Source organism: Diadema antillarum, unplaced genomic scaffold (genome assembly GCF_040938485.1).
Source record: "Diadema antillarum isolate AM-2024a unplaced genomic scaffold, OU_Dant_1.0 seq00000368_RagTag, whole genome shotgun sequence".
Taxonomy (NCBI): domain Eukaryota; kingdom Metazoa; phylum Echinodermata; class Echinoidea; order Diadematoida; family Diadematidae; genus Diadema; species Diadema antillarum.
This window is the reverse complement of record NW_027271369.1, coordinates 2,729,665-2,797,575: the sequence shown is the minus strand read 5'-3', so window position 1 is coordinate 2,797,575 and position 67,911 is coordinate 2,729,665. Positions and strand designations below refer to the sequence as shown.

Below are 67,911 nucleotides of genomic sequence, written 5' to 3'. Positions count from 1 at the left end.
AATGAACTTATATCAGCATATATTCAACCTAGGAAACACACAAAAAAGAACTCATTCGCGTTCAATTACACCAATCTGCCAAAATTCATTACCAATAGATGACATTAAATCCACCCAATATAATCATAATTATTTCACATCCAATATTATAGAAAAAAACCGAGAAAATATACATAATGATAAATACATATGCAAAGATATAAATCCTATAAATATACATTTGTCATGCATGCCACTGAAGATTCTACCACCCGCCTTAATGATGCAGGAGATAATATATTCTTGATTTTTTAACCTATGTAGATATTAATATGCATCACATTGGTTAAAGGGATGGCACAGTTTTGGTTGAGACCTGGCTTTAGATTTCTACTTTTTGATGGTGAGCTAATGAGAAACCTCTTGTGAAATAGTATTATGATAGAGCATGTAATACCAGAAGGAAATGAACGTTTGTTTGATGGAAATTGATTTTGAAATGGCTGAGACATCCAAAACAAAATGATCCTAATAAAAAGTGGGACCTACCTTGATTTAGGATCGCTTTGTTTTAGTTTGTGTTTGGATATGTCAGCCATTTCAAAACCGATTTTCATAAATAAACTTTGAAATCCTGTTAAAATAGTACGATCGGTCACATTTCATGAGTGGTTTCTTACGATCTCGCAAAAAGGTGAAAGCTGAATCTTCATCTCCACCAATACTGTACCATCCCTTGAAAAAAAAAAAGAGGTGTTATAAGTTGTTTACTCGAAGCTCATATGAAGAACATTTCCAGGAGGAACATGGCCCTTTCCACCACCTCTCTGGTCCTTACCTGGAGAACTTTCTTGTTGTGAAGGAAGTTCGGCCAGTCCTCCGGGATGGGAAAGTCGCTGAAACACATGGTCTCCTTGCTGGTGTTAATGACGGTGGACCGGAAGACACAGGACTGTTCCGTCCGGTCTTCGCGATAGTACCACAGGCCTCCGATCACGTTCGACTTCTCGAAGCACACGACGTCGAGACCCTCTTCCAGACAGGTCTTTGTGGCGACCAGGCCGGAGGGTCCGCCTCCGATCACGGCAACCCTTCGAGCAGGAGGTCGTGCGTTCATCTTGATCAGTATCGACTTACCAAGTTATGTGAATCTAATTTGTATGGAGGTTAATACAATGAAACAGAATTGAAACTTATACACAGAAATCAAGTAAATTGGGACCCGGTGTTGGACGTAGCAATGGAATATCAAAGGTATTTTGCCCCTCATTGTTGGCACTGTCATCTTTTGGCTGAAGATGTCACCGATCGCCGACTTCGCAACCTGTTTTCTACTTATATATTATCATTTTCATGACAGACACAAATTCTCATGATTTTTACTGAAGATGATTATAATTAAGATGTTACTGAAATGTTCTTTCTATGGGCATGGTAAGATTATTATGTCTCATGAAATCTAAGAAAAGAGGGTGCTTTATTCAGCGATATGAAAAAAAAAATAAAAGTATATTATTCTGGAGTGAACGCTGTGGTAGACGGCTACGCTGATTTCTATGATATACTATTCCGTTTGTTCTACTTTGTCAAAATCTTACCAGGTGTGTTTGTTCCTTATTGATGATTCCTCCTTCAAAAGCATCAAACCAATAAACTTGAGTGGCTGCAAATGTTGTTCAGTTTGCTGTTGTTTTTTTTTGTATTTGTATGTTTTATTGATTTTCTTTATTACAAACAATACAGATTACACAATAATTATGAACATATGGAACAAAAAATAAAAATAAAAATAAGATCATCAATAAGACATAAAAACGCAGTATTATTTTGATGAATACACAAATTATGTGGTAGTTACCAGTATAACATCTTGCAGGTTCTACCCTAACAAATACAGTCTATGTTAAACCTTTAGTGGGTTTTACATCTCAAATTTCCATTTCTTAAAGTGAAGATGAAGTTTACCAAGTTTCTTAGCCACATAATACTCTGTTTCTTTCTTGATTTTCAAGTGTAACTTTAAAAATTCAAAATTGGGTCTTGTTCAGTTTGTTTTGCTATAGTGCCATTCAGTTGATGATAAAAGAGCAATTGCAAATACAAGAATTCAGGCGAAGAGCTCAAAATAATTTCGTGGATTTGAGACATACGATGCCCTTGAAATCACAGTGAGTGTGACAGGGTTTTGTGTCTGTTCAGTTACAATTCATGGAAAAGTGAGTACTTGTAAAGTCGAGAAGTTGTCACTTACCGTGAAGTTAGTCTTCTGGATCTGGATGCGGCCAGTGACAAGCAGTAGTGATATGAGCCCAGAGAAGAGAATACGAGTTTCTACATCAACTGGTGTCCAGTGTCCGACGAAAATAATAATACGGTCTCCGAGAGCTGACGAAACCCGATGTGTGCCGTGTCATCCCAGATGCGACCAAAGATTGTTTAAAGATCATGGGTAACGCTTTGTGTAGTTGTTTTTTTCCTCCCTATTATATGTGTTATTCTATCGAGACATATATATCGCATTCAACACATCTTATCAGCTAAACGTTCATAATGATCATAAAGGTTGCCTATATCAAGGCCACTCTATGTATTCAGCGCGGCATTGAACTTTATATACGTTTCCAACCTCGATAAGTGTATGCATTTATACAGACTTTGAACCAGATGATTCTCGCCCACTTTTGGTGTTTAATATTACATGTATGTCGAACTCTGTGGTACATTGTACGTCTAGACTAACACATTCATTGTTGTTTCTAACTATGTTTTTGTTTCTGTCTGCCTCACCTTTATCTCTCTGTAATCACATGTATCAAATTGATCTTATTAATATTGTATAACAATGTTGATTTCTGATAAGATTTGTTTTATGATGGTATTATTACATGACAAATTGTGGTAGTCTAATAGACTGTAAAGAGTAAACGGCAAATGGCAGACATTTTGTACCATAGGCATGGCTCGACACTAACTTTTTTGTTTGGTGGCCCGATGGGGCCACCAAAATCCTACATTTCAAATTTTTGGTGGCCCGAGAGAAAAATTTGGTGTCCCGAAAAAACAAAAAAAAAACATTAAAAGTCCTTCTTTTTAATGAGTCAAATATTTAAGTGTTATGATAGTAAGAATTAGAAGTTGGACATATCTACTCATAGATAAACTTCAACAAACTTGCAACACTCGCTCTCAGGCACTCATTCAGTCCTTTTCATCTATCCTTTAAACAAATTTAACTGCTGATTTCCGGCGCAAAAAGTTACGAATTTATTGACATACTTTTCAACCAAAAAAAAAAAAAGATGGTGGCCCGAGGCGGGCCACCAAATTTGCCCTTTTTTGAAATTTGGTGGCCCGACTTTTATTTTTGGTGGCCCCGGGCCACCGGGCCACCGTTAGTGTCGAGCCCTGCCATAGGTCATAAAGTCATAGGTGTAGAAGCAATACTGCGGTGAAAGAAGCGGTGTTAGAATAAAAAAGGCATAGAAAAATAATAGCAGTTGAAGAATCACTATCTGCGAGTTGATGACAATTTATATGCAAATGGCAGTGGGAACACAGTGAAGACTCGTAATGAGACTACTGTATATCTATATCATTGGTAGTACCCAGTTGTATAACCAGTTCTTGCATATGCAAAACATTTGGAAATTCGTAGTTCGAAAGAGTTTTATACAAACGCAACTTGCACTTACTTATGCCCGGACACAACACGCACACACACACACACACACACACACACACACACACACACACACACACACACACACACACACACACACACACACACACACATCAAAGGATCACCATAGTTACATAATTGTCCGAGAACTCGTAAATTATTGCTCTCTTTACCCTCGGGGTACAGATCAGTGTTGTAAACTATCAATCTCTGTACGACACATTGGGATCGATTCACGATATACAATGTACTGTATACTTTTCTGACTTCAACTGTGTCTACTACGCAGAGCTGTATAGCTTTCTGATTGACTTCAACAATTTGATACCCATTCATACGTAAGTTTTTTCTTTGACAAACAAACAAACAAACAAACAATATCGAAAACAATATGAAGTGGTATGCAACACACTGACGTAATTCAAACAGAACCTTCAAAATGGCAGAAGAGTGAACCACGTCTTGTCAGATTATCCGTAAATCATGGTGAATGCCACGGTTGTACGTTCATGTATCATATGAGAAATTGAATAAAGTACAAGAAGGCAAAAAAAATTATTCGATCATAATGAAACTGCTACCTTTATCTTTGTTTCACATTACTTTCTTTACTAGAATCACCTTGAACATGGTTTGATTTAGATGGTATGATTAAAATCAGAATTTCTCCCGACAGGCACAATGTCGCCGTTCTGGCCGAAAATGTTCTCGCTGCGACATTATCCACTTGATCCTGACCTGCGTAGTTTGTGACCTTGGTGCTTATACCAATTGCTCGCTTTGCGTTGATCTCAAAGGTCAAGTGATCCAGGTGCCTTAAGTTCTAGTCTTCACTTATGTCTCCTCTTAAACACGTTTAGATAAAAATAATCTCTTGATATAGAAAAATACATACTTCATGAATCCGATGAATACAGTATATTTGATGGATTGTTCTCAGTAAAACTCTAATACAGTACAGTTTCATGCTTTCCCGTTGAGTTGGATCTTCATCAATTGACAAAAACAATTTCTTGTGAGGTAATTGAGATGAGATGAATTAAAAGCTCTACGCGTCAATAGATATTTAATTCATTGAGTTGTTGTTCAAACAAAAGAAATAAAAAGATTAAAAAAGGGCGTGCGCCCCCCCCCCCCCCCCCCTTAATTTTGTAAAGGCGCCTTTACGGAATTCCTCGATCCGCCCCTGGTATGGGTATATGACAGAAATGTGCAGCACTTGGATAGATAAGAGTCTTTAATATTTTCCAATTGAATGATGATTTTTGAATTAATATTATCTATTCGAATACTTGAGATGTCTTGCAGTTGCTTAACAAAAAAAAAAAAACAAAAAAAAAAACAGACTTCGACGTTTGAACGAAGTGTTGAGAAATGACCGTGCCTAGAATGTCATGATGTGTTTTTTCCCTGCATGTTGTCGCGTCAATTTTGTTTTGTTTTGTTTTAATTTGGTTCAAGGAAGAGTCGTCTGCAAGCAAATATATTGCAGTACACCAAAAGTACATAGATGATTTTCTCCACTTCGATGAATCGTTTCTGATGGCTTGGAGTATATTACCAAGACCGAGCAGCCCGCCCATGAAATTTCCCCATTTAACATGATGTGACAAATCGAAACAATTTAATTCCACCCAGACAAGAGTGGAGGATCATTTAGTCATCTCTGTGGTTACCTAGGCAACGAAGACGTCATAAATCCCTGCAGGTAATCTCTCGTTATGGAAAGTACAGGTTGTAATGGACTCGGTGGCGACTAGCAAACTGAAAAGGGAGAAAGACTATTAAAGAGCCAATAATCACTTGCTAAGTGATGTAGACCTACTAACAATCGACTGGCAAATGATGTAGTTATTAACTCCTAGCTAACACAACGGGTTTCAAGGCATTCTGTGGTATACATAATGAGAATAAAGTGCACTTTAGCGGAGTTGCTTGTGCAAACAACGTAGAATACCTTGAGCCGAGAACATTGTACGAAAATGATATAGGATGCTCTTATGAAAAACGGGTCACCGTGCCTTAGTCTTGTCGAAGTCAACCTTATGTTTGTCACGTGACATGTTGAATGTTTCTTCCTCTTTTTTGTTTTCAGATCTATAATGATTGGGAAGAGCCTGCCATGTTCTGGATGACACAGTGACAGTCAGTGAGCAGACTTCACAAGAGATTTCCGGCGGGGATCTGGCAACCTTTATGGGCATCGTGACAATCATGATTTTGCCTGTCTCAGAAAAGGTTTGACTTACAGAGCAACTATCCACAAGTCGACTCCAATACATGAAGTAAAATCAGGCAACAGAATGATGGCTCATTTAATCTCTATGTTGAATGAAAGAATGTCTATGGTATTCTCCAGTGCCACATATTTCTATCATATGGCATTGGTCGTGACAAGAAATGCGAATAAACTGAGATGATGTTAAGTAATAGCACTCACAACTCTCGCTCTCTTTTGTACTTCGGATGAAATATCTGGTTTCCGATTCAAACCCTACTGTTATCGATAGAATCATCAGGTTCAATTGTATTGTCAGTACATGTAACACAAATACAACGTACATTACACGTTATTTTTTGCGTGTCGGTGAAATGAATTCCAGTCAATTTCAGCCATCCATAGTGTGCAGGTTATACGGGTAAATGACTTGCCTTACTTACGACAGTACATGCTTTACTACCTCTTATTTTCTTAACTCGGCCATGGAAATCAAAGTTTAGGGAACTCATCACGTTCCTTCTAGGAGTTTTTTTTTTTCCTGTAAAAATTATCACTCTGCCATCATCTGATTTATATCTCTGGATTTCACAAGATACTATTATATTAAGATTTTAATATAATAATCATTCTAAAGATTCTGATATGATAATTCTTTCATTCAAACACAGAACTGAGATTATATTAGAGAAAGACTATCAATAAAACTGGTAAATTCATATAATGTTCATAAAATTTGAAAGAAATTTCAAAAAATGTCAACTCTAGAGAAAAGAAAGGAACTTAAAACTTCTGAAATATGTCGCCAATTTAAGAATCACGTGTAAGTTCAGCAACAGGTAATTCTGTAAACCGAAACAAACAATTATCAGCAACAGATGGCTAAAATGAAAGATGTATACATGTACACTGTATATATTCTTTTTTACTCACCCTAATTATACACCAACAATGTACAGTAACACTCATAATGAACACAGTCATTAAACAACTAATACATGAATGTCTTTTCTGAGTTGTTGGATTAAACAGTGACTACACTTCACAGTCTTGCACACATATCCATGTGATATCTAAGTTTGGGGGAGGTGAATTACTTTTGTTGTTTTATTTCTCTGATTTCAATGAACATGTACATACTATTTTGTTGAAATTAAGTAATTTGCACTTCGGTGTTGTTCATGGTTTCCCAAATGACATCATACATTCAAAGTACGAAGCAGCCACAATCTGGTGCTCACACGACAACACTCCAATAAGTACAACAGACTCTATGTTGGCTATTCTACTTCAGTAAAGCTTGGGAGGATTTAATTCAATGAGGGACATCAATGCATATTGATCTCGTACACAAGACCAAGAGGGAACTAGCACGTGATAAAAACTTGGGGTTCCCAATGAGTACAGCAGTATACACTAGCTCCTACAGTCCCTCTCTCAAGAACACTAGACTTTGCACCCAGGCACACATTGATGTTCCACTGAATAGACATACACGATTATCATATACACATGGATATAAGTTACAGTTATTTGATAAGAGTCATCTATGATATAATTTATGATTCATTGGCTAATGCCTCTGTTCCTATAATCATATACATGTAATGTATGACACACCATCATTTTGGTAAAAACTATGTGGCAATTCATACAAAAACAAAAATACCAATTGAATATAAATATGTTGTTATTTGGAGAAACAGGTCAAAATCGACAAATTCACACACTAAAATTATAGTTACATGGTTACCCTACCTGTGAAATGATGAAGGTAGAATGAAATATTAAAGCATTTTCCAAGTTTCTATGAAGGCAACCGAGTGTATGTATGAGGATAGGGCAAGATTCAGTGCTTTCCCAAATCACTTTGAATTTTAAATATAATATAGAGAATAGACTCAAGATAGTATGTTTCAAATTATACTAATCCTATACACTCAAGTAATCACCATATAACAAAATATATCATGGAGAAATTCTTTTAAAGCATAGACAATTGTGAGCTTCTCTACTCTTGAAAGACTTGATATTTGTTGCCCTATGGATTTCACCTGAAGTCATTTGACAATTTATCATGTATGATGGAATTCTTTGAATATTTGCATGTCTGGTATCAGATAAGAAAATTCGAAATAATAATAAATTTCAAACAAATTAATGTCTGTTGTTCAAAGAAATTCAGTGAAACAAAAACAGCAGCTACATTAATTTTCTGATTTAAACAAGAAGATGAAAAAGAGTCACTAACACACAATCTAATCTGATTATCAAATCTTCTCGGGCATAAAAAAACTTGTCTCTTTAAATTCAAGAGAGGAGGCACAAGAAAATGATCAGCTTCAAATGATTTGGCTTTCCATCGTGATGCTGTAACATGCACTGCATGTAATAGGGAGTGAGCGAATGAAGAGTGTCATGGAAGGGTCACGACAGCTCAGGCTAGTGACTGTAGACATTTAAATTGACACGACTCTTGTGCAAAAAAAAAAAATATCAGAAGCAGACTGCAAGAACCTGGGCCCCATTGCTTGAAATTTTGCATTTCAAGATTCAAGCCATGTGGCCCTCTATGTGGTTAGCCGCAGTGTTGTCTAGAGGACTACTGTAAAAGTGGAAATTTTCGCGGTAAATTTTCGCATTACAGAAACTAGCAAAATAAAAGCACAAGTGCAGCTATGTGCCTTTGATGTCTTGATTCAAGCATCTTCCGACCAGGTTTCACTTATCCATACCTTTCCCACAAACAAGTGAATTTAGCATATACTTACTTACACTACTTACTAAAAAAAAAATCTTGACTTCCAAAATCTTTGAGAGAACCTAAATGATTTAATCATTGAAGAAAAAAAAATGATAAGTTGGCACATCAAGCATCCTTGTTTTCTGAATGTTGAAGCAAAATGGACAAAACAATGCAACAGAATGTTCCTGTTTAATTCAAATTATTCTTTCATCTCAAATGATACATATACATGTATGTATATACATATATTTCACAACAGACAAATAGGCTGTGTATAAGCAGGGAGGTGGTCCCACCTCCCTGGTATATGGTCCAAAGCCAGGTACCTGTTTGAATTTTGAAATAAGACACTGGCCTTTAAGTGCCTCACTATTTCGATAAAAGTGTGCAAAAGTATAAAGAAATTGGAGAAAGCTGATAATCAAATCACCTCAATCACATTCTACCTCTTACTCTTTTTTTCCTACTTCATTATTCCAAACACACACATTTTGTATAGCTATACACTATATATAATTACCTACAAAATGAGATAAATATTTCCAGACATATGTATTTCAAGCATTTTACAGCTGCGCTATGAAATCATGGGATCACCAACACGCACGACAATGCAGCAATATACATAGCCTACACTTTGCCGAGTTAAAACAAATTCATTTGAAACTATATGCTGCAATGACAACACAGACATCTAGATAAACTTCCCGAGATTACCTCCCACATTCTAACTACCTCTATCATAATATTCATGTATAAGGCATCTACTATCAAAAGACAATGAAATATCCTCTATGTATGTAGAGTGTATTTCACACGACATAACACATATCTGCATGCATTCCTGTACAATTGGACTACAGAGCACATGAGTGGAGGCTATCTAACTGCCAGTTACACTTGACCTGGGCCTCGTTTTATCAAAAGATATAATTGATTATAAATTTCCTTACTACATAGGCTGCCATAGACTTACCATAGAAATCAACCTAATAATCAATCATAACTCTTCATAAAACACGGCCTTGACCATCTAATGACCTACATGGATCGAGTTCTATATAGATAAACGACAGGATAACATGAAATGCTTGGTATACACTGTTTTTCTTTTTTTTATGTGTGTGTGTGTGTGTGCGTGTGTGTGTGTGCGTGCATATCTATGTGTGTTGCACATTTTCAGGAATTTTACTGACCTCAAATAAATAATCTAAGGCTGAAGAGCTGCTACTAAAATTTAAAAGTGAAGGAAGAAAGTCCACAATTTGACAAAGTTTCTAGCTAATTAAATAGTTACATTTTGTATCAAATATCACAATTGGTACCTAATATCTCAGTACATCACATACTGGGAGTACTACATTGACAGAGCTGACTGCTTGTCTTAAATACTACAAGGTTATCTTTGATATTCGAATACTAGTCTCTGTTGGGTTATTGTTGAGCAAAGTACCCGGTATGTAAGAGAGGTTGAAAACTTCTGCAAACTGTTTCGAAACACACACCACTGGCACGCCGCACCTATGTCTTGGTTCAAATGAACTACTCATGCCTACACCATAGAATAATCAGCATGCAACATGAGAAAATTCAACTCTTCCATGACTACACATTGGCATATTAATGTTACAAATCTCTAAAAGCAATAACAATTAATAAAAATCTCACAGGCCCCGACTACTGGTAGTCTTGTGGTTTTGCTGAGGCTAGCTTTGGTTGGAGTATTACACTGCCAAGCCATGGTTCCAGGGAACCAACTGAAATACTACCACACAAGAGGTGACAAATGACAAGACGAACAAAAGAAATGATTACATAGCCATATTTGATAGAACAACATTTTAATCATGGCTCCTACTGCAATTGAGGCTAGTCTCCTACGAGCCAGTTTGCACACTCTGCTAACAAATAAAATAACACAACTAGCATTGGCCACAGACTCACTCATCATTAGACACACTGGGAAGTTTCTGCAATTATCATTTGCAAGTTCTGCATGCCAACCATTGCATTGTGGTGGTTGCATAAACTTTAAACTCTCATTCAATAACCCTACTAGCTCAAAATATATATCTTTTTAAGCTTTTTTGTAATCAACTTGTCTCACTCACGCTGACAGCTATGGGCAGATCAGAAAGCAGCGCAACAGTAACACTGATAGCTGGGTAACATAATTGTTTGAAATTTGTTCATACTCTGTATAAAACTGGATACAGCCAAAGGAGCCTATAGCTTTCTATCACCCATACAGGTCAAACAAAAGAGAGAGAGGGAGAGAAGGGGGGGGGGGGAGGGGGGACAGACCATCCCCTGAAAACAAACAAACAAATAAACAAACATAACAAAGAAACCTCCTTCTATTTCAGGCTTGGCATTTATTCTTGAAATACACCTTCACTTTCACACTGCTTTCTGTATCCGTTATCAGGAACAGAGTTGGTTGAGGTCCAACATGTTCCAACCTTGGCAGTCAGATCCTGGACTAGGCTTAGGACTCGGGTCCAATGAGAGCCATGAGGAGCTTCTTGTAGTCTCCACTGGTGTCATGTTTCACCATCATCGACAGGGTCTTGTGGTACTTCTCCAGGAACGACTTCTTGATCTCAACCATGTCAATCTGACATTGAGAAAAAAAAGTTTTCAAGGAGCAAAAGAGGACAAAAATATATCGATGGTCACTGTAAAACAAGAAACAGCTGTGGCATGAAACTTTCGCAAACTGGAGTTGACGACATTTTTCATGGCATGAAATTTTCATGAATTGCCAAACATGGCGGTGTACAGCTCTGTGCTGGCATTCAATGCATTGTGTGCACAAAAACTTTCAATCAAATCATGAATTCCAAACTGACATTTGTGCTCTAGCCTGTACGACGACAAGCCTCATATCCGACTTTCTCTCACTTTTCATCCTTATCTCCAACTGATCAATGTTTTTCAAATGTTTCAGGAGTACTTTGTTAAGTACAGTACATGTACAACTTAAGCCTGTCTATCATAATTTTAGGTAGGCCTACTTGAAAAATTACAACACATACACATCACCACTGACCCCTCAACTAAATCCTTCATGAAATCATACCAGTGAATTCTATGACCACATATCAAAACTTTGCTATTTTTCATTGGCTTCACAACTACTTCCAGAGGTTATAAAAATTTGCACATAATTATTTAGAATAGGACCTTGATTAGTGACCTTAATTGGATCGATACTCAAGATCTACGATGTAAATGGTTTGAGCCTTCTCCACTTGTTGAATTTCATAATATCCCGTTTGATCTATTGCCTGGAATTTATGAATGTTGGCATTTCACTCTACAATACCATCAGGATCACTGAAGACTCAGACATAGAAGATTGAAGACATAAATGGTTTATAGAGGTTTCTCCACACATAGTTGAATTTCATTGCTTCCTGTTTGATTACTTGTCTAAACTTTGCAAATTTTGCCACCCCCACTTCGACAATACCTTTGGTATCATTTAAGAATCGGACATAGAAAGAAAATGAGATGATTTACCACAACAACATTATGAAGAGAAATATTTCAGAAAAGACCTTACCTCTGAGCGGGAGACGATGACACGGATGAGAGTGTCATCATCCGTTCCTGCCCCCTTCATGGCCCGGTAGAGACGATCAGCGAAGTAAGATGGGCGGCTCTGCACACATTGCACTGTCAGGGTTAATATACACATTCCAGTCACTCGAGTCCTTTCTTCCTGTATTTTTCATTCTTTATTGTATTCCCCCTATTTTCCACATCTATGTATTGTACAAGGCTTCTTAAACAAGACATACCTATATGAGACAAAATATGTATAACTCTGAACCCAGGGGCGGATCCAGGAATTCTGTAAAGGGGAGGCGCCTTTACAAAATTAAAGAGGGGCAAACATGCCCCCTTTTTTCTTTTGTTTTTAACAAAAAAAATAAAGAGGGGCGTGCTGCCGGTGCACTCCCCCCCCTGGATCCGCCACTGGAAGCTGTGTAAATACAAGACACCCATCAACATTGTGTACAACTTGCCTAAAACCATGCAAACACACTGTTATTCTATGATGGCTGTTATTCTATAATGGCAATATATATCCACCTATTTATATTTTCAATTCCTTACACAGCACATATTTAAAGTACACTTTCTTTTCATAGTGATATTCCTTTGTGTTTTTATCCTGTTCTTTCAGTGACAGACATGTTCACATCATAGAGACATTTCATCATTTCACGGTACATTTCTTCAACACCCTTCTCACTGGTATGGCCTCAGATTTCCACCTCACATGACTGCACTCACCAATAACTTTGAGGCCATTCTTGATGTTGCCAGAGAACTCCCTGTCAATGCTGTTCAGGATGTCACGCTGAGCAATCTGAAGAAGCAAAGAAAATTTGGTAGTCTCTGTCATTTATATGTCAGAGGGTGGGGGGTTTCCACAACAATATCTATAACATATCAAAGGGACTGTACAGTTTTGGTTGAGGTGAGAATATAGCTTTTAACGTTTTGCGAGATATTCGGAAACCATTCTATGAGATGTCAAAGAGCATGCAAATCTAAAAGGTATCAAAAGTTTATTTGATGAAAATTGGTTTCGAATGGCTGAGATATCCAAAAACAAGGTGAAACAAAGAGATCCTGTCGCCTTTTATCATTATCACTTTCTTGGATAGCTCAGATATTTTAAAACCAATTTTCATCAAATAAACATTGAATCCTTCTTAGAATTACATGCTCTTTCATATTTCATAAGAGGCTTCTCATTATCTCACTTAGGAATGTTATAAACCTAAATCCCCACCTCAACCAGTAATGTACAGTCCCTTTATGATCATCGACAACTGCCGACTATCAAGTAATCACGAATTACTCCAAAGCAAGGGAAGAGTAACAAATACTACAGAACTGAAGTATAGGAATTACGGGGGCAGAGGGGACAATGACCTTCCTTCAGTTTCGAATGTTCTGCCTCCCACCATCTCTGTTGTACTTTTTCTCTTTTTTGTTCTTTTGTCAGCTATTGAACAATAGATAAGACATACCAAGCTTGGTTAAATTTGGCATCTCTATTCGCTGAATATCATTCATCACTGTTCAAACTGTAGGATGATCGTATTCGGTGTTCCATGAACAATCCATATTGTATGTCACAAAATTTCATCAGAAACTGTATAGAATATATACATCTTCACTAAGGAAAACTTTAAAAATTGTAAGTGAAGAATTCTTCATTACAAACATACACTAAACTCCAATTGCAACACTCATCTTCTCTCCAACTGTTCCCACAAACTCACCCTAGTGTACTCCCTGAAGGTTGCTCTGAGTTGGGCAAAGTTGCGGGTGGCCATGATCCGGTTGAACTCCGATTCGTCCGTCCCCCATTTCTTCTCTCCAGCCTGGTAGAGCTGGTTGGCCTCCGCTTGGGCCTTAGCCATGTCCACTGTGCTGGACTCGTCACGGTTTCCCTGCTCAGACAGAGAAGTTACCAGCATAATGTGGTTTAATTGATGGTGGCAATTTCTGTGCCCTCAAATTTGTTTTCTTTTGTGTGTAATTTGTTTCCTTGCAGGGATAGACAGAGGTTTGCAGCTGGTCTTTGTTATTCATGGTGTCCATGTATCTGGCATTAATAAATATCATTTCATCACATGAGAATAATAAGAGCGTTAAGTTGCCACTAAACCTATGGGCCCAAATTCACGAAGGTGATACAATTGAAACCATGGTTTAAACCATGGACAATTTGTATGGCGCGCCAAGTGTCGCATGGCCTATTTCGTTACGAAATCAGTCATTTTGAAATGAACATTTCATCAAGGAAATGGTCATCTCGTTGACGAAATGACTGATTTCACAATGAAATAGGCCATGCGACACTTGGCACTCCATACAAATTGTCTATGGTTTAAACAATGGTTTCAATTGTACCATCTTAGTGAATTCAGGCCACAGTGTTTGAGGCAACTTAACGCCCTTCGCATTCCCACCCGACGATTCATACAGCACTTCATGCTGACATTTCTAAACACATAATTTCACTCATCACTATTATTACACTCTGGTACAGAATACCACCAAAAAAAAAAATGGTTGACCATTGTTGTGCTATGTGAAAGATATACACAAAGTTAATTGATGATCACCAAGATGGAACACATATCACACAACTTTCAAAGTGTGAAACCTTGCTAATGCCTCGGTCGCAACTTGCTGTACTTGCAAGTGCGTGCTGTCTACTTGCATAAATGTGGCAAAATTTGGGGATCCGTACATAGTAAGTACCACTTCAGTACGGATTTGGGTGCACACAGACATGACGTTGCACTTTTAGTGCATGCAGAACTTTTGCTGCGTTCGAGCTGCGGTCGGGCTACAGCTTCACCCAGCAGTACATGTGATGCACGTGCTCTGTACAGCCTACTTGCATGCACTTACAACATAAGTGAGCAGCACATGTAAGTACGTCCTCGGTACGACAACATGGCGGTCGCATTGAAATCACACGTTGTAAGCACGTACGACTTACTTGCCACATGCGCAACGTACGATGGAAGCGACCGCTTATGGCTGGTACTTACACCTTGCGCAACCATGCAAGTGTATGACGTACTCCCTTCCTGCTCTTGCCACTCCTTCCCCACGTTTTCACGAAAACATGGTGGCCGTGGCCTCTGCCAAAAACGTACGGACTATAAACATGCACGGTAGGTTGTGACCGAGGCTTTAAGGTGGTATTTTACTATGCATCGTAATAGGCTACCAACAGGTGCAAGTTGTCAATTTAAAAAAAAAGGAAATTCTCTGAATAGTTTAGACATCAAAACTACATTCTTGATTTTTGTTCACTGTGAACAATATTCCAAATTTCTCCTCTGAACACCCTCTTCTAAGTTGCAGAATTCCAGAATGAAATGTAAGTCAAATTCCAGTGGATTCACCTGACACATGGAGACTAAGAGACGCTTGAAATGTCCACTGGTGTCACCGATGCAATCTTTCTCCATGGTTGTGCGAAACTCTGCATGTAGGAAATACCACAAAAGATGCTTCACAATACATGTACATTCTTTGGCATAGGTCAAACATGATCCTACAAAGGAAGGAGGTCACACTAAATACAGCTGGTAATGTAAGGGGGGGGGGGGGTTTCACACGTGTTATCCAATTAAACACATTGGTTGCCTTAAACAATTCACTAGCAAAATGCTTATGCACCACAGGAACTCAGGACTCTATGTAGACTCTGCATTACCAGGAAAGAGAGATTACAAATCCCAAAGGCTCACTGGTTTCTTCCAAACCAGTGATTCATTCTGTGGAGCCAGGGAGCTTCTTAGTCTTACAAGACAGTAAATCCTGTTCATTCATGTGCACAGGATGTGACAAAATGGCAATCACTCCATTTCATGTGACTCTGCCAGAACAACCAGAATGAACGAATGTAAAATTAGAAACTCTAAGCTCTCTTGAAAGAAGGAGAAAAAAAAAAATCAGAAAAAAAATGCAACTTGGGAAATCTGCATATAATCCATGAGGATATTATTGGGTTCTTGGTTATGCCTTTTTTAATTGCTTTGACTGAAGACAATCACTTAATGAAGTCAAACTTGTTATGGAGGAGGGGCTTAAGGGAACATGAATGGGAAGGTTTAGGGTGAAATAAAGGAAGTGCTGGGGAAGGGGGGGTGAGGGGTAGAGATCGGGCATGGTGTTGTGAGAAGATGACTCAAGCTCACGTCTCTTGTACTCCTCGTTGATCTCCCTGATCTCCTCGTTGGTTCTGGTGCAGAGGACTTCAATGAGGATCTCCTCATCTGTGCCAAGACCCTGAAAGGTGAGAACAGAACAAAAAGAAGGATAAGCCTCTAGGATGAAGTGACGCAGAGGACAACACTGAAGTAGTGGGGACTGATCATAACGGCATTGAATGTCAGACAAAGATTTCACAGAAACCACAGACCAATGCGGAAGACATACAAGCATGCATTATTTAATACTTGGAATATGAACTTTCATAAATTGGTATGCATCTTTACACAGCTCTCCTACTCCTGGCTATCACATTTAAGTATCAATTGTGCAAATGCATCAATGCATTAAAAACATCATGACCCCACTATCAAATGTCTCAGTGCAATCGGAAACGCAAACACTGGGTGTGACATTAAAGCTTGTCACACCATTAAAATGAATTTCTTTTCCCCCCATATCTCTCCTACCTTTTACAATTATTAGTATTACCTTAAAAGAAAGAAAAATGGAAATGTTGTATCTCCTATACACTCAAACATCCCACCATGAAGAAACTTCTCCCTATCAAGAGTTTATCTGTACTAGTGCTATTGAGCTATTGAGCACCACATCACACTACAAGAAAATAGGTTTTCGTAGACACTCGAGATCAGATGGAAAAGTGAGATAATGCACTTTCTTATTGGTGCCAGCTAATAAACAGTACCTGTCCTACAAAGGCGTCATTTGATCGTTTAATCACATCTATGTATCACTGGATGATTTAGCTGAACAATTACTTTCCTCCCTCTCAAAAGCATTTCAATTTTGAACTCTTGTGCTAGGTTGATCTGTACGAGATCCAGATTCTCAAGGATCGCTTCTCTTTTGAGAGATCTGCACTGAGAGATTTGCTGCCTGTGCAGTTCCCAAACTGTGAAATAACTTACAATTAGAAATCAGGAAATGCCCAAATATAGCATCATTCAAATTAAGACTTAAATCATGTCTCTATATTCAACTGTTCACTACTGTATAAGCTGATCAGCTTTTGCAGCACTGAAGAATTATACCTACACAGGTTCTGCACTTTAGAAATTGATACATTACCTCATACTCCACCACTACTGGATTAAACTGGACCATTTTTGGCCCGCCTCAACAAAAGGATCCGAAAGTCACAGACGGCTGAGTCAAGAAAATCGAGTTTGAAGTCAGATCACCAAAATGAGTCAAAAACCATCAAATTCCTGTTTTTTGGCATAATTTTCAAGTCTGTCATGTTTCATCTGTCATCTGCTGAAATTTCAAAGCTAAATGGTCAAAGGAAAGATTAGAAATTAGCGTTTTTCAGGGCCATGATTTTCCGACTTTCAACATAACAGAAACTTGTCTGAAGATTTGGATTTAGTGCCGCAGATAGACTCCGCCCCTTGCAACAAGGGAGTGATCTTATCGGTCAATGCATGGCATCACTGTTACTGATTGGTCATGCGTAGATCGCCGACGCTAAGCTTGAATGAACATCACGGAGGTTGCTAGGAGCATACCTTCTATTGTCAAGAGGTGAAAACTGTCTTATCTCCCATTGATCACAATTGCGTCAGAAGGAAAACTTTGAAGGCGGTTTTCTCGAAACGCTGATTTCCAAAACCATTCGACATGGTCTCATAAAATCGTCAATGCTTCCACAACCGAGTAGTTTTATGAGTCATGTTTAATATAAGAAATTAAAACGGAAGAGAAAGGGAATAATTTCATGTCATTTTCAGAAAATCCAACCTCCCTCGACTTTCAGATCCTTTTGTTGTAGCCGGTCACATTTTTAAGGTGTGAAGGGACCCATCCTCACCTTGATGGCCTTGTTGATAGCGTAGGCATCGTACTGAGGTCCAGGAACAAAGAGAGCCAGGATCAGATCCTCCAGCTTACCACTCAGCTCAGACTTGAGGTCATGGATCAAGTCCTGTTCATTGGCAGGTCAGAAATACCTCAATGACAACTTTGGGAGCACTCCATGAGATTAATGGGACCATTGATGTAAATACACGGAGTACGCTATCATCACTATCTATAGAACCAGGTGTAACATGAGATCTGGGGGGCATTTCATGAAGCATTTTGTCAGATATTTCATATGACAAAATAATAATAATAAGTAATAATTGATATGATTTATATAGCACCAAATCCACTCTGCAGAGTGCTCTAGGCGCGGAAGGAAGAGAAAGTGAAGGAGATAAAGGACATACAAATATCAAGTACATGTAAACTGTTATAAGCTACTGAAATCCTTGCATCTGATTGGCCGAGAGCAAATTTGTCGGACAAGTTTGTCGGACAAAATTATAATGCTTCATGAAATGCCCCCAGGTGGTTGGCCCATTGTCAGAGATCAATACTTGGCAGATACTGGGCTGCATTTATTGCCATAACTCTGAAATCACACATTACGCAGTCATTTGGACTTCTCATGATATTAAAGGGATGGTACAGTATTGGTGGAGATGAGAATTGGGCTTTTAACTTTTTGTGAGATACCAAGAAAACACTTATGAAATAGTACAGAGCATACCATTCTAAGAGGAATTCAAAGTTTATTTGATGAAAATCGGGTTAGTAATGACTGAAACATCCAAAAACAAAGTAAAACAAAGCAATCGTAAAAAAGTGTGGGTCCCACACTTTATTAGAATCGCTCTGTTTTGGATATCTCAGCCATTTCAAAACCAATTTTCATCAAATAAATGTTGAATTCCTCATGCAATTACATGCTCCTTCATATTTCATAAGAGATTTATCAATATCTCACTAAAAAATATTAGAAACCTGAAATTAGGTCCCAACCAAAACTATACAATCCCTTTAAGTCGAATTGAGAATCCATCTAAAAATCAAATGAATTGGACCACTGCAAAGGTCATTCACAAAATCTACTGAGATGATTGTTCAGCTAAGTTGCGCCTTGATAAGAAAATTTTAGAAAACTTTTGTATGAAACACTTTTCTAAGTATAATGTATCCACCACTACAAGTAGAATTTCTTGGTATGATGTAAATTTTCTAGATCTTCATTTAAATGGATATACATTTGTTAATTATCAATATGTACATGATTGAAATTAAGGCATTCAAAGAATAAGTAAAAATAAACCAGACAAAGCAGCCCACTTTTTCAAGTACATAGAAATATGTTAGAAGTATTCATGATCCATACCATCTCTCCCTTAAAAGTTTCTTTACAAGAAATACATTGTGTCAGTGTCACACAATATTACTGTAAAAGTGGTTTCTTTCACGTACAGATACTTTCACGGTTTCCATCGGTGCAGACTTTTTCGTGTGTGTTTAAATTCGCGGTTGGCAAAATCTGTGAATTCATAGTTGGCAAAATCTGTGAATTCATAGTCGGCAAAAACTGTTTTATCTTGCACATGAAAACCCAAACTATAATCCAATTATTCTTTTATTTATTAAATAGAAATTAGAATTAAATGCAGGCTTACCTGAAATCCTGTCTCTCGAGTACTTTATAACACGGTATCGCTGAGTGTGTGTTGACCATCAATACACTCGATGCGTGGAATCTTTGTGTGTGCATGTGCGCAATAGCATTGTAACAAGCGGCGAGTTCAAAACATTTCCTTGCTTGGGTAATTTCGCGCGACTTTTCAAAACATTTCCGCGTGATGTTAAATTCGCGGTTCAACCTCAAAGCGCGAAAATAAAACCACTGTGAAAGAAACCACTTTTACAGTAGTCAAGCAATGAGTTAATCTAGGCATTTCTCTTTTGGAGATAATAATGGTTCATACGTTACCTGATATACTGTTGGATCATAACAATATCAAAAGTGATATATCAAATACACATACAATATACACAAAACACTTAGTGGCACGAATGTTCACATAAGCATTAGAGGCACAGTTATGATGGTAACTACTCTCAAGCTACATGTATATCAAACCATGCACAAAAAGAAAAACAAAATATGTACAAATTCATTGGTTAAGGCAAGGAAACAGAGAAAGGTTAGCACATGGCAAGCAACAGGATTTGACATAAAGTACAGGAAAGTGTTTTGACATTGGCTGGTACCTGATGACACATGAGGTGCAATGCAATGAAATGTTTGTATGCACAACTCCACAAGAGTCAAATTTAAAAAAGAAAAAGAAAAGAAAGGTTCCACAAAAAAAAAATAGCTGATGATGTAATGATGTAAATGATGATGAAAATTTTTGAAATACATTGTACTCTGTATTCAGACAATTACATTGTTTATGATTGTGCATACTTTTTTTGTTGTTGGAAATAAATGAAATGAATGAATGAGCTCCTAAGTCTTTATTTAAACAAGAAATGCACAGGACATTTTGTCAGTAAGAGATGGATTGGTTCATACATCTCAAATAATGTCCTGGTTAACAAGGTATCTTAGACTTTATATTCCACAAAAGTGGGTCAAAATTACATTTCAGACAACCAACTCAGCAAGATGACATAATCACCAATTTTTGCTTGGTGATATCTATATCAGGGTATTGTTGGAGAGATAGCTGAAAGGATGTTTGTAGATAGACATATGAATAGATAGATAGCTGGAGAGATAGATAGAGAGATAGATAGGAAAATAAATATGAAGATATATAGATAAATTGATAGATAGATAGATAGATAGATAGATGGGAGATAGATAAATAGATGGATACAGGCAGATATGGAGATAGCTGGGTAGAGAGATAGATAATAGATGGATACAGGCAGATATGGAGATACTGTAGCTGGGTAGAGAGATAGATAAGGAGATATATAGACAGATATATAGATGGGTAGACAGATAAGGAGACAGACAGACAGATAGATAGATAGATAGACAGATAGATAGATAGATAGATAGATAGATAGATAGATAGATAGATAGACAGATACAAAAACATATGATTGGAGAGAAAAGAAAGAGAAAGAGAGAAGGGGCAACAGCATAGTTTTCCTTTCTTTCAGAACTAGCTAAAAGGCACCAAAGAAAATTGTATGAACTAGCTAAGGCATGGCATGGTAAGGATTCTAGGTGGTGAATTCCATGCGAAAAGTCATAACACAGAATTTTATGTGGTCTATTTTGGCTCTTGTTGTTTTGTTTTCATTACAAGTGAATGAATACCAGGCAAGATAACTCATAGTATATAGCTCTACAATGAAATGGGTTAGTGTAAACTAAACTCTTATGAAACAAAATCAAAACAAAAAGAAATTGAACTTGTGAGTACTGAGGAAATTTTCAGATGTTAAAAAAAAAAAAAAAAAAAAAAAAAATCCACATTCTTAGCAGCACTTCTCAATACTTTCTAGTGCTTTCATGTTAATATTGCCAAAGATACTTAATATCATGCTGGGTATGTACAATGTCTAAATATACATGACAGTCAGTTTTTCTTCAAGTGCTCTATTGTTTCCTAATAGATGCACTATTATTCTTTTTTCATCTATTACCCAGTGGATGTGGAGATGATAGAAAAGCCCAGTAAACTCAATGCATGAAGTACGTGTATGTTGAGATGGGAAGAAAGAGAAACGGATAGTATTAAAGAAAGAAAGAGATGGCATTCTTCAAGGCTACCTTTCCATACATGGTCTTGAACTGGAGTTTTATCTGTTGGCGCTGTACATTGCTCCTCTTTGCTATCACATTGATGATGGCCATTTCATCCGTTCCTGATTTGTAATGGGTGAAACAAACGGTCGTGTTCGGATCATGAATGGATGAAATACAAAAGACCAAAAAAACAAAAAACAAAACAAAACAAAACAATCTGAAACAAACATTCTGGCGAAGTGAATGTCAGTGACTAACAGTATGTTTGATCATGCTATGTACACATGATTATGTATGTGGGATGCAATGCACATGTCCCATGGCATGGCATGGTGTGTGTGTGTGTGTGTGTATGTACGTAATTCTATGTGTGTGCATGCATGTTTGTGTGGATGGCTCCAATAACGCTAAGTCAGCCATGCTACTGGCTATGCCATGTCACTTTCCAAGAATGTGACATCACCGACGATTCATTGCAGTCTGCCACATGAAGGTTTGACCTGCTTCAGAACATCAAATGGAGCAAACAAAAAATGACATGGAGATCAAGCTTTGGACATACAGACAAAGGACTAGGACAGTTGCTAGTAGAGGTAGAAAAAAAAGAAGAAAAAATGAGTAAGATTTCACAGAAAGACAAGACAAAAACAAGACATATACGGAGACAGCAGGAGAGAATGAGACTGAAATGGGAAGACAAGTGGAGAGATAGACTGGGAAATAGAATGACATTAACAGCAGGATACTTGGGAAGAAAGAGAGATAATCAGTAAGGTGGCTTTTTAGATATTAGGCAGAGGAAACTGAAGTATGAGGCTTTTAAAAAGGCACACCCATACGCCAACTCTGAAATCTTGGGAGTGAAAAAAGACGAGGGAAAAACTGAGATGATATTAATGTTGATCTTAAATGGCCTGTGGGAGACAAACAGGAGTGCATAGTTACAGAATTGACAAAATATAAAAGCACACATCAAACAAAAGTAAAACAACAGGGAGGATACCATGCAACACTGCAATGTCCAGCTGAAATGAAAGGCAACGTCAAGCCTGCTTACAAACAAACAGTAACAATGCAAGTGGGTAATGACATACAGCCACGCACAAATACTCTTTGATACATATAATGAGGGACTTTGCATGACACAGTCCTGAATCGATCCTACATGTCCCGATCGGTTGAGGACCAACGTCCTACCTTTCCGTACATAGTCTTGAACTGGAGTTTTATTTTCTGACGCTGCTCGTTGCTACGACTAGTGATGAGGTCAATGATGGCTTGCTCATCGGTCCCTGATAAAACAACAAATTACGTCAAAATTCCAACTTCCCACGTCAACATGCTAATTCTGGTCCATCACAATACAACAGCCTTCATGAAGATGTTAGTTCTATCCGATCAAAAGGAATTTCTATCCTTTGTTACCCATAAATAGTCTAGGAACATCATGTAACTCCTGACTCATGCAGTTGGCTGGTGCCCTCTGATGGTGAAACATTTAGCAAGATCATTTGTTTATAATGTGATACTGCCTTCTCACCTGCACAGCTAATGCTTAAATGAGTGGTGAACAATATCATGATAGAATGAGCGAATGTTGTTGGTGTTTTTTCCCCTCACAGCTAATGAGTGTTGTATGATTGCGTCCATGGCTATGGCCTTGGTGATCTGGGTTAATGATAGTGCCCAGGCAAGCATTTCCTGAATGCTTGGGTTTCTCTTCTCTATTGCCTGCAAGCATGGGGCTGTCCACTTTCTCTTTAGCATCTTTTAGACAATTCTGAACTTCACCTAGATTGATTACAAATTATCTATACTTTTCTATCCATAAACACTTTGGGGACAACAATGGTACATATACTTGCCAGGACCGACTTTGAAGGATTTTTCCCACATTTGATGATTTGCTGATTTTATGTGCCATGCCTCTTGCAATTCAAAACAAACTCTCACAGGGCAAGAGAGGATGATGCTTTACATGTACTCATATTTTGTTTTGTATGTTTTCACTTTGTAGGCAGAAGAATCAGCTTCAGGAAGTTGTCTCTTGGCAGCTTTTGAGTGAGTTTGTTTAGAGTTGAAACTGACACATTGTAAGCAAACAAAAAACTGAATTATTTAAATTCTGTTTCCTCTTTACGGCACTGTGTCTTTCTATCTAAAGAATAACGGATAGGAGCATGTCCACTTTGGCATGAAATGTAAGGAGACCAATGTAATTTGGGAGTGTCCTTGAAACTCAGGAAGAAAATGTGGATCTGTGATGGTCTAACTGACTCTCTTTCCTTCTTCCCTTTCTCTTTCAATTAGCCTTACAACAATTCTATAGTGCTTTAAATATTAACTAGAACTATCACTGAATGTCATTAATATCCCACTTAAAACTGAGGAAGTAGGCTAGATCCACATTTTGTTTTTGTATGTTATTTGATGGAAAAAAAATGCTGTTACCATGGCAATGCATACTGACAAAAACTGTGTCTTGCTCATGTAAAAGTTATATTGGTCATATGTGCCAAATCTCATGTCAAATGCTAAAAAAAACAAAGAAACATGAGGGAGTTTACTCAATTCACAATATTTTTGTATGATCTTCATTCAAAAATGTTGCTACCGTGGCAACATATTGTTTGAGACACCTACCTATGATAGCGTTCACATGTGCCATATTTTCTGTCAATTGCTCACAAAATGAAGGAGTAGTTTGATCCACATGATTTTTCAATGGACTGACCAACAGACTGACCACCTGGCCACCCAACCTCAGAGTGATTCCTACATACCCCCATACACACCATGTGCAGGTGGGGGGGGGGGGGGGGGGGGGGGGGCTATACAGTAATAACATAATATTCTGAAAATGATTAAAATCAGAGACGAGTAAATTCAGCAGTACCCATTCCCTTCATGGCCTTGCGGAGAACCTGGGCATCATTCTCTGCATCAAATGGATGGTAGGGCTTGACGGTGCCATGGGTCTCAAACGGCTGGTCAGTCAGGGCCATGCGCTGCATCTGTGATGTCACAGGCTCCTGCACAGCGGGCGGGGCCTGAAATCACAGAGACACGGTCAGAGACAGGTGGATGAAATAGATAACATGTTACAACCAAAACAGAGAGAGTTTTGCATCCCATCGCTGTGTGCGTGTGAGTACACTGCTCGCTGTGTGCGAGTCCATTGCAAGCTGCCTTTGCAAAAGGCTAGCTGGGATGCCTTTGCTTTCTCATGCAATCACTCTATTCCACTTCAACCATAGCCCTTCATGTACATTACCATAAGGTTTATTGATCTTGACCACTGACCTCACGAATAAAACTTTCCCTTTATGCGCACAGAAGAAATATACTCCATTTTGTTTCTACTCATCACATTACACAAGTTACAAGCTATAGAATTGGCTGGAAAATGAGTTGTTCACTACAGTTAATTGACCTGTTACCTTTTATCCCATTATTTCATGCAAAGAATTGTCTTTATCTATTTCTATTCTTCCTACCACATATTACCATTTTACATTCCTACATGATGTTACCGTTGGAAAATGACAGTTAAAGCCAAAGTACACGATAACCTTTGACCTACATGTAGATCTATTCATTTTTATCCTTCCTACCACATCATACTACCACTGGACATTTCTAGCTCTAGTAATGGCTGTAAAATAACACTTTGAGACCTTTGACATTGACTATGACCTTTCATCACTATCATTTCACGTAAATGACTATCTCTGTATTTTTATGCTACCTACTTAATTCTACTGCCAGCGGTCAATCCTAGCTGAAGTTACAACAGGAAAATTACTTCAAAGATGAAATTCCCAGACCTTTTGACCTCTGACCTTGGGGGATCTTGCTCAAAATCAAGTAAGCGCATGTAAACCTCATGTTGTAGCATACCTGGGCCAAGCAATCAATAATCCATTGATTTTTTTTTTTTTTTTGTCTCATCTCTAAATCAGGTATATAAAACCTGGGGTGGACAGACAGCTTTCAAGCATAATACCTTAAAAATATATCATCTGGGGCAGAGGCATAATAACTATGTCAGAAACTCTTTGAATAAGTGACGGAAGTACAAAATGAATGTTTGCCATACACACAAGGCAAAGCATATAAATAAGGGAAGGGGAAATATAGTGAATATAAAAGGTTTCAGAGCATATTCAATCAGAAGAATTTATCTTTTTTTGTGTGTGTGTGTGAATTTTCCTGAAATATGAACATGCAGATATTGTCCAGAATGGGTATGTAGGCCCTTCTTCATCAAATGTAATCAATGTAAAGAGAAATGTAGCAGAAATCACCCTTACAAATAAAATAGCATGGACTGAATTGCAAGGTCTTGGCAATGTGTGTTGCAACTGTAGGGAAGAAAGCTAGTTATTGTCTCATTTACTGTTTTGTTTGACCAGAACTAGAACTGGATAAATCTAGCCCCCTCAAAACAGAGTATGTTCTGAAAATATGAAAAAGTTGAATGGGCAAGAAAGGGCTGAAAATATAACTTAGTATGAATTGTAGGGAGAAACAAGACAGATTAAATCCTTACAAGGCTATTTGCCAAAATTCTCTGCCTAAAAGCGTTACATAAAACTGCATGCCAGCTGTTCAAATATTCTGATCATAATTCATTGAGTGCAAACTTAAAATGCTGACTGATACATCACCTAAGAAACTCAGTATCCCTCAGCAATTTCTCTATCCCACAGCTTTATCATGTCTAAACATGTGCAGATCTATACATGTACGAAAGGTTCAGGGGCGGGGCAGGGAAGCCATGGCTATTAATATTCATGAGGATTTAAAAGGTCACTGACCTTTGGCTTGGGCTTTTCAGCTGCCTGCTGAGCTGCTACAGCACCTGCAGTGTGCACACATGAAGGGGGGAAAAGAGAAAAGAAGGGGAGTCAATAGTGTTATACAGTTTCCAGATACAACACTTGAATGCATGACACCACTGCTAAAAATAGCTCAAGCCACAGGGTGAATGGGTGTAAGGAGATATTTCAAGTACAAAGTTCATCAAATGAACATCACAGCTTTCATTGGAAGACCTGTAAATAGTCATACGTGTATTTCATCTTTACATAGCAATGAATAGAGCAACAGCCATCTCTTGACAGCCTTTTCGCACTGGTTTTCACTATATGTTCATGTTTGCATGCTAGTGGATGCTTGTTTGGCTTTTCATAAAGAGAATCTGTCCATAAAATCTTTTCTTCTGATATTGTAATGGATGTGTATTACAAGAGATTTATATATATAATGCAAAATATTCAGATTACTTTTGCAAGATGGAAAATGACCAGCTTCTTCAGTACTATCTAAAAAATACAAGTTCTTTTCAAAGATATCTATAAGGACTGATTTTTCATGTTTACTATGTTTGCTTGCAGGCATCAAATAATGAAATTCATGCTCCACCTCACATGTACACATGTACATGCATAAAACATACATACACATATAACATACATGCATCATACAAACATAACAGAAGTGACTAGTTTGAGTTTTGATAGTTCTTTCTCAATGCATGTTTATTTTCCTTTTCGGCTTTATTGATAGTTGCTTTATATTTCATATACCTATACGATCATACACATGTATATATGACATGCAATAAGAAAAAGCAAAGGAAAAAGATATATCACTTCACACAGCCAATACTTTAAGGAACAATCAGGTTCAAAGAAACTCTGCAGCCAACAGTACCATAACACCAAAGTACTGTTGAAGTGCACTGTGCATGTGCACTGGTAAAAATGACTGGTAAGATGCAATGAACTACACTTGCAGGACATAAACAACCGCAATCCACTTCTGACATGTTTCGATTACCACAATTCCATTTGAAACCTTTGTTTGCTGCTTCAGAGCAGGAAGGCGCTCATTAGCCCTAATGGTTTCCTTTGTGGCTAACTGACAATTACCTATTGACAGTCTTGGCAATTGTAAGACATCCAAGAAGTGGTTATAGCAAAATTTCACTAGAATAGATGATCATACAAGTCCCAATCAAACGAGCATGTGTGATACGTAAAACAAACAAGCGACAAATAGAAAGTATGAAACTTATGAAAGACTATGTATCATCTTACATAATTTATTTTCAAAGAGGATAACACTAATACATGTAGGCATCCCCTCATTAGCTTCTTTTGTGTAAAATTATGCTGTTGTTTTCTAATCAATATTCAGGGCTCGACACTAACGGTGGCCCGGTGGCCCGGGCCCACCAAAAATGCACGTCGGGCCACCAAAATTTCAGAAATGAAAAATTTGGTAGCCTGATCGGGCCACCAAAAAAAGTTGGGTGTTTGCCTTTGGGCCACCAAGAATAAAAGTTATTGTGGAGCCCTGCAATATTGTTTGCTTTTGAGCAACTTTCTTCAAAGAAGCATATCTTCTGCATACAAATAACATAATCTCTCGTGTCACACTTCAGTTAGACTGAAATCACACAACACTCTATATGAAACGATAAGTAACAAAAACCTTTACATCAGCTTCACTGGAATCGAGGACACAATGCAGTCTTTAAGATTCATTCATAATGCCTCCAAGGATGTCATTGGTCTAATATCACAACAGTAAACCAAATAATTCCAATGGAAGTTGGCTCATTCTATTTCAACCCCACCATTACATGGATGGTTGGTACCCACAAGCCTTCTAATCTTTGTATCACAGTTACGTATTTGGAAATTAGTGGAATCGACAAAAGACCTCACCACAAAACTCTACAAAACCAGTACGATATAATGTGTGCTTTAATAATGGGACCATAATGACACAAGACAATCAACCAAGTATAGAGTCTCATCAAATATACCTTTATGAAGACACACATCCCTATACATGTACACACATAATATCATTCTCTAATATGCAAGCAAGTCACGACGTGGTAATTTGATTGTGAACAGAAATAGTAGAGTGCATTAAAAAAAACCAAATAGCTTAAACATATTAAACACTTAACTCTGCAAAGTTGAACAAAAGTTTTGTTAATTTCATTTTCTAGATCAAGGATGATGTACTTCCCCCCCCCCCCAGTTTATGTATGGTATTAGATAAACAAATTTCATGTCTTTAATAAACAAATTACACAACAAACACATATTCACAAGAAAACACAGGTTTAGACTGCTAAACAATGAACAGTTTCTTTCAAGGTTACACATTAGAATCTTCATCGTGGATTAGTTTCACAATAGGTCTGTCAAGTCCGATAAAGACACAATATTGTACTTGGGGCAGAGTGTTTCTTGAAGCATGCAGCTAGCAATTATCATCTCATCATTGACACGTCTGGTGATTCTAGTCAACATCACTTGAGATGACAACGACTGAAACATTGCAATGAAGTTTGCATGCCCTATTTTCTCTCTCACCTTGTCTGAGTCTGTGTGTATTTTCTTATATTACTTTGTATTCAACATTCTTACCAATGACGTATAAGCACATAAGAAATGTCTGATGAATCAATGTCATTCTCATCAACATGTAGCTACGCACAAGAGCATATTATAAAATAGTCAAGAGGTACGACATTTACTTTCATATTCATGATAGCATCATCAGACTTCACACTGAATGCACCATATATTTTGTGAGGTTTTTCATTTTCGCTAATTTTGCGAGTTGCACGCTATTTGCAAACTTAACAACATGCGAAAATAATACCTCTGATCTCGACAAGAATGCATACAGTACATTTCTCCATTCATATCTGTACACCATGAATTTAACCGACGACTCGTATAATTTTCGGCAAGTCCAAACTAGCTAAGAATTAGAATAAGACTCACTAAATATATGGTGCATACAGCATGTGTGAGATAACTTCAACATTCACATGAAAGGAATCATCTGACGACAAGACAGGGTGAGGAATGGGAATAGGGAGGGCCACTATCTACCTGCGCCAGGTGCCCCATAGAGTTGCTGAGAGGATGGGGGTGGGGGCTGTTGCCCAACGGCTGGCTGGGCGGAGTAGCCGGGGGCGGCACCAGCGGCATAGCCTGCAGGGGCTGCGGGCTGCTGGGGGTACCCTCCTGAGGAATGGGGGTAAGGCGAACGAAAAATGAACATAAATATGTGAACACTCAAACAAAAATATTTAGCAGCAATCTTAAAGGGATGGCATAGTATTGGTGGAGATGAGGATCAGGCTTTTAACTTTTTACGAGATGTATACCAAGAAAACACTTATGAAATAGTACACATCATATCATTCTAAGAGGAATCCAATGTTTATAGTTGATGAAAACCAGTTTTGGAATGGCTGAGACACCCACAAACAAAGTAACACAAACCGATCATAATAAAAGGTTAGTCCCATCTTTTGATAGGATTACTTTGCTTTGAATATCTCAGCCATTTCACAACCAATTTTCATCAAATAAACATTGAATTCCTCTTAGAATCACATGCTCTCTCAAATTTCATAAGAGGTTTCTCACTATCTCACCAAAAAATGTTAGAAACCATAAGTTTGGTCTGAACCAAAACTATACGATCCCTTTAAAACTAAATGAAAACAAAGAAAGCTTGCAAATTTAAGAAGACCAGGGGGTGGCACTTACCATTTGTAACAAAGTAACAAATTTCTTTCACATCACTTGTTAACTACACACACACTAACGATATCATGCAAAATTTTCATTCATTTCCTTCCTGGTTTCTTTTCTTCATCTACTCATTCATAACATGTATGGTGCAAACAAAATGATTCAAGTGCTACAAACACCTCAACATCTTAGAGTCATTATTAACCCATCGAGGACGGGCTAATTGTGCTATAACATGCGTATCCTATAGACACTTGCCCGAGTATACATGGGACTCGTCCTCAACGGGTTAGAGTGAAGGCTCGTATTCATCATTCAGCAACCCAGCCACATGCTAGTTCACTGCATGAGACATTCATCTACATTCAGATGTCCAAACAACAGAGTAGTTTAAATTAAGCAAACAAACACACAAACAGACGTTACACAAGGTATTAACACCATCAAGTCTTTGAAATGTTTCTGTGACCCTTCAGTGGGTATCATGGTGTCAAACAATGAGTGACCTGTGAGAAATACTATGCAGAAAATACAGAGGGCATTTTTCTTTTTCTCTGAAACACAGTCATCATGTGATTCAGCACACCAAAACTGGGTTACCATCATAACCTAAGTTACGGTGTTGTGTATGGGGGTAATTCCATGAAGTTGGGGCCGTGTCCATGTAGCATCGTGATATTTTAAAAATACATTTCAGGAAACAGGCACAAAATTTCCAGGAAAATGTATAGTCTCAATACAAATGTAAAGCCTATAAACAATATATGTATAGCATAATTAGTATTGAGTTATGCTAAAATGTGACACTTTGTGCCCCAACTTCACGGAATTACCCATCATGGGTACCTCGTTTTCTTCACATATTACACACTGATCACGGTGTCCAAATTTCAGCAATTGGAGACACTGATCTCAATGCCAATTCATCCATGTTGAATGATATGCTCAATGTAATTACAATAACAGTGAATACCTTATATTTGAAACAAAATGTTAATGATATAAGAGATCATCTTAATTCACAAACTTCTGTGAACAAACTTCTGTGGACTGATAAAGCTCAGTTCAGTGGTACTGATGCTGTTGCTGCAGAGCACTGCTGCTGAGTGGAATAGAAGAATTGTGTGGAATTTGATGTATAATTAGCCATCATTCACCATTGTGTTGGGATCACTAACACAACAAAATCTTTTGGCATAAAACACTAAGCTCTGCTTTCACCCATACACCCTGGGCACACACAGCACCATAAAAGAAAAAAGATATATAAAACAAATAATTTGAATGGTGCATTCTTAATTGGTACCCCAGGGTGGGGTAAAAATCCTTATCCAAGATTTACAGAGACGGAACTTTGCGTGCAAAAGGGGAAGTTGTGTTATTTGCTAGTACGCTTCCTTTTACACAATGCACACACATTTCTTGCATGGTATGATATTACATTATCAAGTGGTGATAAACAAACACTGCCAATATCATGCACTCCAAACACTTTTGGTGTAAGCATCTAACCAGAATGTGAATCATATGAATGTATTCCCCCAACTTCATGGACATTGTGTTTCCGACATACCCAATTCATAACCAAACTCTATTTCCACTTCTTAACTTCATCATGCCGTAATTATAAAAACCTCTGAGCAAATGTCAGTTGTATGCTTGTATCTATTGGATGTCACTTTATCTATACTTAAAAATTTTCCTTTCGAAATTTGTCGTAGGAAACATGTATGAATATCTATGTGATACGTGCAAAATGTGTGAGCACTGGCACAGATAAATACACAAGCATGTCGGCCTGCTACTGATGTAACTGCACAAAGCTAGGGAGGTGGAAAAGAGGATAGTGAATTGGATTTTATGACCAATGTCATAAGTAGGGCCACAGAATGAAGCAACTGATATCGCTAAGCTGGGCTAAAATATGCCACTTTTGTCTCTCTATTTTCCTGTGAGCCATGACACTTTACATGACATTACACAACTAATGGGTGTAGCTCGTAAATCTTTTCGACAAGCGAGCCCTTCAATGGCTCTCAAGTGCCATGTCATGTGTGTCACTGGCCCTCTTCATTAAAGGACAAGTTCACCTTCATAAACATAAGGATTGAGAAAATGCAACAATATTAGTAGAACACATCAATGAAAGTTTGAGGCAAATTGGACAATCGATGCAAAAGTTATGAATTTTTTAAATTTTTGTGTTGGAGCCGCTGGATGGGGAGACTACTACAGCTTGTGAGTCATATGCGTACAACAGTATAAAGAAAATGTAAAAGAAAATTCAACATATTTTCACTTTTTTCGCATAATAAAAGAGCACTTGATTTGCCTCTTTCGAAAGGCAGGGGGAATAATATTACCCATAACATTTGTCGGTAACGAGTCAGGGGAATGTGTACTTTTTTCAAAAGATGGAATTTTGTGAAATTCTCTTTATATTTTCCTTATATTGTTGTACGCATATGACATCTAAGTTATTCATGCACTGCAGTAGTCTTCTCATCCAGCGGGTACTGCACAAAAACTTCAAAAATTCATAACTTTTGAACGGATTGTCTGATTTTCCTCAAACTTTCAATGATGTGTTCTACTAATATTGCTACATTCTCTCAATCCTTATGTTTATGAAGGTGAACTTGTCCTTTAAACTATGCACTGTGAAGCCAACCTGTGTACTTGGGCCATCACGACAACACCCTTTCTCTTTCTGTGCCATTAAAGGTAATGTTTCAACAAGAAAAATCAGCCATAGACACAAAAGATACAAAAAATGGGAACGACATCAAGGAAGCTGTGCCAGCAACACTGGTGTTTATTAAATGATAATGAAAAGAAAGACAACACAAATCCCATAATGCATCAGCTAGCTGTCACTCACAAATAACCACTATGTTCAGGCACGAGATTGACAACGGATGCACAGCAGAGCAGTGGTAATTTGATGACATGAAAAAAACCCAAAAAACAATTGAACACTCAGTATCAATCATAGGATCACGAACATACAGAGTTTCCACTTCTTCTCCTTCCCATATCCCTACAATTAACCTCGATACTCTTTATTTCTGCTATACAATCGTGGTGTCAGGCGATGATATGACTTGCTGGTTCTCTATCACTGGGGTTACTGCACATATTGCCTTCAGTAGATATAAGTTGTCCTATCCTCCAGCAGATATCTATGACTTTATCTTGACTTATAAATGCTGGTACCTTCCTTGATGCCAGTATTTCTAACACCAGTATACAGGGATCAACACTTATTAGCCACGACAGGTTTTGGATTAACAAAACAATTCTTTTGTGGTTACGTTTCTGAAGTGGCTAAGTGAGTCTAGAGTTACTCGGAGTTCAAACAATGAAGTGAATTTCCTCATAAATAAATCGCAAATAATATTCCATGCAGCATCATTGTCGAAAACTCCATGGTCTGTAAGACCCCTGTTACACATAAAAGGCGGCCTGAGGTCTGCTTTTCGTGGCCGACCATAGGCCAGCCTGAGGCAGCTTTGTGGACCGTTTACACATGAGCTTCCGGGTTGGCTCGAACAACGACGCTCCTCATACACTCTGTTTACACATGGACCAGCCTCACGTTGCCTTTCCCTACTCTGCCATAGGAGCACCCTTTAAGTAAAGAAACATTTTGATTTTGCTCGGTGAATTTGGTTTTGATACTTTAACGCGCTCTCGCCCCTGCAAAAGGTCATGTGACCAGTCAACCGCAGCTACCTCTGGCCCGTTACCATTTACATATAGCTGTGGCTGGCCGACCTCAGACCACCTCCAGAGGTGGCCTGAGGCAGCCCCCACTTTTGTGTGACCGTTTACACATACGAGAAAACCAAACTGGGGCCGGCCTGAGGCCAGCCTCAGGTCGGCTTTTTCGTATAGAAGATACGTAACAGGTGTCTAAATCAAACATGGAGCTGTGAATACACTCACATGTCAGCGTGATTGCATCATTGCATGATGGAAGTGCATACAGAATTGGCTAAAACTCCACCTCCCCAAGAGGTCATACCATTCAGATATTAAATGCAAACAGGGACCTACATTGTATGGAAGACATCTCGGTAAAGTCCCAGTGACTTCCACAGATGTCGATACAATGTCCCTGCGACTTCCGAGCAAATCATTTGTCGCCTTGTTTGGAAACGGTTCAGACATTGCCCTGGAGTCGCCTTCTTGGAGAGGGTGCAAGCCTTTTTCTTTTTGCTCTTTGGAGTCACGTTTAGATGTCTCTGCCAGTGAGATAGGTCCTTTACACTTACAAAAATAATCTGCTTAACAGAACATGCACTCCTCAACACCTCTACAAACAAGTTCTTTTGTTATCTGAAACACCCCTACAACTACGGTGGAACCTCATTATAATAAAGAGGTCAGATACGGTACACAAAAACTGCATCACAGCTAAGGTGATTTTGTAGGCCCAAAATCTTTATATATCTTTGTTTTGTACCATGATGTAATGAGATAACGGATACGTAACAAGGTAATTGTCATGATCCTCATTATAACAAGGTTCCCCAGTACTCTGGTCCTTTTTACAATGCATGCAAGAAGTACATACCAAGATGTCCCTCTTACCTTGTGGTGGGTAGTTAGCAGGTGGTGGTTGTCCATACCCCCCTGCAGCTGGAGGAGGTTGCTGGCCTGGATAGCCCCCAACCGGAGGAGGTTGCTGGCCCGGGTAGCCCCCGGGGGCAGGTTGCTGGCCAGGGTAGCCACCAGCTTGTGGGTATCCTCCTGCTGCTGGCGGGTAGCCCCCCTGAGCTGGAGGATAACCTGGGGCTCCACCCGCGGGAGGGGCACCATAACCTGGTGCAGGTGGCTGGGCTGTAGGGTGAATGAAACAATGGATACTGGTGAATACTTGCTCATCAATGTGTACCATGGTACATTAAAAGGGATAGAACTCCTGAGACATTAATCAAAAGTATGATTGTATTCTTGTTCTTTTGCTTTGAAAAGATGATACCTTTTGCTCTATCACAAAACTATGCATCTCAAAAGGTATTCACAGGAACTAAGTTCTCTATATGAAATGCATGCACTCATTGTTAAATCATAATAAACTGTAGAAAACTCATCTTCACTCGTAAGTTACAAACAGACATATAACAGTAGACACACAGATGAACAGACACACACATCTAGGGTGACAAATTTTAGTGATGAATGGTAAAACCACGTAGCAGGTTTAATATCAAAGAGCAGTATTTGGCAGACTAGGACCCCGTTTACAGTGCGGGGCTGGGGCTGGGCCGAGCCGCGGCCGAGCCGTGGCCCAGCCCGGCCTCAATTGCGGGGCCGAGCCCCGCAATTCTGTCTGTTTACAGTGCCGGGCTCGGCCCGGGCTTTTAATTCAAACCTTTCAATGTTTTGTCGTAGTGGCGCTCTGCTTGTAAATAAACACTATCATTGGGAGTACGCCAGTTGCAATGTGGTGTAGTCTGGTTTCCAGACCCCTTTGCCAACTGGACTCTGCGACGACAAAGTCCCTGCCCCGTGACGATGTCGCCGCCTTTTCTGAAGGCAAAGGCCTCTGCAGGACAAAACCACCTTAAACTAGAGCACTCGGCCTGGGGACCCGATCAAGCACATGTATCCCCCGAACCTGCCCCCCCCCCCCCCCACAATATCCCATTTGGAGTCAGGAAACACAGCCAGGATCGTACACACAAGCAGACCCCGAAATTTTTTGTCTACACTACATGCATTGAACACCAGTGGCAATTCGCGAAAATTTCATGCCACGAAAAGGGCTGTCAGCTCCAATTCGCGAAAATTTCATGCCGCGAATATATCATGTTTTACAGTATCCTCCGAACTCTGTTCGGGGGATACAACTATACTAGTTTTCGACGTTGAGGGCGTTAATATCCTGAATAGCGAAATGATACGGGCAGAGGGTCTGGAAGCCAGACTAAATTTGGTACCACATTTGGCCCAGTTTGCATTTACAGTGCGAAAAGGCCGGGCTCGGTCGCGGCCGAGACTACACGTACCTCCAGAGCTTGGCCAAATGCGCAGCCGATTTTAGTACCGCATTTGGCCTTTTGCGCGTTTGCAGTAAAATGAAGGCCTTTTTACTCACTGTAAACTGGGTCTCGGCCTCTTCAAACATTCTAGGGACATTTCCAATGAATGCCATCACTGACGCTGTAAATCCTTTTTTTTCACATTCTGATTTAAATCAAAAGTGAATCACACAAGTGTTGACTTTTGCACTACATTCTATCTTCCCTCCAAAATGAACAACAACAACTAGGTATGTGTTGCTCTGATAACTTTGCAACGAAATATGGGAAATTACTAGTTCTGTTTTAAATGTGATTTAACAGCATACTGTAAAACTAGAAATATTTGTAGCATGAAATTTTCATGAATTGTCACTTGCATTCAATGAATAGTTCATACAAGAATTGTTTTGAATCTTGATGCAAAATTTGCACAATTAAAATGCATGTGAAAATTTATGGTTTTATGGTGAGATTAAAAAGGTTGAGGTTCACATGGGAAAACATGGTCTTAATAACAAACAGCATGGCATGTTTTGGCTTAATACCACCATGGACCTCAATGATACCATGATACCACGAACATCTCTCCATATGTCATGGAGGAAAGTTACTGGTATCTGCACTTTCAGTTTTACACACATTTCATTCAAACACAATCCATCAAAACCATTATTCATGATCCAAAAATGACAGCTAATAGTTCTCCTACACTATAAACACAATGCCCAGATGTTAAAGCATTCTCAAGCAAAATATGAATACATAAGACTTCTCACTCACAAGATAATATTAAATGTACATGTACAGTGTGGTATGCATAATGTATTGATTCCATTCATAATTTGTTATTTAATGATTATACGGACAATGTCAATCCATACAAGACGTATATATCTCTTCCTGCCGTTGATGAAATGTCAATAATGTGGGTTAGCACCACATCTCAGTCAATCCCATTCCACAGTGAGAAATACAAGGCACAAACAGTACATTAGATTTGAGACAGTGTATTACACAAGGCGGGTGAATTAGAGTGTCAGTTAGTAATTAGTAGCCCCTGAAATAGCATGGACACCCCAAACAGAAACATGATAGAACAATGGCCATGCATGACTGCAATCAATACTCATGCAAGCATGGCGTATTGTATCTCACATAAACATCTGATGCTCAGGACAAATTTGTAATCAAATCTTTGTGTTGCTATGTTCACACACCTAACTTGGTCAACAGGTTGCTCAAAAGCACAACTAGACACAAAGTGATTGATTCAAATCAAAATATATACCACAGTACACTGAAAGTGCCGTCATCCATAGCTTTGTCAAATATTTACATCATAGCAAAGTCCGTAATTTTCTCTGCAATTTTTCTGCACTGTATTTCTAGCACATGATAACAGTGGGTATTCCTCTTTAAAAAGTACATGGCTGTGTCAAACAGATTATTTTCCATAAGCGCTCATGCTTTGCAGTCTCAGAGTAATGTGGTACAGGGGGTTTACACCATGGCACACAAAGATCAAGTTAAAAAGTAACAGTAAAAACCTAAAGTAAAGTGAGAAAAACAGCGATGCTTCATTGAATGCAGTATTAAACTTGAAATGCTGTTTTACTCAACCAAGTAATCAGGCACAGAAAACTCATATTCTCTGAGAATCAACATTCTACAAAATGTCATACAGTTCATTATATGCATTCATGCATTCCATCAACGTCATGCCTTCTTCACATACACTGATTGTATTTCTTGATATTTTGTCATACAACAGGTGGTTTATCACAGCTTTGTTGGTAAAAGCTAAATTTCACATAAACCATGCGTTTCTGCAACGTATAAAAGAACATCAGCAATCCAGCAACATAAGAACATCATAAATCTAAACTCTTAATCCACCGATTTGAAGTGTAATGCCTGCAGCTGGATGTTCACCTAATTATTTTTATATTTGGCTGCAATTACCTGTTAATTTACAATATCACTGACATCAGTTTGAACACCATGTTATTGAAGGTCAGTCAGGATCTAGGTTAGCATAACTGAGGTAAGCTCTTTCACTGATAACACCATGAGGAAGCAGTTAGAATCACTGAAATATATATCATATACACAGTGGGTGAGGAGAAAGATACACAGTCACATTGATAACATGTGATTGATACTGATGTGTTATGTGATAATGACCATGTACACATACGTATATCATGCCAGTAACATGTAGCATCAGAGAACTTCCTCTTAACTTATATTTGTATTTTCAGTCATAACAAAAACTTGAACAGTCTCAATATAAACTCCTTGTCTCAAGATATCAGAGTTTTCATTCTAGATAGGATATGACTGTACACAGCTTAACCATCAGAAGAAATGCACTCACACAGAAGTTCATTCCTTTGTCGTGTTTGTTTCTTAGTAGCTGTGTTGCTGATTGCAAGTAATCAAGAACAGTATGGATATGACATGAGTAGAAGAGGAGTGTCAGTGTGATTACTAGCAATTAATGGCAGAAAAAAAAAAATAGACACACACCCAAAACCAAGTGTAACAAATGTATTAGATGACACAAAGTTCATATATATACAATGTACTGTACAACCCTCAAGGTGACTGTGTTAGTAAATCATACAAGAGATGCTGATATTGTATTTAAGCTGTTGTTTTCGCTTAGATATATTTTCGCAAATAAGGAGGTAACAGACATTTTTGTGAGATGTTGTTTTCTCAATTTGACACTGAGACTTTTACCAAGACTATCATCAGTGCAAATGGCGACATTTTCACGCGTTGCTAAACTTGCAATCCAACAGTGATTCGTGAAATTTTCAAAAATTAAACCCTTGCGAAAATAACAGCTTATACAGTAACACACTGGCATGTATCAAAAAGGTGACACTTACATCCTGGATAACCCTGAAAACCTGGAGCTGTAAAGATACATCACAAAAGCATTCAACAATCAAACATAGGCCTACTGTAGTTAAAAGCTTGACTACACGTATCTCATTCACTGTCTACAAGGTAGAGATCTCCAACTTCAGTAATTCAAGAGAGATGAGTCCGCAATATTAGGCTCATTGCAAAACATCTGGGTAAATGACCAGGTGACATTGACATTTTTAAGTCGTACATTGTATTAGCTACTAGAACCACAAATGCCCAATGTTATTGTATTCTTGTCTCTTGGTACAATCAATCCCTTTGAGGCAGAAAAACATGTAGAGCTAACATACTGATTAAAATCCTTGATGCAAAGGGATATTAAACCACTGGTTGATAAAGCTTTTTCAAGTGGAGTATCAAATCAAAGATGTTGTGGCAATGTGCCCATTATTTGTGGGAAGAGTTACCGGTCTTGAGGACAAAACTTAGCATTTGGTGCAACTGTCCGATCACAATTAAGCTATGGGAACTGTAGAAATAGGTATTAGTGACAAGAAGTGTACGTGGAAATGACAGTGCACAAACAGGAAGTTATATCACAACTGGATGAAGATGCAATCTATTTCCGATCAACTTTAGACAGCTGAGTGCCAGGTGCGTTAAATTATTTCATTATTGGTTCAAAAGGCAGTGGAGACCATTAGAGCTGAATTTAGAATCCCTGGATAAGGGAGTTTTGTCATGCATAAATTACATTTTACACACAATCTCACATCATAACATTTTCCTTACAGCAAGCACACAGTTTGTCCCAGCTTATCCCACAAGATGCCTCACAACCACAAACAAATGAAACTTAGACTACACTTGGGGTTTACCAATAGATTTACAAAATTTTTGAAGTAGATGAAGGCATTTCTAATTACCAAGATCATCTGAATGAGCCCAGTGACTCTGGTATATTACACGACTCTGCTGCAAATTGTTGGACTATTTGGGGTCATAAACAGAAGATATCTAACTCGATGATGAGTTCATTTTCTTTCTCACTGCACAACACATCTATAGGCAGTTTGACCTAAATAATGTGTGTCTGCAATGCTGCCTGTATTAATGATGACAAAGCTAGTTTTTGTACAGTAATCACTGGTTAACAAAAGACGTGATCACTCACTGGAGCTCTGTGTGGTCCGGCTAATACAGGATCTACACAAAGAAGGAAAGACCAAGGCTTTCCTCAAAAAAGGAAAACTTCCCTACCCTACAACAGGATGTTTGTTCGGATTTATACCACAGCCACACCACATGTGTGCCCACTAAATTCCAACCAAGGGTTTTCATTCATTGGATCTCCTGCTTTGTTATTTACCGCTTCCTGGGGTAGAAAGGGGTGGGGTGGGATGGTGGAAGGTGAGGAGAGGAAGGATGAGTGAATTCTTTCATCATATGCAGGGAATAATTTTCCTGGTATTGCATCGCAATTTGCTATGCATTTTTCAGGGGTGGATCCAGGAATTCCGTAAAGAGGGGGCGCGTTTAGAAAATTAAAGGGGGGCGCACGCACCCCTCCCCCCATTTTTTTCTTTTTATTTCTTTTGTTTCAACAAAAAAAAAAGGGGGGCATGCGCCGGTTGCGGTCCTCCCTGGATCCGCCCCTGTTTTTACACCACAGTGCACTGCTATGCAAACTATCTTTTGTGTAGCAGTTTTCTTCCATAGAAGTGTACAGGATACCATTTGACCATTTGAAATATTGTTCATCAGCTGAAATTGCTTATCAAATTTGAGTTCGAAAATCATCTCATGATACATGGTTCTGTAAACTACCACCTTCTGATACTCTATGCTGGATTCTTCTTCGTAAATGAATGTAGTATGCTGCCCTCGGGGGGGGGGGGGGGGGGGTGGTGGGGGGTAATTGCCTCAATACGATTGAGGCACTCATGTTGACACCCTGTTCATGGTAGTACTTCTCGCCACCACTTCTTCTGTTTTTCAAACTATACATGGTGGACTGAACTCATGATTTAGGTTAAAATTAATATAATCTACAGGGGAACTCTACTGAACTCTAGGACAAAGCTTACCAGGTGGATAGCCAGCCCCTCCCGCTGGTGGATAGCCTGGCGCTGCCCCGTAGGGTGGACCGCCTGCTGGGGGCGGGGCAGCCCCCGTGGGGTAGCCTGTGGTTGCTGGTGGGTACCCCGCTCCTGGAGGGTAACCAGGTGCTGCGCCTGGTTGCTTTAGAAAAGAGGGGACAAACAAATTCACAGGATAATTTTGCTATATAACAGACACACCCCTCATAAACATACAGTTTTAAATCACAACTATTTTCATCTGAAAACTTCCTACCTTCTCTGCACAAGGAGAACATTTGTGCTATCTTTTCTTGTGTGGACGCTCAGTAACGGAGATACTCACTCAGTGTAACTGATGTAAACATGAAGTGATACATGTATCACAGGCCCTTGTACACATCCAGTCACAACCACCATGCATACATGCATGATGATAAAGCTGGTTCATACGTCTCCATACATGCATGTGTGCAACCAATACTTTACTATTATCCATAGTTGACCAGATGATTGTCAAAGCAATAAGCAATGAACAGATGACTGTCAGGCTTTGATTTCAATACTCAAACTCTGCTTACACCCATCACAGAAATCACAGCCATACGAAAGATGTTTCAATGGCATGTGTTTTTAAAGCAAAAACAGCTAAATCAAAATTTTCCTTGTCCAAGCTGTCTCCTATCTTTTGATCTCCAGTCAAGTAAAAAAACAAGTAACAAATAAAGAATGAAAATGAAAAAAAAAATTCAAACAAAATATAAGTAAAATAAACTTAAAACACAATCTATTTGTACACCAAATTGATTTTTTTTTCATTTTTTAAACAAAAGGTCAAATAAAAATAATGGAATGCACTTAAAGTGTACATGATCAGGGAGCCATGAATTGAAGGCATAACATTAGATTTAACACACATCAACATTAAGAACGTCAACAGTAAAAACTACAATGTATAGAAACAAGAAGCACAAAAAATTAAAGCTATAGTGACATACTGGGTAAGCACCAGGTGCACCAGGATAAGGAGCCTGTCCGGCTGGTGGGTAGCCGGGCCCACCTGTGGGGGGATATCCTGGGTAACTCATCCTTAGACTTCTGGAGTATATTCAAGTACTGAGGAGTCCTGAAAAAAAAAAGTAAAACAATACTCATATTGTCATTGTCTGTAGTTCAGCTGAGTCACCAGAACGCAGTTTAAAAAAATAAATAAATAAAAATAGAAAATGAAACAAAACATAACAAGCCAGGAAGTGGTCATTGATATTCCAAGTTCGTATGTTGCTGTGATTGTACTTGACAGAAAGATTGGTTTGTACATTGTGTATCTTATCATCGTGCATTGTTCTGGAGACTACAACGTACATCTGGCTTCACAGAATCCCCTCCTACTGTCTCCTCCGGAGGACAATTAAAGTGACAAAATGTTAGAAAACTCTGACTCCGCCAGACAGACATTTCTCTGACTATGGTTGCACCTATGATTTGCAGAAGATAATGATGCAGTTATACTATCAAACCACAACATGTCTTCATGCTCTATCTACTAGGTTGGCTAACAATCCCTCAAAAAACTTTTTTTTTTTCCCATTGACCAAGAACCTACTGACATTGTATTTAATGCTCTGTTTGGTCTATTTGAAATACTGGTATTCTGTCACTTAATACTTTATCCAACACATGGTGAAACTGTTAGAATATAGTTGGCAATATACCATTCTGTATTTGATAGACAGAACAAGATGTAGCTACCACTACCAGCTTGTTGACATGCTATTATTTTGTAGCTCTACTGTATCAACCTGCTCATAACTGATTCTTGGAGAATGAATTGGGTAGCTAATCGCATTCGTGAAAATTCCAAGTTTTGTTCATCTTGTAGTCCATACAATTGTACTTCATTGAATTAGAAATAGAAAGCGAAGCTTCGGGGGGGGGGGGTGGGGGGGGGGGGGAAGAAGTTAAACACCACAGACACAGTCCACACCTGTTGGCTGCAGCCAGAAAAAACATTAGCAGATTGGCTACACCGAACATGTGTATGATTTGGTACATATTTCACATCTTTCAGATCTATCTACCAGTACCACTCTACAGTAGAACTGTAGAGTCTAGGAATTCTTTAAAAGTTCAACTGCTCTCATCTCCAGCATGTTTATCTCATCCATCCATTCCATGCCCCCCCCCCCCACTTCCCCCCCCCCCCCCCCCCCCGGTCATCTCAGTTTAAACGTCCAATCTCTAACATAGCTGGCCTTGTCATCGCCTTGATAATTATCCTGCCTGCCCTTAAATTAATTTATAATTATGCTGAAAAAGCCCCCGTCCATGCCATGGCAGGTGAGTTGTTCACTCAGAGCAGGTAGAGGCGACTCACTGAAGCTTGCTGTGCTGTTGCGAGAAGCCTGAATGCTGGCTGGATTCATAGCTAGCTTAGCTAGCTACGTGCATGGGTGTATGCAAGGGGGGGTCGGGAGGGTCGTACGACCCCCCCAAATTTTCAAGAGGTCCACTTTTTGTAAAAGACATTTTTTTGTAGGGCTTTTTACTCTATATAGGCCTACAACAGGAAAAAAAAAGTGACCAGGTGGTGTTCCAGCAAATTGTCAAAAACCTCGTAAATTTCGTAACTTAGTTTTAGTATGCCATAATTTACCTTATTTCTAAGCTGCACTGCCATGCCGAAAAAGTCACTTTTGTATGCACCAATTGCCCATTTTAAGATATAGAATTCAAAAAACTCCCTACGCTGGAAGGGGGGACACCCCCCTCCCACACCCTCCCCCCGCTCGGTCGCTCCGCTCCCTCGCAAAGGTAAAGGTCCAAAAATTTTGGTTACGACCCCCCCAGAAAAAATCCTGGATACACCCCTGACGTGATCTGACTTAGCACTGACTGGCCATTGATTGCTGACTAGCATGGCCTGACGTAGATGGTACAGTGTAGAAATACTGTAATGCCAATTGTCGACCAAGTGATAGGCTATTAGGCTACATGTACTAGATCTAGTATTAAACCCGGGGCCGGGGTGCTAGTGCTCCTCCTTGTAAGTTGTAAGGTTACACAGTCACAGGACAGGCAGGCAGTTAGTGGTGCATGGTCATGATGGTGCAGTTTTAAAAAAAAAAATCCAGAGTCTAGTTAGATTCCTCGACGTTCAATTTACTCGCCTAATTCATCCAAGAACGTCGACTGAGCTGCTTGGTTAAAATAATGCCTCATATTTGCTATGAAAGTTTTAATTTCCATACCTGTAAACTGTTCTCCGGTTCAGTACAGAAGGTGTGGCTCCGTTGGTTGCTAACTGCCAGCGCAAGTGGTGGCTAAGCTATGTGTGTGTGTAGTACGTACCGTCTGTGTGGGGGATCATGGAGCGGTGGAAGGTTTGGTGTCGGCCGGAGCGACGGTAGGGTACGGGCAACCAGCGCCACGGTAGGTACACCGATACGAGTGTGTGTCACGAGAGACCGATCCCTGGCTACGCTGCGCCATGCAAAATACATACACTGCACGGTGTTCGCTGATTGCAGTTCCTCTGCAACCCCTCCCTCCCCGTTTCGGCGCATGATACTGAGTACCTAAAAATAGCACTGAGGTGGAGCATCCTATGTTTAGTACACATGTACTTCAGTATAAAGACACAAAGTATGTTTCACGTACAGAAGTTAATGTTTGCAGTGGTTTTTCTTTTTTTCCCCGCTATTTTTTTTCTTACTGTTGAAATAATTGAAATCGTCATTAATTTACAAAATGGCATAAGTCCTGCGGGTATAATGAAATTGGTACTCTGCTTATTAAACAAACTGCTTATAAATATTCTTTGTATTGCTTTATATGAATTTTTCATTTCATCCATGTCAACAGGTTGAATTTCTAATATTTAAATCGAAAAATTGCAAGATTATGCGTATTCATGAAAGTGGAACAAAGGAATATAATTGCCTTATATCTATTCTCCCTATATATTTTTCAAAAGTTCTTGAAAGATGTATATAGCCTTTACATTACAAAAAGTTCAGTATTCTATACAGTTATGACAATCAATTTTGGTTTAGACCAAGGTACTCTTCATCTTTTGCGTTACTTGACTTCCTCAATAAAGTACTGAATGCCTTAAAGAAAAACAAATAACTATTGGATTATCTTTAGATCTAATTACCAAGACTTTTGATTCAGTCTAAGTTGATCACTGCATTCTTTGTGATAGGGCATGAGGCGTTGTACACTGTCAATGGATTCCGAAGTTATAATAATCGTTAACGTATATCAATTGTCATACTTTTAATCCAATGTCTATCAAGTGCTGGAGGGGGGGGGGGGGGTGCGTGTTCCACAATATATTGCCGATATAAAGGCACTATGTGATTCTTGATGTCCAACTCATTCAATGTGTATGACTTCATGTAAACAACTTGCTCGTATACTAATATAGGCCTATGGAAAAGTTGTCGTGGAATCAGCACGCTTACGTGTAATGTCCAATGTCGTCTGCAACAGGCTGTCGAAAATATCAGTTCATGTATATTGTTTTATACACCTGTTAGACTTCATTCATATATATTATTTTTAAAAAAAAAAACCTATACGATTACGTAAGTGCACACAGCCCTGTCGCTGTACAAGTGTCTCACGGCGTCTGGTCGGGCTGCGGTATGACGACTCAATCCCCCGTTTTGCCCTATAACATAAAATCAATCTGGGCAAACTGCATCAGTGATCAAAATATGCCAAGGCTTTTTGAATTACAAAAGAACGTTGGCAGTCAGAATTAAATCTCAAGTGATTACCGCGCATGCTCATGCAAAGCCAACATAAATATGATCGTCTTAAAGTTTAACATTAACAATTTGTATATATTTCAACGTGCAATAGGCCTGTTTATGTTTCCATGTCCTCGTGATGTGTTCCCTGTATCATTAACAAATTAAGTAAACTCAGTTGCATGCATATGCAACAAGAAAGCGGATTTTCTTTTTGTAAGATTCAGTTCACATCAAAGGTCAATCTTATGCGGACCAAAAAAGTTGGAATACCTACCAGATATTATTGAACAAACCAGATTCTTATCATTTTTAAAGCGCATCTTAAACAATATTTGCATTACGATAGACAGTCCTCAGAATAATCTTATCTTAGAAATCTTTAAAGTCAAGATTTTTTTTTAATGTGTAAATCACTTCCTGCATGCGGCTGCAATTACATGTGTGTACATGATATTTTTTTTTCATAATTTTGCAAGTTTATTAACCTTGGCCACTCGATATGTTTTCCGGACTTGGCTTCAATGCTCTTTCCTAAGAATGCTTCATAATTTTTGACGTTTATGTTTTGTATCTGTTGAGACAATGTCATTCTAGATCTGACAATTTCATGACATACTCTTCCATACATGTACCTTATGATTACCTTGTGTATTCTCCCTGTCCGATTGTATCGTTGTTGTTGTTGTTGTTGGATTTTTAAAATGAAATATTGAATGAAAAAAGCGATAAATTCAATGTTAGTACACACAAGTATGTATTTTGAATGTGTGTTACGTGTGTACACGTACCTATGTGTGTATGTGTGTGTGTGTGTGTGTGTCGGGGGGGGGGGGGAGGGGCGGTCCATCTTACTATCCCTGATTGGTCAAACCATTGTGTAATGGCAGCGCCCCTGGGAGCTAGGAATTTCAGGCAATTTAGCAAAAAAAAAATAACAATAAAAGTAAATGAAAAATAAATGAAAAATCATGTAGCAGGCTACAATTACCTTCCCCATCCTCAATGTCCACTGCCACCCTAAAAAGCAAAGAAAAAAATTCTGGTTTTAAATTCATCATTTCTTGGATGGAGTGGAGGGAGGACAGGAAGAACCAACGAAGGACTTGAGGAGGAAGATGAGGAGGAGGAGGAGACCAGAGAAAATCGGTGCTGCACCGATACTTGTTAGTATCGGCACAGCCGACGTACGTGGGTACCTCACCAGTCCTGTACTTTTTTTTTTGTTTTCCATAATCTTTTATTGATTCCATATTCAATACAATTTCATGATAAATCGAATCACATATATTACAGAATCCACGATTCAACAACACACAATCATAATGAAATCAAGCCAAGCTGTACTATCAGCAGAAACAGTGCATTCGTAGAGAATATACAATGCACCGAAAAAACAAAAACAAAACAACATACACTGCTTACGTACTTTCATTAAAATCAAATGGAGCTGTCCTTATTAGCATGACAGTGCATTCATAAAAAAAGAACATTTATATCAAATGGAGCTGTACTTTCAGCATAACAGTGCTTCATAAGAAAAAAAAAGAATATTTAACACATCAATATACACCCAAATAAAATCGATATACAACCAAATGGAATCGATATTCCCTTTAATCACACCCTCCCCCTCCCCCTTCCCCTCCCCCCTCCCCCTTCCCCTCCCCCCTCCCCCTCTCCCTCCCTCTCCCAACTATACCCTTCCCCTCCCTTCCCCCCTTCCCCGTGGACATCTGGCTCCGGGTCCTTCCATACTTATTTTCAAATTTTCCCATTTACTAAAATGAATGGTTAAAGTTCCCCTCGTTGATGCTAATTTCTTTTCCTCAAATCTATCCTCTAAAATATTATTCTTTATTTCATTATATTACATAGTACAGGTGATCCGATTGATACCGTACCGGTAATCGTTCGTGTTAATCAGTCATGCACCTCTACGGCCTCTTGAACCAGTACGAGTATCATCAGCTCGATATTGATTCGGTCATGTGACGACTGCAGCTAGCTACGTGCTAGCTCGCGCTCGCTCGCGAACAGCAGCGAACAACAGCAGGCAGGGCAGCAGCATCACCATCGCCGATTGGAGTATAACGAGTAGCATTTTTGTGTTGTTTTTTGAAAGATTGTCAAGAAATGGCGGACACCACATCACCTCCTCCAAGTTATAATGCAATATATCAAGAAATATCCCCAGCAAAGGTAAGATCAGATTATATCAGGAACCAAAAACTGTTTTTGGTGCGTCAAGACGTTCATATCGGACACAAATATGAATATATGGGACTGCGTAATCTTCTTCTTATTTGGACTTTCTCCTGTCGTAGGGATCGTGGAAAATTGCATGCTGTTGATTCGCAGAATTATGAAAAAATGTAACGATACACTGAACATCATGTATTTAGGTGGTCAGGGGTAGAGCCAACGAAAACCTTAGGAGCAAAAACAGCAAAGGACAGAAAAGATGGGGAAGACGGCCACGGGAGATTGATATGAATTATGGATTTATGATCCTGTCTTATTTAATATTATGTCATGAGTTAAGGAGATGCTGGGCCGGGGATGTTTTCGATCTATATTAACACTACAAACAGATCATCATCCAAGTTGATCTGAAATTCTAAGATCAACTCAATAACGTTAATACGATTAGACAGAAAGATCCGTCTGTCCGGAGGAGTCTTATATTTTTTTGACAGTCTCTGCGGAACATTTCCCCGACGACCAGATACCAAAGATACAGACCGATCTTTCGGTCAATAATAGTAATACAACTAGAAAAGCACTCCGAGAGCGCAGACCTCCACCAAGCATTTACTTTCCACTGATGATCTTGCTCTTCCATATTAGAGATCATTCCGTAAGTGATTTTAGCCCACTGAAAAATCGCCCGATTTCCCAATAATAGAAGCCTTTGTTACGTCACAAACCCTCAGATGCGCGGCGCGCCTCTCCCCAGCAGAAACTAGAGCACGCACTTTAGTGCGCGCATGCAAACCTCAAATACGCGCAGCATGAACTCCCAAGTTCATTGACCCTACCTGCCAAAATATCAAAAATCCTTCATAAATTCCCCCAAAATTCTTTGATCACTACCAAAAGTTAATCGTTTGTTACTTGTGTCATTCTCAACCTTTCCTGCAAGTTTCATCCCAATCCGTTATCTACTTTTTGAGTTATTTTGCACACAGACAAACTAACTAACGAACAAACACACAAACCAACGGTAACGAAAACATAACCTCCTCCCTTGGCAGAGGTAATTAGAGTTGGCTGGGCTGTGTGTTACTTCAATAATATTCAGACTTTCATATAATTAATTAAGAATGAACATTTTGGAGATTCTTTTTTATACAGGCATGAATTAAAGTAAAATGGGGGTCAAAATATGTTTGTTTGTTTTTTTATAAATGGGTGGATTAAAAAAACAATCAGATAAAATTGAAAATAGAAATCAATGCCAATGGCATATACCATAATTTTAAGTCAATCTCAACGGTTATGTTTGACTTAAATTCTTCTTGAAACACCCCAGGAGGTATAATCTGAGTAATTTACACCACGGACGAACGTCATCACATCTGGGATATCTGGGTGGGGGTGATTCACAAAGAATTGCAGTCGAACGTTAGATAAAACTGTAAGTAGAAACCAAGGTATGAAACAGTGGGAAACCCAGTCAAGATGTGGACAGACTTATTGGCTGTGTCACGGGGAAGTCCTTGTATGGTTTTGAATAGAGTTGCATGAGCCTTGTTTTGGTTAAAAATTAACAATACACTGCCCCATCGCTGTACAGAAGTTGCCATGCTTTGCTGGTTAAAATTGAAGTGATTTGGTCTCAAATTACTGTTGACTAAGCCTAACTACAGCTATGAAGTTTGACATATTGGTAAATAGCATGAATTGTCTATAAGTGGTCATATCATGCTGCCATTGAAATTCAAGACATGCACAGGAGGGGGAGAAGATAATTTACATCGGATAGACGCCTTGCTATGTGGCATTAGTGTGGTGGTTTTCGGGCATTCTCTCTTTCAACTGTCAAGACCTGATCAGGCATCAGCTTTGGCCTTCAGTAGCTATCCATAATTAGATTTGTTGGGATGTAACGTTCTGTTACTACCCTAACTAGCTAGTATTATTGAGGCTAGAGGAACAGTAGTAGAACTACAATTGTACCAGAACGTCAGGTGTGACAACGACAATACTGTATCACATAGTTTTCCTCAAGTTCCCCCAGACTTGATTCTGTCCTCTTCCAGAAAGGCTAAAAAATTTGCAGTAAATGACATGTTAATGCTAACATAAAAACATTGACTTCATTTTGACTTTCACTTTGACACATTGAAATTTGTTAAGTTTCTATTATCCATTCCATGTTGTTGTTGTTTTTTTACTTGTTCGGTTACAACAAAGTTTCGATATAACAGAAGAAAACTGCCAGTCCCGGAGAACTTTGTTTAACAGTCCTGAGTCAACTGTACATCAAATGATCATAAAAGTCTGGTTTGTAGTGAAGTTAATACCTACTCATAATTGCGTAGGATTCAGTTGGTATATGCTATATGGATAATTCTTATCTCCCTTTGTTCTGTTCCAGCTGTGGTCACGGAGGATATTTTCTGGCATTACCATATTGATGGTTCTTGTAAGTATACAGCTTAAACTTCTTCCATATGAGTTTATGATAGAATGATGAATAGAGTCGCTACTGTTAAATCATGAGATGTTTATAAAAGTAGAAATGTGATTATGTTACTGAGAGGAAAAATGCAAATTTAACTCATTGTAAATTAAAGGACAAGTTCACCTTCATAGACATGTGGGTTGAGTGAATGCAGCAACAATAGTAGAACACATCAGTGAGAGTTTGAGGTAAATCGGACAATTCATTCAAAAGTTATGAATATTTGAAGTTTCTGCTCAGTCATGGCTGGATGAGAAGACTACTATACTTTGTGATGTCACATGTACAACGATATAAAGAAAGACTAAAGAAAATTCAACATATTTTCACTTTTCTCGCATAACAAAAGAATACTGTATACGCTATATATTTCGCGGGGGTTTTATTTTCGCGAATTTCGCGAGTCGGGAGCTATTTGCGAAATTAACAACACGCGAAAATATTACCTCCAAAATGAATCCCTCGCCTTGATGATACGAACATTTCAGTACTAGTATACCATGTCACGACTTACTGAACAGACCATACTGGCTAAGCTTGTTTACGCACGTCCACATCTACTTACGAATACTGTAGAGAGCCAATCCATTATCGCAAGGGGACCACTCGTCAGAAATCTAGCGCGATGGACTTAACCACTTCAAAAATGTTGAATTCTAACTTATTAGTTCGCAGAGTTTGGTAAGTTTTTTTCATGCAGTGTATAACTAGTATCATTCTTATTTGCTAGTAAGTTGAAAATTCACACTTTCTTTGCCACTTCATATTTTCTCTGGTCCCCCAATCGCGAATTTAAGCACTCGCGAAAATGTGTGACAGCGGTAATTCGCGAAAATTTATGTACGCCAAAATTATAGCGTATACAGTACTTGACTTCTCTCTTTCAGAAGGCAGGGGGAATAGTATTACTACGTCAGTAACAAGTCGAAGAATTTGCACGTTATTAAGTAAAGTTTGTGAAATTCTCTTTTTATTTTCGTTGTATCGTTGCACCCATATGACATCATACACTGTAGTAGTCTTCTCAACCAGCAGTGACTGCACAGATATTTTAAAAATTCGTAACTGAACGGATTGTCCGATTTTCCTCAAACTTTCACTGATGTGTCCTACTAATACTGTTGCATTCACTCAATCCACATGTATATGAAGGTGGACTTGTCCTTGAAGGACAGTGGATCGCTGTAAACACAGACATGGTATTACTGAAAACCATGGTAATTCCAAATGCGTCTCTCTCTGCCCAATAGTGAGATTCTGTATACGTGGAACTTCAAAGACCTATCTCACTGAATGTTGGTTGTATAGGCCAAAAATCACCAAATGTGACACAAAAATGTAGAAATGCTAAGTAATTTACATTTTACCTTAGATTTGAATGTTAAATGTTTGATGTGAATGTTAAATGTTTGAAGTGTTTATGTTTTGCATTTTACCAAACAATACAAAATTTGAGCCTCATTTGCCATTTTCTCTAATTTCACAACCATAGTCTAGCACAGCTTTTTAGTGATATTTAAGTGATTGTAGGTCCATGTATTGAACAGTCACTGCAAGAATTGATTGCTAAATATCAACCAAATGCATCAGACAGCAGGATAGTTTGAAGGGATGATCTATCTATACGTGTGGCCATATCTAATTGAAAATTTCACCATGTTTTTTTTGTTACAGCTTGCCATGTTATTTTGTCTCATCAAGGGGAAAGGAGATGGCACATTTTATCTCCTCTTCGTCAACATCCTTATCAGCTGCGTGATTTTAGTATTTCTAGTGAGTATTTATAAAGTCTATCTTGCATAAGCCTGTATTTTTTATTGTGATTTTTTTGAAGAAACAAACAAAAGCAAAACAAAGCAAAACAAAGCAAAATGTGATGCAGAACAGACCTTGCTCTAAACTCATTACTGTGTATTACCTAGATGAAGGCATAACGAATTGTAGAATACTTTGTAGTTGGCATATATGGAGCAGTTTTGATGTCACTCACACAGGAGTGTGAAGAAACTCACTGTTTCAGTTATTTTAATACTGCACTTTGGGTCTCCAATCAAAGTTAGTTGCCATGAGTCTGTAAATAAAATCCATGTTACGTTGTTAGCTGATTGGTATTTGATATAATGAACTTCATTTTTGTCGGTACCTTTGGAATACTTTGATTTAGATGTTAATTTTGTACACCTTGAATGTTTTTGAGCGCTCAAAATACAAGCATGTAAGTAATAATTTTTATTTTGCATTTACAGCTTTGGTGGTACAGAACAGGAGATTTGGTAAGTGATCCCTTTGTGATACGCTTTTCTAGTGAATATGCTTGCATCATTTCTCCTCTTTTTGTGAAGCTTTTATTTATGTTAGGTTTCTGTCCTGAAGAGTAGATCATGGTCTTACATGCCTTACATGTGTTATTCCTCTGTACACAATGAAGTTGAATACACATGTATTACCTAAGTCGATACATTATCCTGAGTGCCATCAAGAACAACTTACATGAATTTGACTATATGACACTGTTTAATGACTGTGAGTTATTATGTGTAATCATTTTGGGAGGGTTAACTTTCCCCCGGTTATTGACAATCTGTGTAATGAATCTTCATACCATGAATTCAGAGTGAATTTAAAGATGAGCAAAATTAATTTCAATGTTTAGCTTGTCATTTCACACTGTCATGCAAAGTGGTGATGTTGCAACTGTTGAGGGAAAAACAGAAGGGTTTTTTTTTTTTCCTCCACCGTAATGCACACATGATTTGCTCCACTGTATACTGCAAGCAAGCTTTGACGCAAGCTGTAGACAGGGCACATTTCATGTGTAGCTGTAGAGAGTAAAAGTGGAAAATCAGAAATTACAAATCTTCCTGTGTTGAACATTTTTTGACAAAATAAACATTTTGCTCTCAGTGTGACCATGCCAATGAGTAGCACCTTACACCTTTGTTTCTGTGTTGGTCGCAGGTGGAGGGTAAATTCTGGTTCATCGTCCTCGTGGCGAGCGTCATCATCTTCCAGTGTATCACGACAGACATCTTTGTTTTTAACCATACAAATCCTGGCGATGAGGTGACTACCATCCACAGCATCACCCTCCAGACTGCCAACTTAACCACCAAAAAGCCACCACTGCTGCATGCTGCAACGCAAAGTATGATTCATTCCTCAGATGTTAACCCTCCCATTGGGTAGGAAGGTCAGTTTATGGGAGGAACAGTAACTCCAAGTACCTTCTCTGCCTTAAGTTCATTCTTTTTGTACCTCCACCACAAAGTGTTGTTGGAGGCATTATGTTTTGGGGGGTTGTTTGTCGGTCAGTTCTATACACATGAATGGACATTTTTTTTTTTTTTTTTTGTCGATTATGTCAAACTGTCAGCTCACAATGCCATGATGTACTCTAGACCTCTTGGGAGAACCATGCGATATGGCGGAGACAACCAGTTGCCTTGGCGACATTTCTAGTTGTTTTTGTTTTTTTGGCAGGTTTATCACATACCACTGAAAATATACTGAGAACACCACATTTGCAGTATTACTGTATTTGTATATGAGTAGTCCATGTTGTAGTGTGGTGTAACTAATCAACATCACATCTTTATTGTCAACTACTGTATCCAAAATGAGATATAGAAGTAATCTTTCAAAAGAGAGAGCTGCCTTCCAGGAGCATTGCTCCAAGTCACTGATATTTGAAAGTCAAGGCAGAGATGAAGATGCTAGTAGAGAGACATAAAAAAAAAAAAGAAGAGAAAGTTGCTTTAAAATGTGCAATAGCGTTTCCAGCAAATCATGTAATATTTTGGGTGTTGGCCAGAATGATTAGCGGAATATGCACAGGGTTAATTAGCAACCAAGAATTCTTGTCGTTCTTGTCTATTATAGCATGTTGTTTTATCCCAAAAGTATACATGTACATGTATAGCTGATTAATGCGTTCTTGTGTGAGTTGCTCATATTGGCTAAATGTATCAGTCAGATATGACTGTGTCAGTAGTTTTATAATTACATCCCGAAACAGGATTTAGACACGCAGCAATGAAAATCTCCAGATTGATCAGGGTTCAGAGTCAGTGATAATTCTGTGTACATCTCGCCAACTGTCTCTATGCGGATTTGACCCTTAAAATGAACCATTTCCTGTATGCGTGTGCCCTCATGCAAATGTTTTGTTTTATCACTGAAACCTACATGGGAATATCGCTTAACAAAGCAACAACAACAACAAACAGGCAAGCATACAATATCAAGGTTCACACAATTTTGCATGTGCAGCTCAAACCACTCAAACCAAATGGAATGATTAAAGTGTTTTGATGTTCTTCAGTTAAGTATGAAGAAACAAAAAAGTCTGTAATCAGTTGAGAGAATACATTCAAGTTGTCATCGTGTGCATAGATGTGGTAAGATATCATGCATCTTGCATCATAATTAGCACTTTCATATACACCTGTTTTGACTTTTGATCAATTTTTCTGTGGTAAAAATGACAAAATGACAGAATTAACTCTAGCTTAAACTAGTCTTAAAGTACTTTTTACCATTGGGAGCAGTGTTTTAAAGACTGTCTCTATGCAAATTTGACCCTTTAAATGAACCATTTGCAGTATGCATTTGCCTTCATGCAAAAGTTTTGTTATATCACTGAAACCTACATGGGAATATTGCATTAAACAGCAACGACAACAACAAACAGGCAAGCATACAATATCAAGGTTCACACAATTTTGCATGTGCAGCTCTCAAACCACTCAAACCAAATGGAATGATTAAAGTGTTTTGATGTTCTTCAGTTAAGTATGAAAAAACAAAAACAAAAAGTTTGTAATCAGTTGAGAGAATACATTCAAGTTGTCATTGTGTGCGTAGATGTGGTAAGATGTCATGCATCTGGTATTATAATTAGCACCTTCATATACACCTGTTATGACTTTTGATCAATTTTTTTGTGGCAAAAATGACAAAAACGACAGAATTAACTCTAGCTTAAATTGGTCTTTAAGGTACTGTTTACCATTGGGAGCAGTGATTTAAAAAATGTTAAAGATACCACATTTGATGCATATGTGTAGTACAGTTGTATCACAAAACATCCTACCATGTAAGAATTTCGCCATAAAGCATAAAATATAAGGAGATATCACTAGAGTGTATTTTTCTCACTAATCCATAACTAGAGATGGTGTAGTGTAGAAACATTTTCATTGTAACTATTGTTCACATTTTGTATATTTAACAATACTTTACATTAATTATACTGATGTACAATTTTTTGCAATGGTTGTTTCTAGCACTCACTCACATGTTAGAATTACATTGTATTTTGAAACACTAAATCTAGGTTTTTGTTTCTTCTGCAAATGGTAAACAATGCATTTAAGACCCTCAGCATACCATCACACCCATACAAATATCAATAGTTTATGAGTTGAATAATCTCTCTAATGCTACATTTTGATATTAGACCAAAATAAGGTTCTGTCACTGGTCAGTTGATATCAAGAAATTTCATGGATATCAAATGCTCATTCCTTGTAAGTGTAGGCTGCTTCCTCATATTATTTTCATACCACAATGAGTATACGACAGTGAGTAATATATATATACATGTATATGTGTTTAGATGAAGGTTAAAAATGAGACATGGTTCTGAATGAAGTGCAACCACCCACATCACTCCTCCATTTCCTGGAGTGTGTGTGTGTAAGTTCTCTCTCCTCCTTTTTCCTTTATTGTGATGTGATCATTTGTGTACATTAAATTTGTATACTAATTTTGTAACACAGGAAGTATATTTACTTCGCATTTGAAAATGATGCAATGCTTGAAAAATGGGTTTTGATGTTAATATTGATAAGGTACTTAATGAAGCTTGTAATTTGTGCAACACTCCACAATCCAGGTATATACCATATATCAGCAGTACTTATGTCATAATTTTGACCATTTTAATGTTTTGAAAAGCTGCCCGAATTCCATGTCACATGGCAATTTTTCACCTTTCACATTTCTTTGCCTGTCCTCAAATTAAAATCACCACAAACATTTAAGTTCAAAGGAGAAAGAATGACACTAACAACAGTTTTTTTGATTTATCATATGTTTTATTTTTGCAATAATAATCATATTCTCTAGTATTTTACACAATGTACAAATACAAAATTAGATTTTTTGAAATGTATTATAGCTAAGGCTATGGTCATCGTATGCATACATTATGTATGAAATAGTTACAAACATATTGTAGTACTGTGTACATGTCTAATTTTCTTACAAAAAATTGACAAAACATCGAGGGCGGAAGGAATTAATGTGTTATATTTTGAGATGCACTCGAAGACCAATACATGAAACAAATTCCAAAATCTGTCTTCTGAGTTTTCTGTTAATTGTCATATTCATCTGTGATGTGTATTTCGTTGCCGGTGTGCAAGAACTTTCCCTAGTCATGGTTGAAAGTTCACATGATGCCAGACAATGCCCCCATGTGCTGTGTACAAGCATGCATGCAAAAATAATGTCAGTCAATTATCAAAATATTTTAGTCATTTGTGAAATCACAGGATGCCTTTGAATCAGGCGCAGCTCTGCAACACTTCCAAAATAAAAGGGACGATATGAAATGTCACAACATTTATTGCCGGGAACCACTGGAACTTGATAAAAAACCTAAAATATCCACCTTGTCAACACCGGTCCGATCCATTCGGGCACCGCTGACTTGTGAATAGTTTATTGCAAATGCGTGTCTTCAGGTTACCAACGTCGATTGGTTCATTACGATACTAGTTATCGGCATCCACATTCTTCCATGATCGTGTCTTCATGAATGTCGAACTAGCACAGAGCCTTCCTCGAAATAGAGCATGTTGAACGGTCGTCGATTCCTTCATTTATGATACTCGTTATCGGCATCCACATTCTTCGACGATCATGTCCTCATGGTGTCGAACTAGCACAGAGCCTTCCTCGAAATAGAGCATGCTGAGCGGTCGGAGTTTGGTAGGCACGCAGCACGGTTCGGGGGTTCTCCTTTCCGGTTGGTGGAGTCGAATCAAGTCCTGCATGATAGCGTGGTTGCTGGGGTTGTCACCGCTGTGGAGCGGGCCCGAACAGGTGCCGATACACTTGAACGCGTTAAACTTCTTTGGGTAGATGATCCACTCGTCCCAGCCAATGCGACCGAAATCGACAGACATGTCGGCCCGTCGGCAGGGTCCCGCCATCTCCTGCTCGCGTCTCAGTTTCTCCTCGTGCAGAAGACGTTGTTGCTCGCGCTGATGTTTTCGGAGGTCCTTCTGCTTCTTTCGTCGGCGTTGTTCCTCGGTAGAGCGACGAACCCTCAGCGAATTTGTGGAGTCTCTGAGAAGAATAGGCTTTGTGTTGGCGCGAGAAAACACAACCATGGTGACGTCCTTAATGACCTCCTCAAAAAGGTCGAACTCGGTGACGGGCGATACGACGAAGTCGAGATCAATGTTGTCGGTGACACCATTTTCTAAGTTCTCTGCAGCAAGGAGAGCCTTTAGCACATCCTTCTCGTGGTCAACGTCGGAGTCGTCGTGGGCAATGCTCTTGACGCGCATCTCGATGTTGTACTCCACGGGGTAGGTTGAATCTTTGGCACTCGCAACCCACTGCTGAACGAGGTCGGTGATGTCAAACACCTCGCGGCCGTCGAAGTCGTCGTGATGAGCTAGAATCTCTCGGGAATGGAGCAGACGATAACAAGGGCCGCCGCCAGAGTGGTCGCAGGTTTCGTTGACACGCTGGTGCAGCTGCATGATGAATCCTCGGTTTGGTCTCGGGCTTAGGGTCGAGTTGAGTTGGACACGAAGCTCGGCGAGGTATATAGCTTCATCTGCCGGCTGGTCGAAAGTAGGAAATGACGTCATCCACCTCGTAACGTTCTTGACCGTTGAGTTTACACCTGGAATGAGAAGAAGAAACATTCAGTGGTTAGGTTGGGCTGAAGAAATTCACTGACAAATATAATATCTTCATGTGTGTATGTAAATGCATCATTTGTCATTTAAACTATAAGACAAAGCTCAGACGTTGTCCTTGTGAACAAATTGATTGCACAAATTAACAATGAATTCAGCATTTCAGACCAGACAGAATTATTATCACGCCAGCCAGTGCCGAGATCAAAGCATCAATACGTGAAGTGTGTGTTGAAAGCGTTCTTGCTGCTACACCCCCATTCAGACCCCTATTCATTTAACCCTACCCGTCTCATCCATGAAAAGAGGAACAACAAAAGACGCGCTGTGGTTTCCGAAGCCGCTGACAGAAATACAATGTCCAGACCTTGCCACGATGGGCGACCGAAAGTTATAACAGTGCGTCGTGAAGCGAACGCCGAAGGGAAAGCGCTTCGGTCGGTTTTTCTCTCTTCGCACCAAGCACAAAAGAAAGGCACGAATGGGTTAATGGTTTCTAGCTGAATGGTCCTTTTTAGCTTGAAGGATTATCTGGTAACGGAATAGCTCAGACTAGTTAATTAGAACACAATTTAGAGAAGAATGTGGGGGCTTCGACCAGGTGTTGCGGGAAACCTACTTTCGAGAGATGGAAACAAACTTTACAGTCCGTGTACTTCTAACACAGCGTAGCAAGAGAAATTCGCCTCGAGTTTCACGCACATGATGCAATGACAAGTTAAGAGCGCGACACATCTAACTGACAAATTAACGTCAATATGTGACATTGCCGAAATTTCTGATATCTTTGAAGTAATTTATGGCTTTCGAATACGGTAAACAAACAAATTCTCATCGTGGTCTCTCCCTCCCACTGTGCCCCCAACACACACATACATACATGCAATAGCTAGTCGAACTTACAGGACCCCTTTAACGAAGACGGAAAAGTCGGGTTATATGAAGAACTATACAACCATGTGATGATAATCGTTTGATGTAATCGCATACTGGCGAAAGGGATATGAAAGTCAAAGGCAAGGGATGTAAGCACACATATTGTTGCCATAGATCTCTATACGACACTAAACACGTATGATGAATCAAACCCCACATATTCAGCGATGAAAATAAACAAGTGCATTGTCTGATCGTACTGCAAACATCTTACGGCAAGACTGACTTTTCCCTATTTCCATTATCCAATCTTACCAGTTTTATACGACACAAACACACATTGCAGAAACATTCCGGCAGGTAGCATGTTGATGCGCGACGAACGGACATATACAATACATTTGTTTTTTATTCCAACCGAATCTTTTAAATCATTTTCAATACGGGCGGAGATGAAGGAAAATTCATCATTATCATCATGATAGTAATAATGACAATAATATTAATAACAATATTGATAATGATACAGTAATAATAACGATAATGGTAACGATAATGACAATGATGATAATAATAATAATAATGATAACAATAACATTAACAATTACAACAACAATAGCAGTGATAAAATCTTACCTTTGATGCTTCCCTGGAAACTCCGGACGGTATCGGCACTCTGGATGGCGCGGCACTCGGCAGGGGAAGGATCTAGTAGGTTGTGGCCCGTGTGCAGCGACTCGAACAGCTCCATCATGAACATCGACGACGAGTTGTGGTGCTGGTCAACGGCGAGCTCATGGTAGCTGGAGTGAACTAAGGCGCTGGGTGTGATGACGTTCCTCCGCGCTCTCGATGCGGACCCGTGGTGGTCGTCATCCCACGACCTCGGTGGGAGGTGCAAGAACGGTGCGAAGAAGCAATGCGCCGAAGAGATGAAGCAGACAATGAGTGTTCCTCGAAGGATGGAAACTGGAAGCGATTCCATGGTCGATTCCGCTGGTATTATCCAAGAAAGTATCTCCTTCCGAAAGTGTTGGCGATGGCAGTAGATATTCCCGGTTGATGAGTTTTCCTCTGGAGCTTCTGATGCTTCGGCTGATGTGTCACCTGACTGGAATGCAGAACGTGGATGTCTTCCGGGGTCGTCCAACGATGAGAGGTAATCCAGATAAAGCGAATTCTGATGATAAAAGTGATAACTTCCGCATATAACATATGGTATTGCGGTAGCAGTGAAATTATAAATGATATGTCACAAGTATTCAAGTATATTTTGAAATGATGTTGTCGCGGTTAGTTTCGTTTTGGAAATGACAGAAGTTGAAAGTTTGCCAGACATCTTAAATACACCAGACGGGACCCTCCCAGACAACCCAGTGCATTTGAACCCCAATCAGACAGCCTTTTCATCTTGCCTTGGTTCCACATGCGCGCGCATTGTGCTGGTATCTACATATTCATGACGAAAACCATTGAAGTGAGGGGCGCTAAATGGAGCAACGGTCTCGAGTCGCGAACACAAGGGACTCGGTCCGCACGACAAGTCCTGCATATCCAGTCTAGCTAATTAACATTGAATTGCTGCCTTTGTGACATCCTAAGTACACGATAATTAGTCGTAACGAAACGACAATAATGATACAGTGCAGCAAAGTGTAATGTGTTAGACCACTCCTTTTGAATCCCCGAGTTCCTCAGCTGAGTTTGAGAATGATGTTTTGGAGGGTTTCAGACAGGTTTAATTGGCAGCTTTACAAGCTCAGAGCTTCCATGCGCCTCTTCTGATATGGAGCTCTATATCCTATTTTACTTTTTTTCTTCTATTTTTTATTAGATAATCACATAAAAAACAACTTTGGCACGTAACTGAAGATTTAGTACATAAATTTGCATATTTAATTAGAATTTTGCATATATTTTATCGCCAGCATTTACTTTTCATAATAATAAAGCAAAATTAGCCAAGAGATGCTTAATAAAACCCTTGATGTTTCGCAGAGTGTTTAACTAGCGTTAATCGCTACAGAATGCACAATGTTCATTCTTTTATCCTCACGGCAATATGTTAAGGTTATGTAAACAAAAAGTTAATTTTTCTTTGTGATTTTTATTTTGTTCACAGATCTGAATTGTGTTTCACCTTGCTCAGCGTTTCTTTACTTTCCCTCAATTGTGACAGATGACATTTTCCTATCCTTTCCATCGTTTTTCCTATCATGCCACTAATCTAGCCATTCACATCCATCAGTAATTTTCTCTTTCTTTTACTTAGCTCTCCTTTATTGCCCACAGAGCGTGATGGTTTATTTCAGTAAAATTATCAGAATTTACGACAAGTATTTGACTCCATTGCAGATATTGACTTAACCAAACGTGTTGATGGAAATTAGTACGGTACCGAGAACTTTGCTGGAACTTTGCCGGAAAGATTAGACAAGATAATTATCGTTTTGCTAGGAATTCAAACCTTTCGTATGCTGGGGATAAGAACGACAGATGGGTCTCGCCAACATTAACCAAAAAGAAGAGTTTCAAATGCGATTTAACTACATTGTATCAAGGCATCAATCACATGTGGTCAACATAAACTATGCACGATAAAATTACTAAAAGTAATGACTAAAAGTAATTTGCGAATAATGAAGAATAACAGACATGAGAAAGATATTGTGAAAAGTGTATTCTATTAACCGTTGACCAACAAGATATGGCGTGTAATATTGCATAGTGATTCGTCATAGGTTTCTTTCTTTGTTCCAACCTCCCTCGTTGCACTGTGCAGTTTTATCTAGTTCATAATGTATACCATGTACCTATCAATCATAACCACCACACGGGCAGCAGAGCGGTAATGGAAACTTGCCTCACACAATGTGTATACGCTCAACGAACCGCATTTCGGAAGTACTTTTTCAAGTTCAAATTTACACAGCATCATGAGAAAGGACTCTTATAAACACACTTATCATCGTACTGCATTTAGTCCAGATAAATCTCTGAGAGTGCGTAGAAAGGCGGAAACCCAAAAGCATGCGCTAAGTTAAATGGCTTGTGAGCAATAAACGATTAGACGAGCCTCAGATTAAGAAATAATTCGCTTTTACGAGTTTGCATATTTGCAGGATTAGCCCCTACGAAAGGGAAACATGCACAGTGAAGCTGTTTACCGCACGAAAATAATGATTGTTACTGTGACCTAATAACATGTACCTTTCTCCTTACTTCTTAATGAGAAGCAAACAAAAAATGTCGCTTAATGAACCCCCAGGCAGTTGATTATTGGCTGTGTCAACTTCAGGTCAACTTAATGCACGTCCTTTGAAGGAAGGGATCACTATGCGTTTATAGAGGATCACGGGTACTATCATTATCGAAAAAGGTCCAGTCTATAATGATTTGCATTTTATAGCACACCATCAGTCTTATTATGATAAAATTATCAACATGTAAATCATAGTACAATGTAGTACAATGCAAACTTGGTCTGTATTTGCAAATTTGTGATGGAGATCATACGTCATAATAGTGAGATATCACTGTCTTATCACTGTAGGCATGTTGGGAGCAGAGGTTGGCAGAATACTTGATCGATATAGAGAGCGAGAGGGGGAGAGAGAGAGAGAAAGTGGTCATCATTATTTGACTTCTTCAAAGTAGTGATGAATTCAAGTTGTAAATCACGTTCTCTTTTATTGCAACGTGACGCACTAACACTGAAATGAGGCTTGTCATAATGTCAACGCTGAATGCCTTTACGGTGAGCGCAGTGGAAAGCTTCTGTGTCTTCAAATCCGCGCACATTGTACTGGAAACATCTAAACAGCTCGTAGAACTAAACTCCTCAAAAAGTTCAGCAAGTCCAATTTGACGTATAAAGATAAGTAATCAGGTTTTCTTATGATGTCACATTTTAATGAAATGATATAGTTTTGAGGGAAATATGATACGTCAAATTGGACTTGCAGATTTTCTTTTTTTGGAGGAGTTTGTATCATCCTCGGAATCTATCACAAAAGTCAGACTGGGTTTGTCCCTCTCTCTTGAACATGGCAAAGGGTAATTGTGTTCATCTGCTTGCACTAAAAAAGTCATGGTACCGGATTCTGTTTTCAACCAATACTGGATACTTTGTATAATATGCGAATATTAGACAGTGCATGGGTAATATACCATTACTTCGGGGCTTCCAAAATAAGGGAAAAAATAAATGGGTCATGTTTTTGCTACGTCATCCATATATCTTATTATTGTTAGGCATACTCAATTCTAACATTACACATTACATACTGAACGTAATGGATGTGAATTGGACAATGTTTCAGGACATGGACAGCTTATTCACGAGATTTAAAGGTGAGTGTACAACGTACTGGTATACCGTATATCAGCAAGTATGCCTCTTACGAAAAAGATCACCGGTCAAGATGAAATAAATACCCATATCCATAAGTTTACTATTGCAGTGATCAGTCCCTTTTTGTTTATTTCTTCTTGTTCTTTTCAGAGATATGCAATGTGCAAGCAGGGGGTGGGAGGGGTTACTCAGACATGTGTTATGCACTATAGTTATCCACTAGCGCATCGTCTGAAAAATGAACAGCGAATGGCATCTTACCTGCAAAATATATACCATCAGCCTCAACAGGGCGTGATGGTTGTGATCCCTAATGGTGAAAGCTCGTTTGCCTATAGTTGATATGACACTTGTCTAGCAATCAGTCCGTGGGTTCGAATCCAACACCCATTTTTGTGAAATCGGACTCCTGTAATATCGCTAGAAAAAAAAAATCCCATTTTCAGGGAAAACCCGAAATCGCACCCTTTTCGACGCTTTTTTTTTGGGGGGGGGGGGTGGGGAAGGGGGTGGGGGTGGTTACGCGAGTGAGTAGCAAGTTATATGGAGAAGTTCCCCTTTTGTGTGTGTGTGTGTGTGCGTCTGTGTGTGTGTGTGTGTGTACGTGTGTGTGGTCACAGAAAGAATACCTTAAAACATAATGCACCTGTTGGGTTGGTAAACTGGTCCCACATGATACTGCTTCTGAGAACGCCATGTTAAATCCTGCATGATGCTCGATCACGTCCGGTAGACCTATACAGTGTTTATCTTGTCCTAAATCCCGATCCTGACAGGCATTTATACGGCGAATAAAGCAAGTTTGGGGTCAATCATTGTGGAAATGAGATAGAAACATAAACTCCAAATTTGGTGTACCGGAATAGTACAATGTACGTGCAAATTGCCTCTCGAAAATCATGACAAGCTAAACTCACGAAGCGACTCGGAAGATTCTAGAATCACGCTCAAGAGGTAACTAATGTATATGAAAATCCAGGAGACAGAGTTGTGTTACGGACACAATCGATGACTTTGCTTTCAGTAACTTAACTTGAATTTATTATAATTATACATGTACAATAGTAGCGAGCTGAAACTCCTCACTACGGAGTTAAAAAGAAAAACGACAACAACATGGCGTGTATGCTGTAAAGTTGCTAGGGCTTTACCGAGGTTTAAACTTTTGTTAGTATACCATAGGCCTACAAGGAGATCTGAAGTTCCAAAGCAAAACGCTATCAGTGGGCCGAATGCATAAACGCTAGCAATTGCTTGTGCTAGCCTTTTACTCGAATCCGTATGCATAAAAACGAGCAATTGCTTGCAAGCAGAAGCTTTTGCTAGCAAGCACAAGCTATTGCTTGTTGCCCGCAAGCAATTGCTTAGAGACCAAGCATTTGCTTAAAAACGTATGCATAAAACATACCATTTGCTAGTTCTTGCTAGCAATTGCTTACGATTTTCGAAGCTCTGTAAAATGAGCTTGAGCTTTTGCTTAACCGGAACGTTCCCTTTTAAGTATCATTTTCATATTCATGAAAGAAAGACCACACTTGTGAAGGAGTGGTATAAATTTACAAGAAATTACTCATAAGTAGTGTAAGAAACATTTCAACAAGGGGAATGTCCAGTGGTTAGCACGCAAAATGTGATGAAAAACAGGTAGGATGTCTGACTTCAGTGGAGAGCAAAGAGACCTCTCTCCACGTGCGATCTGGCAGATCCGGGCTGCTGTAAGCTGCAGTGATGGGAATCAGCCAGTAATACGTGTGTGTGTATAGATGTGTGTGTATGTGTCTGTGTGTGCATTTCATAGCTCTTCTGCTATGTCAGGAAACGTTTCCACACACACATGCCCTTTCAAATACATGCTGCTACACTCGCCTTTGTTCTTGTGTTCGCACAGGCGTGACATCCCTTTTGTTGAAATCTCAAGCAATTGCTTGTGCGGGACAAGCAAAAGGTATTGGCATAAGCAAAAGATTATGCATATGGATTTAAGCAATTGCTTGAGCTAGACCTTTTGCTAGACGAGCTTGTGCTTTTGCTTGAAGCAATTGCTTACAAGCACTTGCTTGTTTTATGCATTCGGCCCAATGGGCTAGCATTGTTCCAAATGGCAGCTTAATAGTTTCAACACCATGCAAGTGGAACATGGGTTGAATTCGATGTTAGTGGCTTTGTTCATGGTGGGACTTTAAAGGGACATTCCGGAATATTTTAATAATTTCACATCATGCAGTACATAAATCAACAGCTCTATGTACAGATTCGTGATATTTGTTGTGGTCCTTGAGCAGAGAAACCAATAAATTGAAAATCTAAAACAAATCACACTGAACAGTGTTGATGACATCAGAGCCTCATATATTTCAGAAATGTAGCTGTGCAATTCCATTACAATACCACTTGCTAAACAAGTTCACCTGTGAAGAATCTATTCATGCCTTTTTCTTTTGTTCTGCTTCCTTGAGCCCCAACTCATGCATTCTTATGGCGAGGCTGCCATGTCATCATCCTTGTTCATCGCAATTTGTTATAAATTTTGAGAACATTCTCATTCCTCATCCCAATCACTATAAATTCTGAAACTCTGTACTCAGTTTAACTGATTTAACTGTTGTTCAAATGTAAAAGTCTGAAAATCATCCGGAGGTCTCCTTTAAAGTCATCATTTATCCGACTTTTCTCATCTAACCCACGCCCTTACCTCTAATCATCGGGATAGGTCAAAGCCATGTTAGCAAAATCTCTGCTCTAAGGAGCTACTAGTATAACAATTGCATCATCATGAATGAAGAAAACTATTGACAGTCGACAAAGAATATTATGAGTCTTTAGAAATGGAATTCGACCATGTTTCTCTCGTATAGTACATGACTTGTAAAAGGATGTAACTATTATGAGCCAAGACCCCGTTTATACAGTGCGAGGCTCGGCCGCGGCTCGGCCGCGGCTCGGCCCAGCCCCGCTTCACGGTGTAAACGCGCAAAAGGCCAAATGCGAGACCAAAATTGGCCTCGCATTTGGCCTAGCTCTGGAGGTGGTCTCGGCCTTTTCTCAGTGTAAACGTAAAATGGGTCAAAGTTTAATGCGCGGCCAATTTTAGTCTGGCTTCCAAACCCTCTGCCTGTACTATTTCGCTGTTGAGGATATTAACCCCCTCAACGTTGAAAACTAGTATAGTTTAAGGTGATTTTGTCCTGTAAAGGATTTTTTTTTTTTCCTTCGGCAAAGGCCTTTGCCCGAACGGCGACTTCGTCGCCACGGAATTCATTTGGCAAAGGGTCTGAAAACCAGACAATACCAAATTGCATTTGTTTAAAAGCAGAGCGCCACTACGACAACATATTGAAAGGTTTGAATCAAAAGCGCGGCCGAGCCCGGCAGTGTAAACGGACAAAATTGCGGGGCTCCGGCCTCGCAATTGAGGCTGGGCTCGGCCGCGGCTCGGCCCAGCCCCGCACTGTAAACGGGGTCTAAGAAAAAAAGACACGGGCACTTGCATGTGCCGCATTGAATGAAGGATAGACCTGCATTGAATGAGAGCACAGAGACAATTCAGTGTGATCAGAAGGTTCGCTGATGACAAAGGTAATAATCATGTTTATCTTTCCTTCACATAATATTGACAATGTTGCATTAAATAGTATTGGAAGAAACATTTGTTAAAACATTGCTAGCAGTGAGTGATGTGATATCCAAAACATATGTTATCTTTTAGATAAACTGGTATACAAAAGCAAATGGTCACAAGTGTGACTTTGCAAGATTTT

General features: G+C 38.9%; 4 protein-coding genes across 6 annotated transcripts in view; 1 reads left to right on the top strand and 3 right to left on the bottom strand.

The window, feature by feature from the left end:
- Positions 1 to 4,117, bottom strand: part of LOC139731301 (flavin-containing monooxygenase 5-like) — a 14,232-nt gene extending 10,115 nt beyond the window's left edge. The window contains exons 1-3 of the mRNA XM_071642189.1: positions 4,091 to 4,117; positions 2,231 to 2,364; positions 818 to 1,130 (exon numbers count right to left, since the gene is read on the bottom strand). Coding sequence (XP_071498290.1) covers positions 818 to 1,096 — 279 coding nt within the window. The 5' untranslated portion in view covers positions 1,097 to 1,130; positions 2,231 to 2,364; positions 4,091 to 4,117. The remainder of the gene's footprint in view (positions 1 to 817; positions 1,131 to 2,230; positions 2,365 to 4,090) is intronic.
- A 5,630-nt stretch (positions 4,118 to 9,747) lies between these two features.
- Positions 9,748 to 35,202, bottom strand: LOC139731328 (annexin A7-like). 3 transcript variants are annotated; one of them, XM_071642219.1, is made up of 11 exons: positions 35,140 to 35,202; positions 26,785 to 26,828; positions 24,861 to 25,014; positions 21,989 to 22,083; positions 18,218 to 18,331; positions 16,371 to 16,461; positions 15,573 to 15,652; positions 13,929 to 14,099; positions 12,928 to 13,003; positions 12,191 to 12,303; positions 9,748 to 11,239 (listed from the first exon to the last, which is right to left on the bottom strand). In XM_071642219.1, the coding sequence occupies exons 3-11, from the start codon at positions 24,976 to 24,978 to the stop codon at positions 11,111 to 11,113; spliced, it is 987 nt and encodes a 328-aa protein (XP_071498320.1). In that variant the 5' UTR covers positions 24,979 to 25,014; positions 26,785 to 26,828; positions 35,140 to 35,202; the 3' UTR covers positions 9,748 to 11,110. The 3 variants fall into 3 exon arrangements, with proteins under 3 accessions (XP_071498320.1, XP_071498321.1, XP_071498319.1); XM_071642220.1 differs by lacking the exons at positions 21,989 to 22,083; positions 35,140 to 35,202 and adding exons at positions 23,162 to 23,256; positions 29,893 to 29,941; XM_071642218.1 differs by lacking the exon at positions 35,140 to 35,202 and adding an exon at positions 29,893 to 29,941.
- Positions 35,203 to 48,345: 13,143 nt separating this feature from the next.
- On the top strand, positions 48,346 to 54,841 carry LOC139731300 (uncharacterized). Its single transcript, XM_071642188.1, has 5 exons — positions 48,346 to 48,495; positions 50,897 to 50,944; positions 52,658 to 52,756; positions 53,230 to 53,256; positions 53,942 to 54,841. Exons 1-5 carry the CDS (start codon positions 48,430 to 48,432, stop codon positions 54,167 to 54,169), a joined length of 468 nt encoding a protein of 155 aa, XP_071498289.1. The 5' UTR covers positions 48,346 to 48,429; the 3' UTR covers positions 54,170 to 54,841.
- Positions 54,842 to 57,736: 2,895 nt separating this feature from the next.
- Positions 57,737 to 60,784, bottom strand: LOC139731374 (nodal homolog 3-A-like). Its single transcript, XM_071642266.1, has 2 exons — positions 60,436 to 60,784; positions 57,737 to 58,907 (listed from the first exon to the last, which is right to left on the bottom strand). The coding sequence occupies exons 1-2, from the start codon at positions 60,782 to 60,784 to the stop codon at positions 57,883 to 57,885; spliced, it is 1,374 nt and encodes a 457-aa protein (XP_071498367.1). The 3' UTR covers positions 57,737 to 57,882.
- Between the last annotated feature and the right edge of the window lie 7,127 nt (positions 60,785 to 67,911).

Bases quoted from the DNA above. Each gene is read 5' to 3' on its own strand.
- LOC139731328 (XM_071642219.1), bottom strand. From the start codon at position 24,978: ATGCAGCGCATGGCCCTGACTGACCAGCCGTTTGAGACCCATGGCACC. The intron at 15,653-16,370 runs GTGAGCTTGAGT...TCCTACATGCAG, and splicing joins CAACGAGGAGTACAAGAGAC to AGTTTCGCACAACCATGGAG. The intron at 14,100-15,572 runs GTGAATCCACTG...CTGTCTGAGCAG, and splicing joins TCTTAGTCTCCATGTGTCAG to GGAAACCGTGACGAGTCCAG.
- LOC139731374 (XM_071642266.1), bottom strand. From the start codon at position 60,784: ATGGAATCGCTTCCAGTTTCCATCCTTCGAGGAACACTCATTGTCTGC. The intron at 58,908-60,435 runs GTAAGATTTTAT...TTCTCATTCCAG, and splicing joins TTTCCAGGGAAGCATCAAAG to GTGTAAACTCAACGGTCAAG.
- LOC139731300 (XM_071642188.1), top strand. From the start codon at position 48,430: ATGGCGGACACCACATCACCTCCTCCAAGTTATAATGCAATATATCAA. The intron at 48,496-50,896 runs GTAAGATCAGAT...GTTCTGTTCCAG, and splicing joins AAGAAATATCCCCAGCAAAG to CTGTGGTCACGGAGGATATT. The intron at 53,257-53,941 runs GTAAGTGATCCC...TGTTGGTCGCAG, and splicing joins GGTACAGAACAGGAGATTTG to GTGGAGGGTAAATTCTGGTT.